At 42.1% G+C, this 60,948-nt stretch overlaps 2 protein-coding genes across 2 annotated transcripts; both read left to right on the plus strand.

Annotated features, from left to right (window-relative positions):
• Positions 1–5,965: 5,965 nt before the first annotated feature.
• On the plus strand, positions 5,966–41,538 carry CUNH11orf53 (chromosome unknown C11orf53 homolog). The gene is made up of 5 exons (XM_040977247.1): positions 5,966–5,975; positions 15,817–15,926; positions 37,260–37,302; positions 39,856–40,139; positions 41,137–41,538. Exons 1-5 carry the CDS (start codon positions 5,966–5,968, stop codon positions 41,536–41,538), a joined length of 849 nt encoding a protein of 282 aa, XP_040833181.1.
• A 10,995-nt stretch (positions 41,539–52,533) lies between these two features.
• Positions 52,534–60,588, plus strand: COLCA2 (colorectal cancer associated 2). Its single transcript, XM_040976723.1, has 5 exons — positions 52,534–52,660; positions 53,099–53,193; positions 57,045–57,099; positions 58,642–58,871; positions 60,197–60,588. Exons 1-5 carry the CDS (start codon positions 52,534–52,536, stop codon positions 60,563–60,565), a joined length of 876 nt encoding a protein of 291 aa, XP_040832657.1. The 3' UTR covers positions 60,566–60,588.
• The last annotated feature ends 360 nt before the right edge of the window (positions 60,589–60,948 follow it).

Below are 60,948 nucleotides of genomic sequence, written 5' to 3' on the forward strand. Positions count from 1 at the left end.
GTAAGTTAAGACTTGGGCTCACAGCCATCTCCACAGCCTCCAATCTACTAAGCAAATAAACCAATTCCATCCCCCTGACACAAAGAGGTACCTCTGGCTTCTCATTGCTTCATAGAGGAGGCAATGGGTAACAGAATGGTGTTGGTTAAATAAATCAGCTGCATCCCTGTAGGCCTCCACAGTCCTTCTCATTCATATTCTCCCAGAATTATGAATCCACAACTGTCTGAAGTACAACCCTATGCCAAAACAGCACTCTTCACACCTGTAGCTCCAGTGTCACCAACAAACTGCCAGGAGTAATTTAACATTTTGCCAGCTTCGATGGTTCTCTGTGGTCTATAAGAGCTAAGACCGAATTTTTCTCCTGTACAAATGGAAGATCTCCCTTGTCCCTTCAGGGGAAACATTCTCCCTGGCACTTCATTCTCCAAATTAGCTTCCATATACATGCTCAAATATCATGCCATTTGCAAATCATCCATTTTCAAACTCAAAGGAAAGCTTAGTCCCATGAAACTAGCACACATAAAAGGATTCCTAGACAGATCCCTCTAAATGACAATTCAGCTGACTTGGGGCAGCCCCTCTGGTACCTTGCCTTTTCTTTATATACCCCAGGTCAGCCACCAGCTATATGCTCAAGCCACCTTCATTCTCACAGGAAAGCTATGGTGACCAAGTCCATTCTCTGTTTATTCTTCATCAGATGTCACTATTTGCCACTCAAACAAGCATGAAGCCAGCAAAGTAGATCCCAAAAACTTAAGTTTGTGCCACAAGAACAGATTCATCCACCCACTCAGGACTGGCTAAACCAAGAGCTCTTCACACCTGTAGAAAGGAAAGAAACTCATGTCCGTAAGTGACAATTCCACTGGGTCCTGTATGTGTACCTCTTCACACCTATTCTTTTTTCCACTCGCGGGCATCTCCTGCATTATAAGATCATTGATTTTGTACTCCCTGCAGAATATGGTTCCTTCTGTTCCTGCACCCCATTAAAAGGGTTTCCTGGGTCCCTCCCTGCATATTGGACAGATGGAGACTGACTTCCGTCCAAAGCATGGATTAGCCCTTATCCTCCCTCCCAGAATGCTTCACAGACAGGCTAAAAATAGGAAGGCCCCACAACAGAGGCATGGCAGGGAAAACAGAATCTACCTTGGTCTTCAACTTGCTGCATCCACACCACACTCTCTCATGCCTTCATTTCCTCCATGTCAGTTTGATAGCAAACGTGCTCAGTGAGCCCTGAATTGAATACAGAAGCTGATGCAGGAGTAATATATCTGGGAGTCTCTAAGAGTATAACCCACACAGTATAAATGAGGCAATTACCAATCCAGCTTGTACTCTGCTGCATGGGTGTGTTCTCAAACCCACCCTGTTGTTCTCCTTCATAACATGCTATCTTAGACCCTCAACTGACCTTACTGGGACCCAGTGCCTCTCTAAGAGAGCATGTACTCTGCTTCTGACCCGCTGGCAAGGAAGCTTCATCACCTGACTCTTTCAGCACCACACAACATTCCAGCACCTACCATCCACTCAACTATACAGGAAACATATTGCCTTGTAATAAAATAGTCTGCTGTAGATGTATTTTTAAATATATTAGCTCTATGAAAGCAGTTTTGTATGCAAGTGCAGCAATATTATTAGTGGGTGTTTTTGAATAATAAGTAAGTATTAAAAATCATTATATTAGGGGCCATTCAGTGCTGCAGCATAGTGGGCAATGTTGCCACCTAAGGCAACAGCATCTCATATGGTCATTGGTTCTAGCCCTATCCGCTATGCTACCAGTCCCATTCCCTATTTACGTTCATGGGAGAACAGCAGAGATTGATCCAGGTCCTTAGACCCATGCACTCACATGGGAGACCTGGAAGAGGCTTCCAGCTGCCAGCTTTAAATTGTCCCAATTCTGTAATTTGGGGACTTCATTTTCAAGATTTTTTTTTTGAAAGGCAGCTTTACAGAAAAGAGAGATAATGAAAGAGGAAGAGATCTTCCATCCACTGGTTCACTCCCCAAATGGTCACAACAACCAGAGCTAAGCTGATCTGAAGCCAGGAACCATGAGCCTCTTCCAGGTCTCCCACTTAGTTGCAGGAGCCCAAAGAGCTGAAGCCATCCTCCACTGTATCCCCAGGCTATAAGCAGGTAGCTGGATCAGAAGTGGATCAGCTGGGACTGAAACAGGCACCCTTTTAGGATGTTGGTACAGCAAAGCGGAGGATTAACCTGTTGAGCCAATGCATCAGCCCCACTTGCAGCCATTGGAGGAATGGACAAGCCGATGGAGAATCTCTGTCTTTCCCTCTCTAACTCCAAGTAAATACGTAACTCTTTAAAAGTCACTATCTCAACTTCACTGTGTTTCAGTTCTTCCAATGTTGTTGAATAGCTGACATGCTTCTGTAGGAGGCTGAACATTTTGATACTGTACTTCCTCTAAAGTCATTACAACTCTGAATTTCAGCGCCAGACTACAGAGAAGTAAGTGGCTGCAGACTCTCCAGAATTGTCTCTAGTCTGGGGAAAGTGAACAATTCTATTCATATACCCTGAAAAATAAAACATCATTGCTGTTTTATCTTTCATTCATGGCTGAAGACATCATCAGAAACCATAATCTCTGATGAATTCTGTGGAAGGACTCAACATGGCCGACAGTCACTGAGGATCAGCTTATCAAACAGCCAGGTGTTGTGGGGCTATGGAGAAGAAAAGGATGAGAGAAGGACAATTCAATTAGGGGTGGGAGGTAGACATGCAAATCAGCACAGTTACAGACAACCAAATAAGAAGCATTATGAATGTGACCATAAAGTTGATCTTTGTGATCACACAAGAAAACCACCAACTACATGGAAAGCAGCATTTGTATCAAATCTTGGAAATATATAGAAATTCAATCAGCATAAAGCAACAGAAAGGTAATTCAGTTTAAGAATACTATGAACAAAGAAAGGAAGATGTGAGTCTGTGACTTGTATGTGAGGAAAAAATGAGCAATCACTTACTGCTTTAGCCTATAACTTTAATATTTATTAAGACTCATGGGGGGGGGAGCTTGTTAAAATGTAGATGACCAGGCATCATTGCTAGTGGCTCTGATTCAATAAGTCTGAGATAGACTTAATTTTATAAACATCACAGATGATTCTGGGGAAGGTGATCTAAAAGCTCACCATTAAAAGTCTTCCATTAGGACACATGCTGCTTGGAAGGAAAACAACAATGGACAAGGTAGAAAGGCAGGTTGGGGGCATGTCATAGAGAATTTTGAATGTCACACTAAGGAAGTCATTCTACCAGCAGTGGGGAGACATAACTCTGTCTTAAAATGATTCCATTCTAGGTCAGCACCATGGAGTTTAGGCTAAGCCTCAGTCTGCAGTGCTGACATCCCATATGAGTGCCACTTCGGATCCCAGTTGCTCCAATTCTGATCCTGCAGTCAAGCAGCTAAGATCCCTGTCTGTCCTTCTCTCTGTAATTCTGCTTTTCAAAAACATACACACATAGATAACTAAATTTACAAAAACCATTCTATTCCACTTGAAAGGTTTAAAATATTCTAGTATCTTTGAAAAATACTGTGTTGGTGTGACAGGAATCTAGTCTAGCATTTAGAGATGTCCATATTCCACAACAGAGTGCCAGGGACTGATTCCAAGCTACTAACTCCAGCTTCCTGCTAAAGAGGACTCCGGAGGATCAAACAGTTGGATTCCTAGAACTCATGAGGGAGATCAGACTGCATTTCCAGTTCCTGACTTTGGCCCTGCACAGCCCTGGTTCATTCATTCATTCGTCCATTCTATCTCTCTCTCCTTCCCTCTCTCCCTCCCCCCTCCCTTTACCCCTCCCTTTTAATAAAAAAAAAAACTTCATAAAAAATTAATTCACAGAAAATGGAAACAGAAGATGTGCATCATATAATAGAAATACAAGTATGGTATTAAAAAGAACCCCCTTGCTTTGAGGAATTTACTATAGAAATAGTAACTAGTTCACTTAATGATTTTATATTTCATTTTTTAATATAGAGCTGTTGGTTGTAACAGTAAGCAAAAATGATTTGGGATTACTGCTAGGATGCTGCTGCTGGGTATATGTGTTGCTGAAGCAAGCAGGATGCTGCTGCTCAGAAAAGGATAAAATTAATTGGGGCCTAAAGATCTGTGTGGTCACACTCTCTTTTTGCTTAAATGAGTAAAGACAAAGCTACTTTTATAAACATAGAAACAACAAGAGGCATATCATATCACTAAAATAAAACAAACACAAACTTGTCAAGTTTTGAATCAGAACACTCAGGAAAATCACTTCAACAGTTGTCCTTGTAGAGGAACAGTTCTCAAGCTTTCCAATACATTTGCTTTCCAATACATTAATGTGGACCCCCAAAAACATATTTTTTAAAATGAGTTACATCCATATATATTCATTAGATTCCATGTCAAGACTAAGTATTCATAAACATTTAAAAAAATAATAAACCATTACATCTTAGCATAAATAACCTTTTATTTAAAAATAGCAAACACTTGTAAAAACCAAAAATTTTTAATGAGTGAAACTATTTTTGCAGTTATACAAATTTCTTTAATGTCTAGTTTCATAGAAAACATCCACATCTCCATTCAACCTGTCGTGCTATCAAGCGTCGCGTAGCCTCTGGAAAACTCCTCTCCATATTTATAACAGAAGGAGACAGTAAAAGACAAATGATGTGTCTGTTTTATTACGAAAACAGTTTGGAGCTCACAGAACCTCTGACTTTGGCTCGCAGACCTCTAAGGTTGCTAGAGCATACTCTGATTCCAGACTCCGTTACTCTGAGCTGGAGTGAGGACATCTGATACACAGGCAGACCTGACTGCAGCTAGACAGCATGCACTGACGTGCCCTGACGTGCCCTGACGTGCCCTGTACGGCACGAATCCAGACTGACAAGAAAGGTGCTAGGAACCACATCTATGCAGGTCCAGGAAACAACCAGAATTAAGTTAACCACTGCAGATAGTTAAAGATGAGTGAGAAAACTGACACAAAGTACCTAAAGCTTGTTTTCCTTAAATTTCACTCTAGAGAGTTCAGGACACTAACTGGGCATTCAAAGAAAACCACTTTATAGAAAAATGAGAAAGCACATTTTTAAATTCTGCTCCCAAAGCCCTGCTTCAAAAGAGCAAACGCCCAAGGGGTGGGGTCTGCACAACGGTATTTTTACCTACTTCCAAGTTTAGGAATCCTGGTTTGTGTTTTATATATAGTAATAATGTGAGCTGGTTATATAAAAGTAACATTAATTTTGATTTTGATTCCTAAGTGAATACATCTTCCTCTAACTTCATCTACAGCGGTACTGGTTGGTCTCTGCTGAATGACGTCTCCCTCTTGGTAAGGAATGTGTGTCTCCCAGAAAGCTCAGCTTGGTTGTCGTGGGTAAGCCTTCTGTCCCAGGATTTTAAAAATCACACACCCATTTTCTAAATATGACAGGCATACTACTTACTGAGAAATACGGGCTTTTTCATCTATATACTGTTTTTCCTTAAAATCTATCTAAAAATTAAAATGGTGGAAAATGCTATTGCTATTCATAAAACAAATAATGGATGCACTGTTTCCATAATAAACATTTAAAAGGTTTGTTCCTGATGGAAACTCATTGTTACAGAATAAAAATCTTGGAACGGAAAAAGAAGTACCTTCATATATAATCTACACTGGGGGATGCAAATTGTACAGAAACAGACACCAAAGGATTTGCATGTAATCAAATCTAAAGCAGTCATTTCAGAAGCATCACTACTGCGTACAGGAGGCTTACCCACCACGACCTGAGCTTTCTGGGAGACACACATTCCTTACCAAGAGGGAGACGCCATTCACCAGAGACCAACCAGCACTGCTGTCGAGAAGGAAACTCATAAAACCACTCAACATGGAAAGCGGTAAGTTGATGCCAGTTAGGACTACCTTTAAAATATAGCACTGATCCTAATTTTTATATTTTTGATGGTCCAAAGTCATGATATGAAGCAAAGATAAAGTAGAAATATTACCAATTCTGACTAGAACATACAAAAATGGGAAAACAACATAGATCAGAGGAGAAGTAATTAGAGCTTTTCATAACACTTTCATAATACATATTGCTAGATTTGACTTTTGTTGCAGAGTGTATATTGGTATGATTCTAGAAGATAACTTAGATGAACATGATTTTCATAAAATGAGGACCTGAATATATACACATTCTTTTCCAGTGTGCTGAAATTTTATGTCACTTGGAATGCAATTTCAGTCAGCCTTTGATTATCAAGTGCAGAAGAAGAATCCACATTTGCACAGAGCTAAAAATAAGTTTGATTCATGCATCTTGACTCAGATTTTTAGGCTAAGAATGAAGGATAATATACATTTACATATGACAAGGAAGAGCCTAAGCTGTTATTTCATGAATTCAAACTATAGGTTGACCCTTTCTGACCTGTTCATCCTGAAGAAATAAATGTAACTGTCAATCTAGGGTCAAATCTACCTATTGCAAGACAAATTGGGAATTTAAAGAAGTTAGAGTTGTAAATGTTAATAAATAAATGATGACAGAAGGAATATTTCAAAGTAAAGTGCCTTGAAAGAAAAATTTATATTTTAAAGTGCTGTGGCTCTTCGAAGTCTTATTGCAGAAGATAAGAAGACAGTAAGGAACATGTAGCTTTTACAGCATGGCATTGGTTATGAGCAGTAATGCTGGTTTTAGATCCAGTTATGAGGCTTAAAAGGTGTGAGACAGGGACACTGGGAGGGGGCTTTGGATGCCTACTGTGCAGGCCAATCAGAATGTCCACAAAACCATAACATGTTAACTAACTTGACCTCACCTTTGTAAAACTTGCAATTTTTATTTTAAGTAAAAGATTTCTTAAGTACTACACATTGTTTTTTGCTTACCAATAGTTTGAACATTTCCCAATTCTCAATGAACTTGGAGACCTAAGGTAAGACATGTTGCCTTACCTTGTAAAATTCTCCCAGAGGTTTTCTGTGATAAAACTAACATATCATCTCCACAGACAAGAAGGGTTTTTAGAACATTGGGCTCCAAACACCATAAAGCTGGAAGGTTTGGTGCCTAAACAGGCTTGCACTTTCTCAGTGCAGGGGCTCAATTGTTCAGCTGAGCTGGGATAGTGGAGGAAGAAGAGGGACTGGCATAGCTGTGAGGGCTGGCACCTGAGCCAGATGGCAGCCCAAATCACGAGATTGCCATTGGACTATTCACTACCACATCAGTGGCATGTCCCTGGTAGGCAGAGGATGGAAATATGGAAACTATCCACCAATAACCCACCATTCTGGGTTTTTATTGTGTTCTGTTTTGAGTGCCAATATGCCTGTGTTCCACTGTCATGAAGGACTATCACTCAGAGAGACACCATATGCCATCCTCGGCTGGGCCATTTTCCAGTCAAGAGAACTCAAAAACATACAATCTGGATTTTAAAGTTGTGCAGTAGTTTTAGTTTTCTCTTTTTTTATTTAGAACTATGTATTTCCTTACCTTATGTCACAAACACCTGCTCAGAAATTCTAAAAGCTTAAAAGAAAATGTATTCCACAAATATCATTAAGCACAGTAAAAGAATGGGTTTCAGATACCTATTTATCATTTAAAAACTAGAAATACTCTTGGATCACCTGTATTTTAAAAATATTCAGCTTCAGATTATTAAAAACATAAAAAATATCAAATCAATTTCAATTTGATAGAAAAAAATGCTTAATTTTAAAAAAACAGTATTAAGGCAACAGCACTTTTAAATGTAATACAAACCAACTTCTTTAAAGACACGAATAAGCAACAATTTCTTATATGTACATATTTATAATCCTACAGTGCCAAATTATTTTTTTCCGAATTCTAAAGGGTAGGCTGTTTCCTATTGATGAATTTGCTTGTTCTTTCTCTCAGGAAACACATGTCTTTGTTTTCTCAACAACCGATCTGAATGTAGGTCTGTATCAAGAGCATTTGAATAAAAACTCTTAAGCTCTCCTGGTTCATACAGGTGTGGATTCTTTAAATAGACACAATGCACAGGGGAAAATTAATGTTTTGGTGTAGGAATACTGGCAACAATTTTTAACTCTCAATAGCACCCTTTTTCAAAAGAGGGTGGAATAAATTAACATACTTTCAGAGTTTTCTCAAACACACATGACAAATGCTCCAGCTAAGATCTTTAAAAATTGGTGCTGGGTTCCACCACTTTATAAAGACTGATTTTGATTCCCCCTTTGTGCTGCTGTAGAATACAGATAACACTGCCCTGGAGCATGAGCCATCCCACTATCTATATTTCCTTACAACCTGTGCTCCCACAAAGCCCACCAAAAAATCTCATTCCTCCTTCTATGAAATTGCTCTTGCTCACCTTATGAAGTTCTTTGCTTTCCTAAGCCCTTTGCTCTTCCTCATTTTGTTCACCTTTTCCAAAGCATTTTATTTATTCCATAATTATTTACTTAGCATCTACAAGGTGCCACACATCCCTGAGTATTCATCTTTCTACATACTTCTTCATTTCCCTGATGTTACCATTCTGGTACATCCTTCCCCTTCAGCTTCTATTTCCCTCGACTCCTACATGTTCAGTCCTTCCTTGGTCCTTTCCCTCCTTTGGGCTTCAGGACAGTATCCATTACTCAAAGCTCCATGCTTGAGTCTCTTTTCTTTCTATAAGCTCTTCCTTGGAGAGCTTTATTTTTACAGTTTTAGTCATCATAATTTTAGAGATGTTTCTTAGTTATATACGCCTAACCCTGGTCCAAATCGTCAACCTATCTATAGGACATTTTAATCTTTACTTCATTGCATCATCACAGCCTCAAAGTCAACATATTTAAAACTGAATTCTTTATCCCTACAAAACCAGTTTTTTTCACTGACTTCTTGAGTCCTCTTCTTAACCATGGCATAGTTTTCCTGTGTATTTCATGAAAAGTCTCTGAAATATATTCTTCCTACATCACTGCCACTGTTTCCAGCTAGCCTTTAAACATTTTATAATTTTTTACTTCCTTGCTTCCTCATTTTCAACCCATGCTAGGATTTGGTCTCAAATTAATCTTCTAAAAGTCATTCTAGGTCTTCCAAAACCAAATTAAAAGTACAATATTCTTCTAAATAATTTAGTTGTTTGCATTATAAGGTACATTCATGTGACTCATAACATTTAAATGACAGATTGCATCCAGTCCCATAGATTATAATGCCCAGTGATGTCATAAAAGCCTTTCGTTTGCATAAGTCCACTCTATGATGTTTGCACAATGGTGCAATCTTGTAGTAATGCATTCCTTGGAACTCAACCCTGAGATCAACCCTAAGTATAAATTTATAAAGCTAGATTTTTAAAACCTTCAACATTGTCATTATTCTCAAACAAAAAACAAAGTCTTTCAATCAATACTTACTAAATATCTACTATGTGCCAGGCACAAATATGCATCGATGAGTAAAACCAGGCAGTTTCTCATCCTCACAAAGCTTATCTGCTATCAAGGAGCAGGCAGAGGATAAACAATAAGTTCATTATATAAAGAAATCACAGGACATTATAAAGTGACTGCTGCCACACAGAAAGAAAAGACAATAGGATAAGGCGGGGTGGTCAAAACCATTTCATGGCAAAGAGGTAACTTACATAAGTACCTATGGAGAAGATGGCATTTGAACCAAGACCTGAAGAAGACAATAGCATGTAGTCATGTGGATAACGCAGGGCAGAACATTCCAGATAACTGATAGAGGTAGTCAGTGGAAAGTTCTTGAGGCAAAAGTGCACTGCATTTCAGAAACTGGCTGAAGAACAGGCTCTAAGGGAAAGAGTCTTAGGAGCTGAGAACATAGTCACCAGGGAATAGGGTCATGTGGGGTTGTTGTAGAAACTTTGGTGCTTACTCTGAGGAAATCAGAAATCATTAGATTCAAGCCCAGAAAAGATGTCATTGAAATTTTTAAGATTCACTCCAGCTTCTGTATTGAAAATAGTCTTGGGTCAGAGGTAAAGAAGAGAAGAAGGAAGACAAGTTAGATGGCTATGACAGTAATCTACAAGAAACAACCACAGAATTAACCTGGATAATAGCAGGAGAGAGAGAAGGGAGAAAGAGAGGACGAGAGGGAGAGAAGAGAGAGGGAGCGAGAGAGGAAGGGAGGGAAGGAGAGAACGGCACAATATCACCAGACTCTAGATCTTTCTGCAAGTAGTGCCATCACATATTCCTAAAGGATGGGTTGTGAAGTGTGAGAGAAGGAAAAGAATAAAGGATGACACTACAGCTTAAGGACTGAGCAACTGCAAGGATTCATATGCCATCATCTGTATTAGAGAAGGCTTCAGATAAAGGAAATTAGAAGGGAAGAATTAACTTCACATCTGGACATGTGGAGTTTGAGACATCTGAAGATCAAGGTGTAGGTGGATAGTCAACTCTAAAAGTAAGGTGTGAGCTTGAAATATGCATTTAAAATTCATTTACATAGAGATGGCATTTAAATCTAGCAACTTCAGTTACACTAGGTCCTTACCCCTTTTGCACAGGTGTTGCTTCTTCCTGTCTCTTCACTTGCTTATGTCCACCGACTGTCTACAAGGCCTTTCCCTCCCCTCCCATCTGATCCATATTATTATAAATGTAATCTGAATCTCATCTCTCCCCATAGAACTTTCATCGTTGAACCAAAGTGTCACTGTCATGCCTTTTCTGCTCTTTCACATATAATTGTCTTATTTCTCTTACTAAAAAAGGATCTCTTTGAGAACATCTGTTATGTGTTCCAAGCTTATTTTTCATCCCCTGTGGCATGTAGTCCCATACTTGGCACTACGTTGATGCCAACTTGTATATAAGACTGATTCCCTTACGCTATGATCTGATTATTTGCTATCTCAATAGCTTTATTCTTATATTATTTATCATATGGTTATGTCTTAAACCTACTTAGGAGAATCTCCCTTAGGGTTTTCAGCATATCTACAAAGCAAGAATTGCTATTTCATATCACAATTGTCAATTAAAAATCCCTTCAGGAAAAAGTGAAACCATGATTCCCTCAGTCACAGAGGATATGGTCTGCACCCCTTTAACTGCCCCACCCCCTCCTTCTCTGACTTAGGTTTATAGACCTACTATTGATCATTTAGGCAGCTCACTTCCTGCTCAGCCATGACTGACCTGGCTCAAGCTGTCCTCCCATCTCTGTCACAGTAACCTCCAAAATATCTTCCTTCTTTGTAGGAAAGATCATCAAAACAGTGTATACATTATGAATAAACTATTCATGAAGTTCAATTTTTTGCACAGAAATAAGCATCTTTTAATTCTATATTTCCACAAACTTTTGAAGGCCAGTTGTATATATATAGTCCTCAAACCTAAAAGTCAAAAGCACCTGGAGGGCCAGACCACAGCCTGAGGGTTTCTGGTTCAGTAGTTTGGGGTAGGGCCTGAGACTGTAAATTCTTAAGTCTCTAGCCAGTACTGATGTGGCTGGTCCAGGGATCACCCTTGGGAGTTCCTGGAAAACGAGCTCCCTCTCACCCTGCCTTGTTCTGACCTCCAGTATTTCAGTGATCTCTGGGTCAGGCTGCTCCAGGTTGAGTAGTCATTAATAAAATGCCCACTCCATCCCCACACTCTGCCCTTCTTTATTCCAGTTACAATGGTTGAGGCATTTATCCCCTGACTCCAATCCCATTCTTCCTCCATAAGATGTTCTCCCATAATCTCCCACTTCTTACCTAAATTTTCAGTCTTTTCCTCTACCCTCTTCAGACATCCACAACTCTCTCCTGTCCTTAAATACATAGTTATAAAAAGCACAGCAAAGCTCGCCTGATGCTGGCATTCTCTCCCATTCTCATCTACTCTCTTGTTTTTCTTGATTCCTTCAAACTTCAAGAGTAAGCAGTTTGTCCTTCCTACCTCCACATTTTCCAAAATCATTCTTGCTAAATGAAGCCCAACAACTGAACTGGAAGTAACAAATGTTTCTCTATCTTTTCTGGCATAATCTTCCTGGATCATTCTACCCTGAAAGTTTTTTATTCCTCTTTTGACAAACCTCTTCCCTGGAGTTCTCCAATGCCTATTCTCCTGATTTGCGCTGGTGCTTCTCCAACTAGTCTTCCCATGCTGTTTTCACAAGGTTATCTTCTCCTCCTTCTTCAAATTTGAATGATCCTTGGTCTTCCATCTTTAATATTTTAGTCTAGGACTTCCCAACCAGTGGTTCAGAATTCAGTCCCCAGGTATTCTCAGGACATGAATCTTCTCAGCCCTTGGTCTGTTCATCTTAGAGTTTGACACACATCACTGGTGTCTGTGTGTGCTGTCACATGATGGCTCCCACACACTGCTCCAAGGGATGTTCTCCTCTTGCCTGGATTCATTATCACCCACTTCACGATGGCTCCAAAGCAGGTGTACCCAGAGCTATCTCTGGACAGAAACTTCAGAATCCCCCTTGGATCATTCCCTCATCTTTACTTACCAAATCTGAATAATTTCTGTATCTGTGGAAGCCTTCCTTTCCCTATTCAGATTATCATGCCTGAATTATTCTAGGGTTCTTCTGACTTATCTCCCTATACTTTGTGATTAGATCCACCCTCCACACAGATGCCAGAAAAGTCCTTCTTAAATGCAAATCTAAGCACACACCCCTTTGTTCTAAAGCCTCTGATGATCATGGTGAGAAGGTGAAGTCCAGACTCCTTTCCCACACCAGGACCCTCGTGACAGATCTGTGCTCCTTTTCAAGCCTGTGTTCCCTCCATTTCTACCCTCACACTCCTGGTCTGCTCTAGCCCATGAACCTTCTACAACTAGAATGATCCTGCCCATTTTGTTAGTATCACCCCACAACCCCTCACCCCCAAGCTCCACTCAGCTATCACTTTGTCACCCTGACTCCCTTCCTATGCCCACAAGGAAGTAGTGAATTCTAATTCTTTCAGTACTTTTTATTACACTCAGCAATAAAATCTGCATTATGATCTTTTCTAGTATTTCTCCCCTAAGTGAGACAGTACACACTTTTGTATCCCTAGTTCTGACATATAGAAAATATCCAGTAAATAACTGGTACACAAAGGTAGCCTTGGATTTTCCCATAATCCTTGAAGCCATACTTAGATCTCTTTGGAACGAGGTCATTGGCCTTTAAATTGGAGGAAGTACTTCCAGCCTCTACAACTAAAAGACATCCATATAGAACAACCTCTGCCAAAATTAGACCAAAATGGTCAAACAGCTTTGATTTTGTTGATTTTGTGATTTGCATATGACTTTATTTGAACTAAATACTACATTGCCTTGGACCTTAGATTTGTTTGCCTTTATTTTTGTATGGATGTTTTATATAATACCTGCTAGTTTCCAAAGCATTTTCATGTGCATATCTCATTCTTCACTTACACATCTCTGAAGACATCTAAGAAAAACATGTTTTACACAGGAAGAAAACAGAGCTGAGAGACTGTCATATTCCCAGTTCAGTGATTAACAGGTAGCTGTGCACACCCTGTCTCTTAGGCCAGTCCTTCCTTTACTCAAGGCATTGTCTGTCTCTGGCTGCAACTTCAATCTTTTTTTTTTTTACTTGTTTTGCAGAATTTAACTTTCATATCCAATACATCCTAGGCTATCTATGAATCAAATCAAATTAGAGAATTTTTTTATTATGGGCTTCATACAAATATGCATTAGTATAATCTGCCATTTTAGCTTGATGCTGACTCCTGTCCCAGATGAATTTACTAATAAGCCAGCAAACACCTCAATTATTTTTCTCTTATTTTTATTATCTAAATGTCAAAAAGAAAGGGAGAGAGATCCTCCATCCACCAGCTCTTTGTTCAAATGCCTGATATCGCTGGACTAGACCAACTCTAAGCTGACAGTCCAGAACTCAATGTAGGTCTCCCACATGGACAGCTGAGACCTAAACACTTCAGCCATCATCGGCTGCCTCCCAGGGTATACATTAGCAGGAAGCTGGAATCACAGGTGCAGCCGGGACTCAAATCCATGCATTTGGATATAAGTTGCAGACATTCCAAGAGGTGTCTTAACCACCAAGCACCTCCTCCAGTAACAACAACTCAATGAAAACAAAGTGAAACCAATCTATTCCAGAGTTAGAGAACAGTTGAAAGTTTCTATAGTTCAACCACTAATTTAGGCCTTCCAGGCTTTCTGAAACAGCCTAAGCATAAGATTTCCCTGTCACTACTTGATCATTCTGAGTGATAGTTCACTAGCCCTGGAAAAAGTGATGCTAATGTTAGAGACTAGGAGAAATATTTTTTCCTTTGTAGCTTTCTCATAATGAAAATAACAAATACTTCTAGTTAGTATTACAGACTGAAGTCTGAATCCCAGCCCTGTTATCAGCAATTTTAAAACTCTGCAAAAAAACAGCTCTGAAACCCAAATGCATCAGAGAAATAATATTTATAAATTGTCAAGCACAATGATCCTCCACTAATTGCACACAGTGAGCACTTGAAAAACAATTGTTGAATGACTAAATAACTCTCCTCTTGTTTTGGGCCTAATTTTAAAGCTATAGTTCCTGATATCCAATCATCAAATCTTCAAAAACCAAGCCTATTTTCTTAAAGATTTACTTATTTGAAATTTAGAAGTACAAAGAGAGAGAGAGAGAGAGAGAGAGAAAGGGAGAGCCTGAAAGAGATGCCCCATCTGCTGGTTCACTCCCCAAATGGCCACAACACCCAAAGCTGGGTCAGGTAGAAAGCAGGATCAGGAGCTTCTTTCAGGTCTTTTTCATATGGAATGCAGAGGCCCAAGGACTTGATCCATCCTTTGCCCCTTTTCTGATTAACAGGGAGCTAGATCAGAAATGGAATAACTGGGATTCAAACTGACATTTACATGGGATGCCAGCACTGCAGACAACATTTTAAATCACCAGCCCCAATAAAACATTTTTTTAGTGCACTAAACAGATTACGAATGGCTTTCTTCTTAGGAACAAAAACCTCTTAAAACAGTCACTGGGGCCAACATTGTGGTATACCAGGTTAAACTGCCACCTATGATGTCAGCATCCCCCCACGAGTGCTAGTTCAAGTTCTGGCTTCTCCACTTCCAGTTCAGTGCCCTGAAAATGTACCTGAGAAAGCAGTGGAAAATTACCCAAATGGAATTCCAGGTTCTTGGATTCGGCATGGCCCAGCCTTGGCCACTGCAGCCGCTTGAAGATTAAACCAGCATGGAAGATCTCTGTCTCTCTCTCTCTCTCTCTCTAACTTTGTCTTTCAAATACATAAATAAACCATTACAGAGGGAAAAAACAACAGCCCAGATGACCTGCACACTCACAAGAGATCTCTTGTCATCTGAACAATGCAAATCTTAATCTTTCTGGAGTGGAAGTTTCAAGCTGCTTCCAATCCTCTGTATTGTGATTAATGCATAAACTATAATTAGTGATACAACAAAACACAAAAACACAGGGTTCTTTTAAGAAACATTCTGTAAAAAATGAACTAGCATTTCTTTCCCTTAAGCGAAGCTTGGATGAAGCTATCAAAGACCAGGAGATAGGACTCTACGGAAGCTTCTTCAAATTCAGTAATTTTATTATTGTAATGAGGAAATAGCATCACCACCATCAGCCCTTGGATATGTCCCTCAGTAGGTTAACCTAATTACTCTAATTGTATCTGACTGTGACTATTTCATTTGCTTAAGTCCCAGGAGAATACAACAAACGAGTATACCAAGGGGTGAGAGTGAAGCACACAGTCAAAGATCTCCTGGCAGAGAAACGGTCCAGACAGACAAGTAACTCAAGATTCAACGTAAGTGCCAATTTAATGTATTCTAAAGCATTAGAGTTTGAGCTTCCTCTACAGGTTAGTCATCTGCCCTTTCCCCTTATCTCTATATCTATCTCCCACCTTCACCTCCTCCACCCACTATTGTCAACAGAAAAGTTCCTTTTTAACTGGTCCACACTACATAATTACATTGACTTTTCCCTCCTCTTTTTTCCCTATGATAGATAATCTGCCCATACCAAGCACACCTGCTTGATATCTCCTATCTCTCACTAGTGATACTAATGTTTATATTTGAACTTCCACATTTTCTTATGCCCTCATCATGCTATTCTAGGTTATACTGGCTTGTGTGTCCTTTTAAGGAAAGGTTGTTATACCTCTACTTACATGCTATTGATTATACATCTTGGAAACAGAGGTTGTGTTCCTGTGTAACTGTACATCCTATAAATCACAGTAGCTAAATGCTAGCATTCCTCCTGACAAACAGGCCTGGTAAAATGGACAGGATGTGTGCAAAAAGGGGGTCATTCCCCTGCCAGGAACCAGTTGTATGATCCTGGTAAGCTCACTTTACTTCTCTGGCCCACCATAAAGTGAATCAATCAAAATGAATCTGTTTCAATTATACAAATCTGTATTATGACAGCGCACCTGTTATTCACTGATGTGTGCTCCAAGACCTGTGATTGTATTGCCCAGCTATGTCAGTGAGTGACAACGAAAACATGATATATCCCAACTGTTTTCATGTTTTCCATCTGTAAATTATCAAGGGCCCAGTTGGTGGGAGTAATGATGACCTTCCTACACATGCTATTCTAAACCCAATACAAATAACTAGGAAGATATCCCCCCTCGGTAGCATGCAGAATCAGACTTTTAAAACCCTAGAGTAAGAGATGCCTTGATTCTGAAACCCTTACCTGCTATCTTTGCCTTCTGTTTTATCTGTTCCTATGCATCCAGAGCTCCAAAAGAACTTCCAAAATAGCAATAGCACTTAACTGTAGAGATTGGTATATAACTACCTATTCTGCTAGATAAAATACAGTGTCATAGCAGCCTTCTGTTGGGCATTGGCAGATGAAGAATAAATGAGACAATAATGCACAGGACCTAATGTAGGGGCCAAAACACAATAGGTACTTCTACAGTTTGCTGCAAATGCTGACAGCATGTTCAACAGGGCTCTGAAATCAAACTCCTGGAGTATGTTTCAAGTTAACCAACTCCAGCTTCAGTTTTCTCTTATTTATTTGCACCTTTGATTACAAGCTTTTTGTGATTCTTTCTTTTAAGCCACCTTCTCCCTTCTAATTCAATAAATGGACTTTAGCTGAATAGACGGAAATCTAATCAACTCCTTGCTGATCCTACTTCAATCTTTCTCATAATGCCTGCTTCAAATCATCTACAGTATGTGTTTAAAATATTGATGTAAACTTAGTCTCTTGAGAAAAGCATACACATGGAGAAAAGAGAAAGAGTAAGAGTGATCTAAAGTCAACTGGAAATGAGTCACATATTCAGTGGTTGGTAGAACTAATATAAACTGCCACAATCACAAGTATAGAATGAACTGTGAAACTTGATCAAAGTGCAGCCAGACTATTAATTGGAAAGACAATACTCATTTATAATGATAAGGAACAGAAATTGTATCTGCGCAGTGTGAATGAAGATATAACAAACCTTAGTTTTCATCAATACTTAAATATAAATGAAATGGAACTCTATCAGAGCTATGTATAGAATACAAAACAATATAGTGTAGACAAGTGAAATTAACATCTGGAGATTCCATGATTAGAGCTCTTGTCTATACTCCTGGGGAATGGTGGCCTTTCTACTATGTATTTGTTGAATTCTTTAATAAAGGACTAAACTTGAAACTTGTGATTGTAATTTGGAAATATAACAAAAAAAAGTAAAATAAGGAGGTAAGGAAATGCATAAAATCTGTTGTCTTTATACAATAAGCAATTTTATTAAAAAAGAATATAAGTTTCATGAAAAGACAAAAAGAAAAATCAGCATTGTCATGCAGCAGGTTAAGCCTCCTTTTATCACACCAACATCCCATTTCAGAGTGCCAGTTAAACTCCTCGTTACCCTGTTTCCAAGCCAGAAAATATTGGTCCACATGCTTTAGCCCCTGTGATCCATGCTGAAGACCTGAATACAGTTCCTGGCTTCTGGCTTCTGCAAATTCCAGCCCTAGCTATTGTAGACATTTGAGCAATGAACCAATGGAAGAAGACGCTTCTTTGTCCCATATTCCCAAATATTTTGCCTTTCAAATACACTAATAAAAACACAAAAAGGCATACACACAATGGTAAAAATATTTCTCTTTTAATTCTTATTTTTCATGATAGTTTCACAGGCTCAGGAATTTGCCCTTCCACTCTCCCTATCCCCCTTCCACATTTTTCTCCAATATTATTATAGTAGTATACACCTTTAGCAACAATCACAAATCTATGATTCTGCTATTTAAGTGTAACATGATGTATAGACAATGGTAGAAAGTCCAGCATCCTACTGTCAAGATATACCCAACAGTTTCTTTGGGAATCCACCTGTTATTCCAAGTAGAGATGCATACTGCAATATATCTTCCTCTTGGTATACCAGTTTCCATTATACAGTTTCTCTGAGTCTATTTGTGTGTGTGTGTGTGTGTGTGTGTGTGTGTGTGTGTGTGTACACATATATATACACACACATTATATATATATATTTACCAATAAATATTAATCTTGTATTTTGCATGACGTTTACCTTTTAGTAGAGAGATTATGTGATATTTGACCTTTTGCCTAATTTCACTAAGCATAATGGTCTCTAATTGGGACTATTTTGTTGCAAATGGTAAAATTTCATTCTTTTTAATGGCTGAGAAATATTCCATGGAGAAGATATACCACAGCTTGTTTTACCCATTCCTCTTTCGACAGTCATCTTGGTTATTTCCACATTCCTCTATTATAGAATGTGCTGCTATAAATATAGGAGCACAGGTCACTTTCTCATATATAGATTTCATTTCCTTTGGAGATAATCCCAGGAGTTAGATAGCTGGGCCATACAGTATATCATTTTCAGTTGTCTTAGCACTCTCCATACTGACTTACATGACAACTGTAATAGTCTACACTCCCACCAACAATGAAGTAAGGCATATTCCTCCCCAACATTTCTCTGAAAATTTAGTTCATATTGGAGTAGCTATTTGAACTGGCAGTGAAGAGGCCAGCTAGGATACCCATATCTCATATTGGAGTACCTAGATCAATAATAGATGCATTTGGCTCCTGACTTCAACTTCCTGCTAACTCAGACTCTGGGAGACAGTGTTGATGGTTCAAGTCTTTGGATTCCTGCCACCCATAGGGGAGACTTTGAAACCATCCTTTCTGTAGTAATTTGTCTTTGCTATCCTGGAAAACTAACATATGCGTTATGAAAATTGTCATCCTGGATACATAAGCATCAGGAAGTATTACATTTGATGCCAAACTACTGCTTTCTAAGAATGCTCTGATATGTTTATGCAAGATCATGTTGATCCATCTTACCACAATTTCCTTAGAGAACATCTGCTTTTAATACTATGAAAGGCCTTTCACATGTTTGTAATAGAAAAGAAAAACAAAAATCCCTTGCATTAAGAGGCTTTCACCAAAGACTGTAAATTAAAACCACTTCTATACATTTTAGCCTTAATTCTGTGATTTACAGCTTGTGTGCCTATCTACTTCTAAGTAATGGTTTTTCATTCTCCTTTGTAAATTTTTATTCTTATTCTTTACTGCTAAATCTTCTACCAGAATATATAAATATGATCCAGCCACCAACATTTAGTACCAAAAGTGTATAGTTAGACCTTCGATCGCAGCATTTTTTTCAATAGCACTATTTAAAATCAACTTTCATAAAAGTTAATCATTGGGGCCCAGCACGATAGCGTAATGCTTAAGGTCCTCACCTTGAACACACCAGGATCCCATATGGGCGCCAGTTCTAATCCTGGCAGCTCCACTGTCCATCCAGCTCCCTGCTTGTGCCCCGGGAAAGCAGCTGAGGATGGACCAAGGCCTTGGGACCCTGCACCCATGTGGGAGACCCAGAAAGAAGTTCCTGGCTGCTGGCTTTGGACTGGCGCAGCACCAGCCGTTGCGGCCACTTGGGGAGTGAATCATCAGATGGAAGATCTTTCTCTCTGTCTCTCCTCCTCTCTGTACATTTGCCTTTCCAAGAAAATAAATAAATCTTTTTTTAAAAAAAGTTAATCATTGAATTTTACAAAATAACATTATAAAATTCAATAAGCTTTCTATTATCTTTGCAGCAATATGTCTAACAGCCACAATTTTTCAGTGTTTAACTTCAGTGAATTATTGGATTTTCTAATCAATTTTTTTCTTAAGATATAATAAAGATTAATTTTAAATAACAATATATCACAGGTGGCATAAAAAGTGAATTTTAAAAACTACTTGGGTAGGAGTTTTAAATGGAAATCAGTTTGGAATTAAAATAATAAAAACATTAAGAATGTGGGAGAGAAAGAAGGTTATCATGCAATAAGAGAAGGATTAGGGGTTAGCATCATGGCACAGATTAAGCTGTCACTTGTAATGCCAGTATCCTATCTTACCACTGATTCAAGTCCAAAACAAAGTAAAATAAATTTACTGCCGAAAGAAGGAATGTTATGCAATATGAGGTTGGTTGAGGAGGGGTCTAGGAGTTAGGGCCTAATGGTGAAACAGCTCAATTTATACACACAGTGATTATTTGTTTGGCTCATTCACCAAAATACTTCAGTCTACAACAATAAAGAAATAGAAACAAAAGGTCTTTTAATTTTCTACATAGACATCAGAAAAAGTAAGAAAATTTCTTGTTCTATTTTTGGAAAGTATAAACAGAGGGAAATGTTAAGAAGATATAACCTGAGTGGTAAATTATACATGTGAATCATATATATATAATTTATATATAATTATATATCTTTTATGGACATACATCAAAATCTAACTCTTTTCACACAAAGTTTCTTTTGTACTCACCTAAAGCACTTTTACGTCAAAGCATAATTACCTAGCTATTTCTCTATTTCTCAACTTTCCTTATATGCAAATTAATGCCAAAATCTACTCAGTAACATTTGAGGGGGTCCTCATAAATTTCACAGAAATGCTTATTAAAATAAAGTATGCAGTCTTCAAAAATATTCACCAAAATAAACTGATCAATCTAATTCTACTTTCATGAATTTTCAGAGTATCTTCATAAAGTATAAGGCCACAGGGCCAGCCATCGTTCTAGCCACCATTCTTTCCTTTCTAATTATTTTTAAAAGGGAAACATTGCAAACAATGGAAAGCAGGATAGCCATTGTACATGCTTGATGGGAAATGTGGATGAACAGAAGGTAAATGGATGCCCTATTCTATATTTATGGCATAGAATAATTGAGAGTGTTTGATCTTTGCTGAAAGGCGGACAGACCAACTGCGGAACAGATGCGTCTTGGCTGTCTTCCCATCAGGACTGCTGGTTGGAGAGTTGTTAGTTACATATCCAGCTGCCGCTTGGCTACGCCAATCACACATTCACTGAGTGTAAACACTATGATATCCAGATCTGTGATTTGCATTTAGAGTACTCAGATAATACTAGGTGGGAAATATACAGTTGGAAACTGCATCTCAACTCAACTGCAACTTGAGGAACTATCCCCAACACAACTCTGACACCCAAAATGGACCTTCTTATTAGTCGCCTTCAAATCCTTTTTGACCTTGGAAGACATGGGCACTTCCCTTCTTGTCTCTGAATCTCAGCACCCTTGTCAATAAAATGAGAGTTGGACCATACCTCATTGCAATTCTGCTTTAATTTCAACATTCACTTTCAAAATTCAGGCTTGAAAAATTATATCACATTTCTTGACCTTTGTAAGGCATGTTTCAAACGTTCCTATCTCACTGCATAGGTTTTGAAATAGGTCTGCATCTCAAAGAACTCCCTTGTACCCAATCTAAAGTGTCTTTGGGATGTTTCAGATCACCATCTGGAAACTCACAGCATTAAGGCTTTCAGAGGCTTGTCTTCTAAGACATGGGCAGCATAGCATGGTAAAGGATTTGGATGCTAGTTCCAGGCAATTAGACTCCAAGTCATATTCTGTCATTTTTTAACTGTGTGATGTCAGCAAAGTTACCGGTCTTTAATGTTAAAAGAAGATAATAAAATGACTTGCAAGGTTACCATAAAGGTTATATTTGAATACTGACAAGGGCTTGGCATATGTTAGGTGTTCAGTCAATACTGTTGCTATTAAATGCTTAACCACTTACAAGAAGTGAGGCTGATTAGAATTCAGTGACTGCATACAAGAAGTGAGGCTGAATAGTCAGAATTCAAAATGGTTTTAAGAAATTCAGAACTTGGAAGAAATGTACAGTTTAATTGTGGGAGGAGAGGTCATTCATAAAGCACATGGCTAAAAATACAAAAATGGCTTTGCTCCAAGTTCCAAAAGAGTAATTGTCATCAGTGGTAAATATTACGGAGGCCCAAGGGGAATGACCCAAGCACAGACAGGATTTGGTGGAAGCAGACTTCTGGGAGGAGGTTTGTACCTGGGCTAAGATTAGAAGGAAGGAACTGACTTAGATGAGCAAGCAGAATACAAGGAAAAGAAAGGAGGCATTCTCTTTCTGCAATGTGGGGTCCATTAAGGAGAACTAAGAGAGAAGTTTGGATGATCTGCCTTGTGCCTAAGCTTCCTATTTTTGTTCTAAGTATTGACTGGTAAGGGCTCCCAGAATTTTCTGTTCCCAGAGCTTCCAGTATATTCTGCTAAAATACTTCTGACATTGGTCTAAACTTTCCTCCCTGCTAAACATTTCCTAGAGCTAGCTAATTCCTTGCTATTTCTGTGTTTATCTTTCGGAACTTTCAGCCTAGGAAAACTGGTGGAATAGTAGAATGGTTAAGAATGCCTCTCCTGTGGATATGTTCTGAGGAGTAAGATAGCTGGTTCCTCTGGTAAATCTATTTTTAGTCTCCTGAGGAATCTGTCTTCCATAATGGTTTTCTGGGAATATTGTCCTCTTAAGAAGAAATAATGAAAACCCTTTATTTACTTTTAGCCTAATTTTGTAATTTTTATCGTAATAATTTCTAGTGCTTTATGTTTTCTTTATTAAAATTTTGTTTAAAAAAATCAAATTGTTTATAAGACCTAGGGCTTTTTTTTTCTCCCACTATGTAACTTTCTGCATTTGTTTTTTAAATTTTGTTTTCTGGCACTTTGGTTAAATAGGTGTTTTAAATGGTGAAAACTTGATTAAAGATAAAAAATTAATTAAAACTCTTTTTTCTGAAGAGTCTGCATCTCAGAGTGAGAAAGATGTAGGCTTTAATTTCCTGGGCCCTCAGTTTCCTCCTGTGTAAACGGAGACCACGATACTCCCTGCAGAAGGTGGCAGGAGAATGAAATGAGATCATGTGCATAAAGCACCTGGTACAGCACACGGCGAGTGCTGAGCAAATGGCAGATCTGATGGTTTTTATAGAATCTGGCATGTGGCACACTTGATAAATGTCACAGTAGAGGTGTGTTACCCTAGGGCAGACATCCACTAGATTATAGAGGTTCTGAAGAGCACACTTGAGAGTTAGATATTCCTGTTCTCATCCTTACAGATTCTAATGTGATATACGCAACTCAAACCAGGAGGAAGGCCACTGGATCACCTTTTTAGGTTTCATACATTTATCCAGAGTAGGGTGAAGGAAAAAAAAAAGTGCAAGCAGCAGTTAGGAGCTTCACTTTATTCTGACTCAAAACCACCACCCCATTCTGGAGTCCTTAAACATTCTTGAATAACAAACCAAAAGCTACTTATCTAACCTGGATTATCATTTTATGAAAAAGTCCAGCTACCAATGGTAGAAAGAAACAAGCAAAAGCGCCAGCATTTTTATCAGGATTTGCTATTAATGCACTGACCTAGCAAATAATGTTACTTTCTTAAACTTTCATTTCCTCCATGTCAATGGATTTTATGAGCAGAAAGTGATGAGTGCTCACAATGTACCCATGAGGTCTCTGTGTGAAGCTGTTTCTCTTACTTACTGGTTACCCTCCTAAAACAATCTATTTTCCCAGCCCTCAGGACATCTTCCACCCACTGGCATCTCTCTTTCTATTCCCTAAACTGAACCTCCTTTTCATTAGAGCAAAATAAATCCCCTTTCTTGCAGTTAACTAGAATTTTGCAATTTGTGCTTTCAAGAAAGGTAGAAAACAGAAACTTAATAAAGCACAAAAACAATGCTATGGCCTACAGATGTCATGACACAGACTCCCAGGATCTGCTTAGTGACAGGCAAGGTTAGCAGAGTCAAGGTGACTACCAAGCCTGGGTCCATTTCCTTTGCTGGGTCCCTCTGGGGTGCATAAAAGGCAATATAACAGCTATCTTATTACTTCTGGGCTCTGAAACAGGACTTCATAAATATTCCCACTTACTTACTTTCAAGGTCATTTCATTTATCAACAAGAACACAATTGTTTTACATTGGTTTTTCAGATGAGGGAAGGGAGAATCTGGTGATAACAGTAGGATTTAGATTGAGGCCCAGGCTTATAGGACTCCAAGTCTTGATTTTTCCCCAACAGATTGCCTTCTTAAGTTATTCTCCCCCATTCCAAGACAGGAGAGACTTTGGAATCTCCACTTTGCTCCAATTCCTCCTGCTTGGTTGCCATAGCACCCTTCAGACATCATACTGGATGCTCAGTCCCAACTAGTGAGTCTTTTGCTCTGTCTCCACACCCTTCCTTCCTGTGCAGTCACCGCTCTGCTGGTGCCATATCCCACCTGATCCAAGACCAGTGCATTCCTGTCCTGTGACACCCAGATAGCTTAGAACCTGCTAGAATGTAGCCTCTATTTGGCATTCCCCACAGCACCCAGAGGGCCCTGGTCTCCTGGGGTTCTCCATTTCCTGACCTACAATCAGAGGTGCCACAGACTTTGCAGGATACTCTTTCATGCTCTCTTCACGAGCAATAGGGCCAATCTCATTCAACTCACTCATCTTTGACTTTTGCTTCTTCCCTGAAGCATACTCCTCTGCAATGTCTTTTGATGAAATATGATTTCTTCCCTAGGCTTTGACAAATTGATCACAGAGGCTGGTATCCACTACTCCACCCTTAGGGCTGGATGTAGAATGCCACTTTTCCAACTTCAGAGAGTAGAAGCAAGATCAGCTCCCTGGGCTGTTCCACAGTTTTCCATATCAGTTTACCTGCTATCTCTGGAGACTTCCTTCAATGTTCTCCTAACCATAAGATGTCTGTGGTTCCCTCACACTTGTATACATGAAAGCATGTTCTTAATAAGCATAAGAGTCTAGTCTCCTTACGCCATTAGCTTCTTGGAGATGCATGAGAAGAAGTGAAGCAATTTGCGGGAGGTCAATACCACCTTTTTTTTTTTCCAGCTACTAAACTCATAACAGTCATGTGAAGGACAGATGGGGCTGTTAGCTAGCATACTGAATGTATTGTAATTTTAATCAAGCTACATTGCTAAAATTTGGAATAATTTGGATGTATTATATAGTATGCTATCACCCTTTGGCATTCTAACAGTGATGATAAACAACAAGAAAAGGACAAAATAAAAAGCACCCAAATGTAAATAAGCCCATAAACTAAATATTCATGCCTTAAAATTTTATATTTGGCCATGTATCTATTCAAGATGGAAATGACAGCCTTGCAGTCATTACAGTATCATCCCACTCAAGAATATAATACATGGAAGGGATCTGTTGAGTCCATGGTTGGAAGAAGGGTCAGCTTTGGATAAAGGCTTCTCAGTAGCAAATCAACACCACTGCTACTTCCAGGATTCCTCGTTTTCTCAATATTCATATGAAAGTCACTTTCATCTTTTCATACTACAACTGAAATAATCCTACAGTTTGTTCTGCTTTAGTATAATCACCATGCTTTGCTGGACAAAGAGGCATCAGAAGGCCTAACGTACATCTTCCTGCCTCATTGCTTAATTTTTCTTGTATTAGCTTTATTTTTCCTGCTTTATCTTTATTTTTTGTGTGTTTTTAGCAGTACCTATTGTTCTTTTTGCTCACCAAGGCGCTTACAGAAATTGTAGTTTTTCTTTGTTAAATACATTTCATTTGCCATACTTTTTTTTACTGAATTGCCAACAGGAGCCTTTTTTTTTTTTTTTTGCAGCATTACTGATGGAGAGAATCAGTGTTCACCTTAGCAGTGTCTCCCCTGTAGCTCTTGCTCATGCTCTTTGACAGTGTTTTGCACCTCACTTGTTACTATAACCAACTAACTGCCTTCATGAGCCCAGAAAGGAGAAAAAAAAATACTAAGCAGGTGATGCCTTGTAAACTCAAAATGCCAATGTTTGAACACAGAAGTATACATCACATTCATGGCTTTCATTTGAATGAATGCTCTGTTTTCTAAGACTTTCTAAATGGCCCATTGTCTGATTTTAATTAGCCCATTGTCCTTCCCTGTTTAGAAAACTGAACCACATTTCCAGAGCTTCCCATGTTCCCCACCCTACCACCTGTTCCTTCACAACCACAGATTTTTAAAATAATAATAATAAAGGCGAACTTTTTGCAAGGAACTTATTTTTTCAGCTGCTCTATTGGTTTTGTGGAGGCTTTTTTTTAACATCATGAAATTTAAAATAATCCCTGGTGGTGAATTCTTTTATACAGCTTGCAAAAATAATCAAACCTTGCAGTGCAACAGCCAGGACAAGTCCATCTGGCAGAGCTAAGGTTCTGCAGAGTTCTGTTCAAGTGCATCCCCGTGACTCCTGTTGTTACATAAATACAAATAGCATTCCAAAGGCACACCAAGATCCAGGGCTAAAAAATATGTTTCACTTTGTAACTTAGGCAACAGAAATCATTTTCTCACAAACACCCTGGATGCAATTTTCTGCCAAGCAGGAGAGTGGTAACTACGTGGGTTTTCCAAACAACTTAAAATATTTCAGATCCCAGAAATTTCAAGTACTTAGAATCATATTCTTCTAAAAAATTTGAGATCTACAAAGACCTAAAGCCTATGCATTTATTAATTTAATAAGGTTGGGCTTGAAATGCATTAGAATCCATTATAAAATGACAATCAGAATGAACAGACACGAAGTGAAAAATGGAAGTCTGCTGAAGCCTCCTCTGGCCCTAATCCTCTCTTCTGTTCTATATCCCAGGGGCCACCATAATCAACATCATGTGCATTCTTCCAGGATTTTCATTTATCAGAGTAAAACTAAGGTGTTGCACAAACAGGTTGATGCTATCTGTCAAACAATCATATGTACTATTACCAAAAAAACAAAAAGCATGTGAATGGATTTTCATGGAAATTCCCTTTCCCTGAAGAATGTAAACATGACTTTTAGTCTTCATTCTACCTCTTATACATCTGTAAGCTTTAAGAAAATTACTTAATCCTTTCACGTCATCAGCATAGCCCCTGCTGTTGCTCCATGTTGGTGATAAGACACAAGGTGTGCAAAACCAGATAAGCACTGAGTAACCTCTCCCTCCCTATTCTCCAGGCTTTGTAGACATAAGGCAAGGGTTTTGATGATATATGTTTCAAAATTACTTCCTTAATTAAAAATTTTATTGACCCTAGCTCTAAACCCTTACAATGAACTTTTAAGTCACTGAAGAATGTAGGATTTTGCTTTGTTTATAAAGAGAATACAAAGGAAATCTGCCAGTCCCTTCTGTAGACATACACAGATACCAACAGGACAAGTAATGAAAAGAGACAGAGAGACAGAGAGAGAGAGAGACAAAGAAAGAAAAAAGGCGGCCTTGGAAATTGCCCACCTCTCAGAGCAGGTGCCACCAGTCCCTGGTGTCACTGGACAAATATCTGCCTTGCTAAAGACAAAGCCCCTAAAAAGACACCAAATAGATCTAGACAGAAATGTCACCTGCTAGCTTCCTAAATATCCAGTCTTGCCGATTCCCAGTCAGATCATCATGGGGTCTCTATTTCAGCTACAAGGGAACGAACGAACACACACACACACACACACACACACACACACACACACACACACACCATACCAACCATACCTATCATTTTTTTAACATTTATTTTTAATTGGAAAGGCAGATGTACAGAGAGGAGGAGAGTCAGAGAGGAAGATCTTCCATCCAATGGTTCATTCCCCAAGTGATGGCAACGGCTGGAGCTGAGCCAATCCAAAGCCAGGAGCCAGGAGCTCTTCCGGGTCTCCCACCTGGTTCAGGGTCCCAGGGCTTTGGGTCGTCCTCGACTGCTTTCCCAGGTCACAAGCACAGAGCTGGATGGGAAGCAGGGCCGCCAGGATTAGAACCGGCGACTATGTGGAATCCTGGTGCGTGCAAGGCAAGGACTTTAACCACTACGCTATTGCGCCAGGCTCTATACCTATCATTTCAGTACCACATTCAGTTTTCTAGAATGGTACTTCCACTGTGACTCACTCCTGATGTCTCATTGCCTGACACTAGGACCACGTACAAGTTCCTCAGCCTAGTTCAGGAAAGCCCTTTATAAGCCGCCTCTTGCCTCAGCTTCTTGCTTCTCTTCAACTTTCCTGTCGCCACACTTCCTGTTCATATCTCCTTGTGTCCAAGACACCATCTGCTGCATTGGCACCTTTGCTTTTCTCCTTGAGGACAACATCCTAGCTGCTTACCCGTCGTTCATTTCCCTTCATCCTTCAAAATCAAGCCAAGGCTTGGAGCTAGATTAGGTTGTGAGTAACCATGTTCAGCCTTGTCTCCACCTCTCTCTGCATCTAAATCATGGTCACCTTAATTTCAACATCAAATTTCAAAACTAAATCGAACTTGCCTTAGATCCAGGCTAGAACCCTGCCTATGTCACTCACCAGCTTTGTGACCTTGGATGAGTCCTATAGAGTATTAGTTTCCCAATCTATAAAGGAGGGCCAATGATATGACACTCTATCTCATTAATTAATAGAGAAAGTTTACTGAGATGTGCATGTAAATCCTTTCGCATGCTATAGAGTATGGAAAGCACACAGATACTTGAAGTCACTAAAAACAAAATCAAAAAAAAAAAAAACCAGACACATTCACACACACTCGCATGAAGTATCAGACTGAATCTGACAGGAACTAAGACTCAGGAAATGCTGCTAGTGCTAGCAACCTCAACTCACATGTATATTACTGCACTAATCATATAGTGAAAGTGTGTGCTCTCTAAGAATAGAGGCTCTTTTACCCCCTCTTTGCATTTCTGGAAACTACCACCATCCAGCAGCATTTTCGACAGTATTTCTCTAGGCTTCTGTTTCCTATCCAGCACCTCGCTTATTACACCCTGATGGACAGCTGTGTTGGCCCATCCCAAGGATCGATTCACAAACTTCCTCCAGCCTGGGTGCTTCTCCTTCCTACATGCTCTCAGGCTTCCACTCACCATTCAAATCCTCAGCACCTGGAGTTTCCCCTTCTCTGACTTCTGGTCTGCAGAAGTCTTGCGACTGGGTATAAACAGCTGTATGTCAAGGCTGCTCTTTCATGGTTATGTCCCCATCCAATATTAACTGCAGCATAAGAAACCACCCAGACTTTTGTAGCTTAAAGCAGCACTGATTGATTCTTAGAGTTCTGCGTGTGGATTCTTCTCCTGGGGGCTCACTCAAGCAGGTCATTTAGCCAAGTGGGGAAGGTTCAGAAGCACTCCAGTTGCACATCTGCATAGTTAGGCTGGCTGGCTGCCTTGATATGCTTCCACACAATTGTTCATGTTCCAGACAGCTAGTCTGCCTTTCGTCTGAGGCAGAAATGCACCATTTAATACAGGTGAAGACCAAAAAAAAAAAAAAAAAAAAACCCTGCGTATCTCCTAGAGCCCTAGACTCTGAAATCTGCATGACTTCCCTTATGTTTTATTGGCTAACACAAATCATAAGACCATCCTAGGTTCAAGAGGTAGAGAAACTGAATCTACTTCTCAATAGGAGACACCACAAAGAGATTGTAGCCATATCTGATCAACCACAAAAGACTTGTCTCCCTAAGGAGAGGCTAATCTCTGAGAAACTAGTACAGAGAACTTGCTTGCCATGGTCTTGTCAGGTGTAAGAATTATCAGTTTAGTACTCATGGAGTCATGAGTTTAAACCCTGGTTCTACAGTTTACATGACGGCTAATCTTGATCATGTTCTTCAACTTCTCTGAAGCTCCTTCCTCTTATGTAAAACTGGGATGCGAAAACCTGTTTTAAACTAAGATAGCATCACATAACATACCTGACACACAGTGTGCCTATAACTGCCTCTCCTACTTATGTAATATTTTTCTTGTTTATACTTAGATATGTAATTCAAAAAAGTGATCCACAGATCAGAATGTTTCAAACTTACTATTTCAAAAGTAGTGAGTTTTTTAGAAAGTGTTTGGAATAGTTTAGTCAACATATAACATTTTACATCCATCAGAATGTTCCTAGTTTTATTATGTTCTTTTCACATTAAATAGGACATCTTATTCTCTATGCTCATCCCCCCAGCCCCTGGGGGAAGAAAGTATTCCAATCTAACAGAAGTATCCAAAGTCTGTGTTAACATCCACCATGGATTTTGCATTCATTCCAAAGTTGGAATGAAGGGCATATGACCTCAAGGGAGACTAAATTCAGACATTAAAATGCGATGTGGGAGTGTTCAATATAATATCACCTACATTACCTCTCTCTCCACTACAGATGTAATGACCATGAGATATTAAATGTTTAAGATCTGGCTACTCCATGATATTTCTGTTCACCTTGGTTATAACTGCCATGTAAGCCTTAAGTTTAAAGACATACATTCTGAGCTACATAATTCAAGTTAAAATAACATTATGCAATAATACAAAAAATGTGATACCAACAAGAAATTGCATCCTTATGACATTTTAATATATTCGTTCAACTAGGTTGACACCTAAAAATATTATTATAAGGTCATAAAAATGGTCATAAGTATACTAAAAGGAAACTCATTACATTACCACCTTCATAACCTATTAGTTCAGATTAAGTTATTTTCATGGAATGGCTTTGGGGACAGCTGCACGGTTGCTGAGTTACTTACAGGAAGTTGCAGACTAGCAAATTTCATTCAAATGTAAACCTCTAAATTTGGCTACCTGGCATTGCAGGATCCTGTTGTTTGCAGTATGCAAAAATAAAAAATATATACCATCTTGCTTGGTCAAAAGTTAGGGCTCTTCAATATTAACATCAATATTATTTCTAGGGAATTCATAGAATGAAAGGCAACTGTGTGAAATCAATATATTGAACAAGAAAGGAATGTGAATGTCCCTTCACATGGGGAATGACAAGTACAAGTGACTCCTGCAACAGAACATTCTCTCCCAAACAAGGAATTATGGGGATGGGGTAGGTTAGTAGGTCTCAACTCTGAAATCTGCCCAGTGCAATTCTTCCCAGTCCTACTCAGGCCCTTCAGAATTCTGCGCTCTCTGCGATGAACTGAAGAGACACCTACCATGGAATTTTATGTTTGTCCAGTTAAATATGTCCCAGCTCACCACCAAGGGAACAGCATTAATTTTAGCTGTAAAATAACAAATTTTGTGGAAATGTTTTATTTCACGGTCACAATGGTATATCACATATGTTTGTCAAAATTCATCATATATATGAATAAAATTTGTGGGTTTTATTTTATGTAAGCTTTATCTCAATCAAGCAAACCTACAAAAATTCAATATTGTTTAAATTATTAAGTATATATGCATATATATATACATATATGTATTCTTATTACTGTGTGTATGTGTGTATATATATATATATATATGGTATTGGATATTTTCCTGCTTAATGCATATATATGTGTGTGTGTTTTGAATAAAAGTATACAATATCTCCACATTCCTCAACTCTCACTAACATAGGTTTTTTTTTTAAGATTTTTTTTTTATTTTAAAAGTCAAATTTAAGGCAAAAGAGAGACAAAGAGAAAAATCTTCCATCTGCTGGTTCACCCTTCAAATGGCCACAACAGCCCAAGTTAAGCCAGGAGCCAGGAGCTTCCTTCGGGTCTCCCACACAGGTGCAGGGTCCCAAGGTTTTGGGCCATCCTCTACTGCTTCCCCAGGCTACACGCAGGGAGCTCAGTGGGAAATGGAGCAGCTGGAAAATGAACCACCACCCGTATGGAATTCTAGCACATATAAGGCAAGGATTTAGCACTGAGCTCTGGCACTGGGAGATATATATATATATATATATATAATTTTTAAAGAAAAAACTGATGCTTTCCTATTTTTACTTTTGAGTTATTAAAATGCTTAGAGAGCAATCTAGTGTGGTAGTTCAAAATGTAGACCTTGAAATTGGAAAGGTCCTCATTTGATACTACTACCACCATTACCACTACCACAAAATGTCCCATTCTAAGAAAGTAACTTGGGTTATTTTCTTTGTGCCTCTGTCTTCACATCAGAAAAATGAGAATAATATTACTTCTGGAGTTATTTTCATAATAGTACATATAAAACAATTGACCACAGCAATACTTGTGAGTGAAATTACTGGAAGTACTTGCTACTGAATTACTCCTTTCACAGTTTAAGCCTCTGCTAGGAAACATTGGCAAATAATGAAAAATAAAACTATTTGTGTTATGTAAAAGCCAAGAAGGCATCTACATCCTACATCCAGGTTCAATGATCTCTCAGGTAGACTGGAGGGTCAGCAGGGAAGAGGAGGTGGATTCTTATAACAAAGCTAGATCTCACATACAGCAAAGTTTAATGAGTGAAAACTGGTAAATGTCGATGGAATCTCCAGAGTTGGAGGTAAGGAGTCAGAATCTGGCATGGGAGACTGGGTGTAAGTTTGGGCCGAAAATAAGGCATTGAATGATGAGAAAGTAGCGACACAAGGTGGCATGTTGCCCTAAGGATCAGGTAAAGATTAGTTCAGAAGGTATTGCCAACAGTGCACACTGAGTCTAGGACCTCAGGATGAGTCCAGAACCTGGAAGGCAGCAAGTCACCTAGGGAAAAAAGGACAAATTATCTACCAGAAAACGCTTCTATTTAGGACATCACATTCCCAGATTACATAGGCATTCAAAGATCCCCCACTTCATAAGAAAATGAATGACAGTGAAACAATCAGCCAAAACAAAGAGCAATAAATTTCCAGAATTTTCAAATATTAGAATCACCAAATACAAAATATACAGTCACTTAATAGCACACACTCAAAAGACCATCAAAAATTGCTAAGTAGAAAAATTAAAAAAAGTTAAAAAAACAGAATTTGCAAAAAAAAAAGAAATATATAAACTAATTGGCACATACAATTCAATGTGCAAATTAAGTAGTAAACTAACAAAGAATTTGTGAACTATATTTAAAGAAATTTGTGATATTCTATACCAAAATGCAGAATGGGAAAACACAAATACAAAAATAATAGGGATCAAAAGACATAGAGGATAAAAGTAAAAATCTAACATGTATTTGAAGAAAGTCTGTAGGAGAGAATAGGTAGGGATAATAAAAACAAGAAAATACTTGAAGATGGCTAAAAATTTCCAGAATTTATGAAAAACAAAACCCCTGGATACATGAAGCACGCCCTGCTTCAACCAGGACAAATAAAAAATACATTTACTTCTAGATAAAAAGAGGTGGATTTGGAGAACCTTAAAGACAGAAAAAGCATATCAGTGCAACAGAACAAAGAGACTGGCACAAAGACCAACTATAAGATTAACAGCCAACTTCTCAACAGCAATCATGGGAACAAACTAACAATGAAACAATATTGTTAAAGTTCTGAGAAAAGAATAAGCACAAAATTACAGCTATGAGTCCAGAAATACTACAACCTATAAGGACAAAATAAACACTGAAGTAATTTTCTCACTAGTGTCACCTACACATGAAGGATTTTATACTGAATTAATTTAGAGGAAGATAGTAATTACAAAGTCTGAATAACAGGAGGAAGCAAAGAAAATTACAAATCAAATATAGATTTACAAAATGACAGTTACTATGTCTAATTTTTGCAGATTTAATAAAAAGGAACAAATTGAAAGACAGGGAAATAACACGTATATGTCAATTAGAAGAGGAAGGGTAGGAGTTAATGTTCTAAGTTTTTGTCTGGCAGTGGAAGGTTTAATGTACTGTTTGTAAACTTTGTCAAATATGCATGGTGACAATTTGTGGATGCTCACGAAGAATGACTAGAGCAGGCTGAAGGTCAAGTTATATTGGACAAGAGTACCCAAGATGCTACTTTTCACCAGATAATATATCAACTAGGCTTTGCAATTAGGAAGTGTTTGTAGTCTTCTGATACTAAAATTGAATTGGTATTTCGCAGTAATAATTCAGCCTGGGAAGGAGGAGGAGGTGGCATTGAGACGATGCTAAAAGTTGTTGGCAAAGGTAGAGAAAGATAGGAAGCTTTTGAAGAGTAAAAGGCGAAGGAGCTACATCAGGTGCAGAGATTTTGCCTGGGGCGTATCCATGCATGGGGCAGAGGGAGGACAGATGTGCCAGCTGACGGACAGATGAATAGCAGACTAAATCCAAGGGGAGACCGAAGTGCTGTCCATCAGATTGGGCATGTGCTCTATGTTTCACAGACACCTTCATCCTGTTCCCAGTCTTGATTCAAGTAGTTTAAAAGTAACAGGCAGCAAGAGAAGATGGGAGAAGAGATAGAACATTCTTCCTCAGGCAGTACCCAGGACAACTACCACCATGCCACCCTCTATTTATAAAGGAGGCGGAGGGAGAAGCCAGAAGGCATAGGTGTTGGCATAGATTCTCAAGGAAAGCTGGAAATTACAGGATGACTCCAGGTTGTAGGGAACCTAGTGACAAGGGAAAACGTGTCCAAACACAAATGTGTATAGATGTCGAATATGCCTCCTGTTCTTGTCTACTAGTGATAGGGGACCCTGATCTGCACCCACTTCTGACTATGGGGCCATGAGTTCCCTCTTACCATCTAAAACAGTTAACTTTAGCAGGAAAACATAGAAGTCAGAGCATTTTTAGAATATAAGATGTGAAGGGATCTAAAAAAATGCACTGTCACATCATCGCAAAACATGCACTACTTACTCCATACCAGGTACTAATCCTCATGCTTTCCATGATGACCTCATAGAAGATGCACATGCCCAAGATCTCCCAGCTAGTAAGAGCCGGTGCTCAGCATAACACTCCCTGGTTCCAGAATCTTCACACTTAATATTGTGCTGCTTCTGAGCCGTTGGAGGATATTTGCGTGGTGACGCTATTTGAGCTAAAATTCCATGTTAACCCTGTCAACTAAATGTGTCCCATGAGATTCCTATGCTGAAGTCCTACTCCTCAGGGTAATAACATAGAAAGGTAGGCCATGGTTAGGTGACTAGGAGAGGACAGCAGAACCCTCATGAATCTCTGTAAGAAACAAGAAAAGATCTCTTCCCATAAAGACACAACAAGAATGCAGCCTTCCACAAACCAGAAAGAGAACCCTAACCAAGAACCCAGCTTCCTGAACTGTGGGAAACCAACATTTGTTGTATAGGCCATCCTGTTTATAGAATTTTTTTTAATGGCAGCCCAAGTTGACTAAGTCAGCTAGGAAATGACTGGTTATCTTTGCAGGTCTGTATACAGAAGACCCTAACTTATACTACATAGACTAAAGAAATTAAAATCAAGAAAGCAACTCTGCTTAGCCCATCTTGTGAAAGTCAGGGATCCTCAAAGCAAAACTGGACTCCCTCTGATGACACTGAGTTCAGTTCCCTGTTCCTGGAGGTGAGGTGCATCTGGTATTACATGGAGAGAATATAAACAGAGCAGGTGGCTGAAAGAGATTGTCTATAAAATCTGTTCCAACTCTTGAGTACCTATAGAGCTCTGAAAGCCAGGCCTAGGATTTTGAATTCAAAGAACTGGATGGTCAGTGTCCTTAACCCCAGCAGGAGCATTATTTTCCACTTGCCATGATTTGCATTTGTATATTTTAAGACTCTGCACACCTAGATACCCTTCCTTCAGAGGTCAGCATGGGCAACACCTCCTCCAGGATGTGGCCCCCACCTCTAAGGCAAGCAGAGGTGCTTGCATCCCTGCCTCTTCTCCAGCCTCGCCACTTCTCACACTACAATGAACTCTTTTCCTTCTTCAATTTGACCCCATACCAGTTTTCTAGAGATTCATGAACAAATTCTCTCATGGTCCTGGAGGCCACAGATCTGAACTGCAGATGTCAACAGGGCCATGCTCCCCATGGAGGTGCTAGAGGTAAAACTACCTCACTCCTGCCCTGTTTCTGTCCTTTGCTGCCAATTCCTGGCAGTCCTTGGCTTGAGGCTGTACCACTCAGGATTCTGCCTCATCTCCTCTGTGTCTGGATTTTTGAGTATCTGTCTCTTCTTATGACAAGAGCAGCCAAATCAGCCTACGCTAATTCCGTGTGACCACACTCAATGTAACTCATTTCAAATTCCTATTCCCAAACAAGATGTTTACATTATATGGGGATGAAGATCTTAATACCTTTTTCTTATAAGTAACGCAACCCACAACATCCCACACCTCAACCTCTCCCACTCACCAGACCTTGAGTCTCCAACCCACACATTTATACTGTCTATCATGAACATGCTCTTTGTGGGGCACTGAAGCCAAGTCAGTCAAGGTCCCCAGAGTGGGTAGAACTTCTGCCCTGTGTGTAAACAAGCAGCAAAACCTGGAATTCCACGTAGAAGTGAAATGCCAAATACACACACTTCAAGGATGTCATGGAAATGGAATTTAAAATTACGTTTATTTTACTACAAGACAAATTTGAAACATCTTGTTTTCTCATAATACTTACTTCCATGAACTTTTTTGAAGTGTTCTTCTATATGTTAGATGACAGACTATTAACACCAACAGGAAAACACAAAGGCCCAAGGATTCTACACCATCTACCCAGTACTGATTGGCATTCTGACCACCAGGCCTAAAGGTTGGGTTTCTCTCTGTCCCCTGTGTAAGTTCTTTCCATGTACTCGAATTCTCACCCTAAACTTACTTCCTTAACCCTGCTCCCCAAATAATCTGAGTATAAGAGAAGAAAATTTATACAAATGGAGTCCTAACTTTTTGTTGTTCTAGTTAAGTTGAAGCTTGCAACTAAAGTAGAAAATGCTTGCTTTCTGCTTGCCTTCCAGGGCAGTGTCAGCTCCTCTCCATCTCCATTTTCCCAGATGCCAGGTGAGTACTCAAGCCAGTGAGCAACTCACATCCTCTGGAGCTGAAACTAAGTGTGTGGGTTTCTGTTCTTCTACGATTATCTTACAGAACTTTCAAAAATCTGCGTCCTCAAAGGAGTCACTTTTAAAACACAGAGACAGTGAAGATCTACCCAGTCATTCCTGAATATATAACAGCTGAGGCTGGGCCAGGCCAAAGCCAGGTGCTGGAAATGTAATTCTGGTCTCCCACACAGATGGCAAAGACTGAAATGCCTAAGCCATGACTTGCTGCCTCCAAGGTGATGTTAGCAAGACCTTGGAATTGGAAGCAGGGTTAGAATCAAGCCCAGGCACTCAGATCTGGGAGACAGGTATCTCAAGATGTGACTTTAGCCACTTTGTCAAATGCCCACTCCAAAGGTAATCTCCTGACCCCTTCCTAGCAAGAGCAGTTGGGGCAAAAACAATAGCAAGTTAGTGTTTAGGTGACTAACGTTCTGACAGGAAATGCCTGCTGCAGAACAGAGAAAGGAGAGAGATCTGAGGGCAGGTGAGGGGGCTACCAGTAGTGTGGTGCTCTGCGTATGTGAGACACTGAGTTCAGCATGTTGTGCCCATTTTAATGCACAGGGTTCATTCCGAATAACAGTGAGGAGTGCGCGCACACACACGCACACACACACACGCACACACATGTGCACATGCACGCATGCACGCACACACATGCACACGCACACACACGCGCACACACACCCTTCTGGATCTCAAACTTGGAAGTGCCCACAGCCTTCCCCATAGCATCACTGCCTTCAAAGCTGAATTAAAGAAAGAAATAAGAACCAAATACATGAACATTTCTATCCTGTGTGTCCCTATCATGTTTCCTGTCACTGGAATCTTATTGCACCCGCTCTTCTACACAAAGGAAACTTTTGCAGCTTCTTTTTACAACTAGATCTATTCTTCCTCAGCTAAAGGACAAGGTGGCATGCTTAGGAGGGCACAGGTTGTTGCTTTCACTCCATGATTGCTTTCCCTTGGAAACTGAAAAGAAATCCATGACATCCTGGAAGCCTTGTTAACATATTTTTCACTCTGACTTCAGCCTTCGTCACCCCCATGAATACAAACCTATGACATGAGACAGATCCACACTCATCATCAATTTTCATCTGAACATATTTTTGCCCCAAGGGAATGTACTTACAATGAAAGCTGTAACTGCAGCCTCCAAATGCTTGAGTAGATTAGAAGTTCTAGGTTATAGAATTTGAGATGGAAAAAAGGAGTAGAATTAAGCTAAAAAAAAAAAACCGAAACAAACAAACAAAAAAAAACTTCCACGGGAGATTATAATTATCTTCTGAGTACTCCATGGAATTGTGGGACGCAATGTCATACTCTCGGGTGTGTAAGGCGTAATCCACGCCGTCAGTGACCTGGCCGAGCTGCATTCGGTGGAAGCAGCGGGCTTCACATAAACAGCCAGATTATATAGATCTGGGTACGCAAAGTTATGGATGACCATGTCGAGGTGGCAAATGGGAGGAGGCAGTCTTCCTGAGTCTGTCCTCCTTCTCCATGGAAAAGGGGGCAGGAACAAAGCTCAGAAGGGGTCCAGGGTGGTGAGTGCAAGGTAAGGAAGACGCAGCCCTTTTGTGAACTCATTAGTCCACACCCACCAGCAGCTGGCAATGCTGAACCATCTACTCTACAGGCCTTGAGTCCATGCCTCTCCCCGGCCCAATGTAAATGAGCATGCATTTCCCGCAACTGCTGAGCTATCTCGGGGAATTACACCCTTCTGAAACCACTTCACTAGCTTCACCTTGAATGAGACTCTCATCACAGATTTTCTCCCCAGCCTCCATGGAAGGGAAACTGCTACACGTGCAGCTCCTTGGGGGAGCTGAGGGAGGGACCGGGTATGGCCACAAGAGGGCAGCAAATAACACGAGACGGCAACACTAGGAAGTCTACTGTCATCCGCAATTGGCGCCTATGAGGCCGTTTATAACCCCGAGGCAGGTCCTATACCGACGCCTGCTAGATGCAAGGCCCAGGTGTGGGAGGGTGGGGGGAGAGCAAGCAAACGGCGAGGCGGCAGAGCGCAGCCTGCCTGGGATCCGAGGCTTGCGTGTCTGCCCTTACCTGTGTCTCGGGTGGCAGGCCCAGCGCAGCCTCTGCTTACGGGATCCTGCCTGCTAGAGGACAGTTTCAACAGCTGGGCATCGGTGCTGGGCACCTGGAAGCTGAACACAACAAAAGGGTGGTGCATGAGTGGATGATTCAGTAGTTGCCACACAAGTCTTCACGAATGTGTCCCCTTTAGGTAGCGTGACGTGGGTTATTTGGTCTGGAAACGTGAAAAAATGCAGGAACAGGCCTGTGTCTGAGGGCCGCATTAGCGGCGGGGTCAAGCTCACCTGAGAAACACGTTCCTCCCTGACCCCATCGGCGCCACCTCCCCGCGACCCGCCACACACACAGACACACACACACACCCTGGCTGCACCGGCGAGGCCTCGACCAGGAGCCGCCAGGCGCCCACTCGGCTCCCGTCTGCCCGCAGGCTCGCCGGCCTTGTCGGGCTACTACGGCGTGCGGAGGTCCTTCCTGTCAGACTCGGACTTCCCCAACGGCAAGCCGTTCCCGAACGACGGCTACAGCCCCGGCGTGCCGAAGCCGTTCCCCTGCGAGGCGGCGGCGCCGAGCCACACGGCCCTGCTGGAGCCCTGCTTCCCCGAGCCCTACGGAGACGGCCGCGGCCCGGGCCTGGGTCCCGGCGCGGGCTCGCTGCTCGGCGCCTCGCCGCTGCTGCCGCCCTTCCCGGCAGACCCCGCGCACCTGGTGTTCGTGAGTCGCACGGGGCCCGGGGCGGGCGGGCGGACGGGCGCACCTGCGCGGAGATGGGCCTGCCCAAAGCAGCTGGGATACGGAGGACCCCGAGGCAGGGCCTGCATTCCTTAACACTGTGGTGGTTCGGGCAGAAGCCCCCCAGCCGGTGAGTGCAAGTCAGCATCTAGGCAGGGCCAGGAAGTCATCCCCCAAGGCAGGTGCCTCCCTCACAATTGCCCACTTCCCCCTCTCCCCTGCATTATCCCTACCCTAGGGTTACTTATTTCTCCCTCCTGAGTGAGGTGAGTTTCCACACAGCTGAAGAAGGCTAACCCTCTTCTTGGGGAAAGACGCCACAAAAGAGTGAATTCTCTACAGATGGATTTTGTGCCAAAGGTGTAAGAGATGGGAATGAAAATAATAGTCTATCCCTTCCAACTCCCCCAGGAAATTTTTTCCTTTTTTTGTTCATCTAGTTTTTGCAACAACCCAACATGTATTTAGAAAGTCCCATTTTACAGGTGAATGAAGCCAAGTGCTGAGTCAGAAAACAGCCTGGCCCCAAATCTTGCCAGCTCCGTGCTTAGGAAGGCAGAGTAAACTGCTCAACCCTCTCAAAAGGCATGGCACGATGGGAGACCTCTGCCTTCCCGAAGCGGGCCTGGCATTGTCCTCTCTACCCCGAGGGAGCGTGAAAAACCGTATTCCTGTAGTAGATTTAAAACTAGGAAATGATGCAGGAGCGTGCCTTATTATAAGAGTGAAACGGTATGGAGATGTTTTATTATTCTCACCTTGCACTAGTTGCCGTGAAAACAATCAGACACACAGAGAATATCTGGAGTAGAAAGGAACTACCACTTACAGTGGCTAATGGCTAACACCAGGGGGAACTCACCCAGTAGAGGGAGGACATGAAGGCTACTGTGGAAGCCAGGGTGCCCAGCGCACCCCCATAAGTCCTAGACCTGCTTAATGACTCTGCCCTCCTCGCCATGGCCTCTCCCCTCTGCAGAGGGATTCCTGGGAGCAGACGGTGCCCGAAGGTCTCAACCAGCCGGAATCGCTCCCCGCCGACGCCTTGCAGACCCTGCCACCCAGCACCAATTGCCTCTCACAGCTGGAGCCCGGGAGCGCCAGCCTACACAGGAGCTCCAGCTGGGCGCCCACCCTGCCAGCCACCCACTCCTACTCACTGCATGCGCTGGAGGAGCTGCACCATCCGCCTGGCTACCCCACCCCACCTCCCTACCCCTTTGCCCCATTCATGGCCATGCCAAACGATCTGCCACCCAGGGTGGCACCGCTGGCCCCAGATGAGGGGGCAGACGCCTCTTTGCTTCCTGACCCTTCTCCTTGGACGAAAGAAGATGGCAGCACAGTCTGGGGAGCATACGAATGCCGCAGACCTTACTGAGGAAGGATCTTCCAAACAGATCGTTCTAGGCAGGTCAGACCACTCAGCACTGGATCTCCAGGGAAAGTCATAAAGCCACTCTTTGTGGGTGGCCAACAGCATTGCAATTCTCCCTGCCCTACCCAGCCGAAATTCCTCCACAACATGCATGAAACAGACACGGACTATTTTAGTGACACATCCTTACAAGATCCTTCTCAAATCTTCTGCATCCCCTCACCTATGCGTCCTCTATCATCTTCTGGACACGATTTTTTCCTCATAAATTACATTAAAGGAGTTTACACAGATCATAAAATATTTTGATCTTCTTGTCTTGTTTCCCTTAGTGAACCACATGAATAATAAGAGTGGATGGGTTTGATATAACTCAGGGCATAAAATACAAAGTTGTATTGTGTGCATTTTCCCTCCTCACAGTGACTTGGAAAAAGGCCCAGTAGAAAATGTGATGCCTGTAAACTCTGCACTGTCAGTAAAGTAGCAAGAGGTCAGGAGGCTGTGGCTTCACCAATGGACCTTTGATTAGGACCTAGCACCTAGGATGTCCAAGGATTAGACCAACTCGAAGAAGGACAAAATTTTCCTTTGATCATTAAACTAGACTTTGCTTCTGATAGTCTGCAGTTGCCAAAGTGGATGAGTAAAATGAGCATTCAAATTTGACCAATACACTTGAAAGAAAATTCAAAAATTAGGACTAAGCTGCTGACAGGAAACAACAGACTTCAGAGCACCTGGAAGCAAAGGCCCTTGGGAGCAGGCCACTGTCACAGGGGCGGGGGAGAGAGGGAGAGCAGGCAGCATCAGACTCAACGTCTCCAGACTGGGAAGCCTGGCTGGTGCTGGCTTGCTGGAAACACACAGCTCCTCCAGGAAAGGCTCCAGCAACTGCAGCATCACCCTGTCTGGGTAAGCCTGGTTGCTGTGGATTTCCTGACTAATTTCCTCAAGCACTGAACCCATCTGCAGGTCCACCCATCCCTAAAATGGCTTGCAGACACTTAAAATTTACAAACACACAAGTTAAAGCTGCCTTCCCACCGTATACCTACACCCTTCCTCCTGTCCTCGTACCATCTCCATTTCTGTACTCATTTCTCACACCTTTCTGAACCCTGGCGCCTCTCCTGACCCAGTGTTTTGTTCCTCAACTTCTGTAAAACAAGATTCTCACTTTCCATCCAGTTGCCCGAAAACCCTCAACCCAGTGGTTATCATACCCTCAATTGACATCCTACACTCTGGCTCAGGTAGATAGGGAGTCAGAAAAGCAGGGAATTCGTCCATACTGACAAGTGAATGGTGGCTCTTCCTCCTCTGGGCCTCCAAAACGATGCTGCTATTTATGGAGTACAGGCCCAGAGGTCCAGCTAGGGGCTTTCCTGTACCTACCCAGGCTGCCTCCTGCAGGAGCACATCAAGCAGAAGCAGCCCCCAGGAGCCCTCAGCTGCTGGGCAGCCCCCTCCCGAGTCTATGCCCTGCTTCCCTCCCACAGTCTCCATCAGCAGCTCTGCTCTGCATATTACTTCGTTTTTAATCACTGCATAACAGTCGTATGCATTGATGGGAGGGGTGTAGTCAAGTGGTGTTTGCCTTTCTGTGACTGATCTCCAGGTTCATCCATTATATCGCAAATGACAGCATTTTTTTAGGCCCATGTAGTATCCCATCAGGTGTCTAAACTATATCATTTTTATCCTTTCACCCACTTTCAGGCACTGAAGTTCTATCCCTTGGTTATTGTAGATAGAGTAACATTAACATGAGAGTGCACCTATCTCTGACAGTAAGGGCATCCTCAAAACTTGTACATAGAACTACCTTCTGACCCAGCAAGCCCACTAGCCAAAGGAATTGAAATCAGCCCAGTTGTTACTTGGCTAAAAACATTTTGCTCTTTAATGAAAGGTGGCACCACCCACTGTGAGAGGGAAGATGCTCTTTCTTAATTTCTATGCAACTTGCGATGCAGTCCTGCTTTCCAATATCCTTGAAAGAACCATCTGTTACTCACTTGGTCATAACCTTGACAGCCAGACCCTGCATTGAAAAGAAGAGATTTGTCACTGTAGATTTAGAAGTCTTCACAAAACACTTGGTTTTGTGAAATCTGAAATGATTACAGCTACCTACCACTTGCCATGCATTACACAGGAACACAATAATGGTTGTGTCAATCATAAAGACATATCGATTTAACTTCCAGTTGATTAGAATATTAGATATTAACATTATATCATGCTTTTGTGCCTTATTGTACTGACATCTACTCATATATAATGCTGACTTCTCTAAGTGAAGATGAGTTCGGTCACTGATGAGTGGAGCTTAGCAGCTGTTGTGTGTAGGGGTGGGAGTGGAATACTGTGAGTGCTATGGTGCCTACATTCTCAAAGGATCCAATCCCTTTCATAGTGTTTGACAATATTATAGAAAGGGAACCATTTACAGGACCATACCTCTTCTAATGTCTGTTTCAGTCGCCTGATCTAATAGAGTCTAGCATGATTAAGAGTAGTGCAAATTGGGCCCGGTGCGGTGGCGCAAGTGGTTAAAAGGTCCTCGCCTTGCACGCCCGGGATCCCATATGGGCGCCGGTTCTAATCCCGGCAGCCCCGCTTCCCTTCCAGCTCCCTGCCTGTGGCCTGGGAAAGCAGTCGAGGACGGCCCAAAGCTTTGGGACCCTGCACCCGTGTGGGAGACCCGGAAGAGGCTCCTGGCTTCGGATCGGCATAGTATCGGCCCGTTGCGCTCACTTGGGGAGTGAATCATCGGACGGAAGATCTTCCTCTCTGTCTCTCCTCTCTGTATATCCGCCTTTCCAATGGAAAAATAATAAAAATAAATCTTTAAAAAAAAAAAAGAGTAGTGCAAATAATTCCAGATGCTGGATCCAATGTGGTGACACATTAGGCTAATCTTATACCCTTTGATGCCAGCATCCCATACGCATGCCAGTTTATTTCCTAGCTACTCCACTTCCTAGCCAGTTCTCTGCTTGTGGCTTGGGAAGACAGTGGAGAATGGTCCAGGGCCATGGGATCCTGCACCCACATGGGAGTTCCCAGCTTTGGCTCCTAGCTCTGGCTTTGCAGCCATTTAAAGCAATGAACCAGCAGATGAAAGACCTTTTCTGTTTGTCTCTCCTCTCTCTGTGAAATCTGCTTTTCAAATAAACATAAATAAATCTTTAAAAAAATAATTCCAGATGCTTCATGATTGTTAATAATTCTATGTAGCTTAACAATATGCCTTTATATTATATAGATTTTAATTGTCCTTTTTATTGTCCTGGAAATGCCTTGTAAAGTGAAACCAAACCACAAAAATATGATAAGGAAACCAATTTTATTTCCCTATTCCAATTTCCATCCAAGAATCTCCTGCTTTCTACTACATGTATAGGCTAATTCATTTCATAGAAATGCTTAATGCTGGTATATGGGGGGAAAAAAACACACTGCATACCCTCTCTCCCTTTCTTCCTTTACCCTGCCATTCTCTGACTCACAAGTTCCTGGGAAAACCAAGAAAATGAAAGAGCTCAGGTTCAAAAGTCCATCTCCTTCATGCCCTGCCAGGACAAAGGAGCAAGCAGCAATGTTGATGTTGATGTCAACTTCAAGCTGCTTAAGAAAATTGACTAGATGACAATGTCAAAAAGAAGCTGAAAGTGAAATTGGCCCATGCAAAAGCTGCACTCCAGTCAAACCCTACCATGAGTCACTGGAAATAGTTGAAGTTGAAAGCCTTTGTGTTGCTCTTACAATATAATACAAACTCCAAAGAGTGAGAAAAGAAAACCACCTCTTTACCTTGTTTATTTAATAAATGCTTTTAAATGAGCTTTGTGACTTGCTACAGCTCAATTAATAATATAACATCATGTTATTTATTGTGGTAAAGGAAGAAGACTGAAGTACTCTAAAAGAAATTATACAGAGAAAAAAACAATGGTTAACCCCAATGGTATAATACAGTTATTTATACAGACATACTTATATATACACATGTAAACATACCAGATTTACTAATATCATGGCAATCCATATTCAATGTGTAAATCCAAATAATGCAGTCATAAGGAATAAAACATCAATGATATTTAAAGTACCAAAATAATATTTGATGTCCACAATTGGATCATATTGCATGATAATGATTCCACCAAAATTACACTCTTTGCTGCAGGTCTTACTATTGAGTTGAGAGAGGTTCTACAGGATAATCTCTTTTCAAAACAATAACTGTGCTGTTCATTTTACACACCATGTGCACTAAGCACTGACAGCAAAGAGGTGAAATGCAAGTCATGCACTCTGGAAAAGAGTCATTCTCCAGCTAGAGAGACTTCACAGGGAGGTCTCATGAATGGGTCACTTCTGCATACTAACACCGTGCTCAGAGCCCAGAACAAAATAGATGCTCAGTAAATCTTTGTCAGAATGCAGTAAAACCCTACCACACAAAGGCATAACTATCCAGCTCTTAGAAACTAGTCCTTGAAGACTCCCCTACATCATATTGAAGCTCAGGGGTTCAAGCATCCACTCTGCTTCCCATCCAGCTTCTTGCTCAGGTAGACCCTGAGAGCCAACAGGTGCAAGTGTAAGTACTTACCTCTCTGCCATACACATGGGACACCCAGATGAATTTCTAGACTCCTGACGTTCACTTCAGGGCTGAACCATGCAGATAAAAGATCTCTCTTTCTTTCTTTCTATCTTATCTCCTACCATCCCCCACCACTTCAAGTGGCTATTGAGTGTTAGTAGTAATTTACTATTTCTACTTGTACTTAAGAAGGAAAATTACAAAACCTGTAAAGCAGCACAGAAAGTGTGAATACCTCATTTATGATCTACCAACACTACAAAATATTGCCAGGAAGTCTTATAAATAAGCTTTGCAAAGTTTGATATTATCTCTTGAGTGACTGAAACATGTATGAAAAATAAATCAGGAACCAGAATCACCAAAGTTCAAGACAATCACATAACAATGAAACTTCCAAAGTTATTTGCCAATGATGACATCCTGTCATAGCTGATGTCTAATATGGAAATAACTTCTAACCATAACCCTTAGTAAGTAAGACATATTAGTTTGCATTGTTCAGTGTCACTATGAGTATGTTATTAAAGGAGGGGAAGAATACTTAAAAATATTACAAATTCTAGAAGGAAAAAGCTGTGGACCAATGAATTAGCTCTTTTCTATTAGCAATAGTAAGTTACAGCTATTCTTCTAACCTTTCTCCTAATCAAATAATTTGAATGAAATTTTAAAATTAATTTTAAATAAATAAATTCAGTCATAATGGAAAGACCACTTAATTTTTTTCTTTCTTACCCAAGGTGATACAGTAATAGGTTTTCAACATGGTACTTTTCATAAATTTTTAGTAAAAGCAATGCATTTCTCTTATTTTAAAGTATTAAATGCTTGTTCCCTATGGAAACCCCTCAATGAAAAGTTAAAAACTTTAAATATGTTTTGTGAAAAGAGACTGAGTTGACACAAATCATTAATCTTCATCTCAAAGACATCCTGGTCATTCTCCAATGGACCAAACGTTCATCTAGGACCTGGTAAGTACTCACTTCCTTCATGTAGTCAGGTTTTTGGAACTTGATATCTCCCACAACCTTTGATAACAGTGTCCCAAAGTCAAGGTAACAAAAGAACTTTGCATTAATATAGAGAATTTAAAGCTATAGTCAAATTTGGAGGGAATAAACCATCCCTTTTCCCTATACTACAAGTCTTTTAATATACAAGCATCTAGATTGAATGAAACCTCCTTCTTTGGAGAGTAACTATAACACTGTGCAGTTTATTTGCATACAAAAGACTTAAAATATTTAGTTTAACACTCTAAAAATAAAGCAATTGTATCCTACCATTTTGGGTGCTGCCCTCTGACTCGAAAGTCAACAAGAAAGTTTCTGAGCTCAGTGAGTTTCTGAGCTCAGTGGAAAGAATATTAAAGATCTAGAAATAAGAGAAACTGTCCTTCCTGACCTCACAGAGAGAAGGCATGGGCGAAGGGATACAGGTTAACTTATCAGGTTCAGCACTGGCCTTCGTCATGACAGTATAATCACTGAATGAATGAATGAATGAAGCAATGAATGGACTAAGCAAACCAATGACAGGAAAGCAACCATGTGGAAATGGAAGAAGACAGCTGCTGATGGCAGAAAGCCAAATTTATCTTTCTATTCCCAATAGTTAATAAGCACAAAGTGGGTCTCCACTTAAGAATTCATTGGATGACAGCTCAATCACTGATCATATGTAAAGCAGCTCACCGGTGGAAAAAAAAAAACTGCCCTACAAAGAGTGAGCTCCAAAATCCTCTGCTCAGATTCTCCCGTGAGAAAGGGTCTCTACCAAGCAACAGAGCCAAAGGTTGCAGTCACCACCACAGAGCGCAGGCGCAGACAATCCTTCCCAGGGCCTCAGAGATCCTTTGTAACCCCCAAACACTGAGAAGCTGTGTTATATTTCCAAAGCAGTACATCAGTTGAAACATCCACCATATTCGGCTCCAGAGAGATGATGAGTACTTGAGAAGAGACACTATGAAGGTGACAGTGTCCCCTGCTAGACAGTCACCAGACGCAGACTGTGGTTGGCGTCACCTCCAGGACACCTCTTCTTCAGGCCTCCGGCGCTTCCAGGCTTTGTGAAACTTTCAAGTCAGTGAGACTGTCTTAGTCTCTACACATCTACTCACCAGTAGTGAAATTCACACCACACCAAATGATCCCCCCCCCACGCACATACACAACACTGAACTGTGTGTTTGCATACTGCACGGGTGCTGCTTCTTACTCATAACCTATGAAGGACCCTTAAGCTAACACCATATATTCTTCATTAATGAATTGAATTGGGAAAATGCACTATATTTGATAATATCTGAATGCCTCTTGTATATAAAGTGTACATTGATTCAGGAAAAGTTGGTCTTCTACTTATAGGTATTGTTAGAGATGTATATGATCATGTAAAACAAAGTTCCTGGGCCTGGTGCAGTAGCTTAGCAGCTAAAGTCCTCACCTTGCACACACTGGGATCCCATACTGGGTGCTGGTTTGTATACCAGCAGCCCTGATTCCCATCCAGCTCCCTGCTTGTGGCCTGGGAAAGCAGTTGAGGGCGGCCCAAAGCCTTGGGACCCTGCACCCCTGTGGGAGACCCAGAAGAGGCTCTGGGCTCCTGGCATTGGATTGACTCAGGTCTGGCCATTGCAGCCGCTTGAGGAGTGAATCATCCAACAGCAGATCTTCCTCTCTGTCTCTCCTTCTCTCTGTATATCTGACTTTCCAATAAAAATAAATAAATCTTTAAAACACACACACACACACATTTCCTATTTGGGGTTGAAGTCCTCTAAATTTGAAAGTACCTGTAACAAAAGATCAAGAAAATGCTGGCAAAGAGCAAGGGCTTTGGAGTTCAACTTAGCAGTTTGAACGCCAGTTCTGCCATTTACATGCTAAATTATACAGTGCTGTACGTTACAGCTGGAATACAACAACAACAACAACAAAAGGACAACTGAGGAATACTCAATCCCGTGGCTGCCTGCAGTCTCCGGATAGATATGGTGGCTGCCCCACACCTCGTATCTCTTTCTCTCTCTCTCTCTCACACACACACATCTCTAAGCACTCACAGAGTCCACTTAGAAAAGAGCCTCCCTTCCTTCCACATGCCCCTGTACGGCTCCTAAAAAGCCTGAGCTGGGGACTGACAATTAGAAACAGTAGGAACCTAAACTTCCACAAACGTGAGTGGGAAAATTAGGGGAGTTCTTTCTGAACACAGGCCTTGGTCCCCGGGAAGGTGAACAGCGAGCAAAAGCCCAGGGATGTCCACCTGAGCAAGGACGCTGACACGTATGCCCTCTGGTGGCTCTCAGTCCAGTCAGAGGCTTCTGGAGCAAGGGACAAAGGAGATCTCCATAATCCCAAACTTCCTTGCTCAGTTTCTTCACAAGGAGCAAGGTTAGGCATGGTGGGGGAGGGGATGGGGCAGGTAACAGGTGTGTTCTCTCAACTCCCACTGTCCTCCCCCTGCTTGGTTTGTCCTTAGGCCTGACTTCTGCCAGGGAAACCCACCACACAGGCTCGAGGCTTGGGGGAGGGGGGCAGGGAAAGTGACAGGGACAGGCACAACCCCCGGTCCCCCACAGCCAGGTGCCACATCAGGCCCTGATCCTCTCCCGCAGAGGCCTGACTCCAGCTGCCAAGGAACTCCTGTCTGCCATGGTCTTATCACTCCCAGAGTTCCATCATTTGCCCCAACACACCCAAGGGCATACAGTTTTCGGGGGGGAGGGGGTCTTTGGAGCTAACCCCCATTCTTTATATCTCAGAGAACTCAAAGAGCAAAGAACAGAGGCCTCCCACCAGCACCTGGCCTGGGCTCCTGGGAAAATCTCTCGACTTGCCAAGAGAACCCCACCCTGCTCTGTGTCTTCTACGCCCTGTCCTTTGGGGGCTATGAGAGGATTTGGTCCAGCACTGCACCCTCTCTGGATGCCTCCCATCTTCTCTAGCTTCCTGATCATATGGCAGAGCCACAACAGGGTGCTTACAGAGATGGCCCCATAGGGTCTTGAATCAGTCGTGAGGGCCTCATCAGGCCAACAGGGTAGCTTGACACCCTAAACCCTTATGCCTCTGCCCTCACAGTGAGAAGACTAGAAAACAAACCATGTTGCTTCGGCTAAAATGAGCAGGCTTCCTAAATGTGCACTCATACAGAAAAAAAAAAAAAAAGGCAGTAATGGCTGTAGGGGGAAGTGGGAAAGAAGAAGAGAGGGAATGTCACAGCATGGGGACAAAACATCAGTCTCAGAAAATCTTCAGAGGCTAGGACCCGTGGGCACCCCCAGCCCCGCAAGTCTTAATGGGCGAAGCTTCTGCACTGAAACTTCAGTGCCTGGATCTCCGGCAGAGGGCAGGACGCAAAGGGGAGGGAAGCCTGCACGTGGCCAGCAGGAACCACAAGGAGACGAGGCCCAGAGCCCAGGCCTCTTCTGGGCCTCCCTGGGCTGGCCACCTGAGCACCTGGCCCGCCACCAGGGCCCAGCGTGACTCCTTGCGGCGCCACACCCACAGGCTGCCATGTTCTCTTCCCACAAACCTGAGGTTTTCCCTTAAAGCAGAGCTCAGGCTGGCAGGGATGAGTGCAGTTAGCCAGTCTGGCTTGGGTAGTGGCTGCAGGGCAGGCTAAGCAGTGCCTGGCCACTGAGCTGCCCCTGAGGCAGAAACCACTGAGCATCTTTGAGGATACCTGCTCTGTATGTGGCAAGGTGGACAAAATGCCCAAAATACACCCAAAACAAGAGTCGGGACCCAAAAGGGTCCCACTCCCTGTTTCTCTGGACTCCCTGTGGGGTGCCTGTGTGTAGGATTTCTGCAGAAGATAGTCCATTTTGTTAAGCCTTTGAATATTCAAATTGAAAGTATCGCGCAATCATTGATTGTCAAATCATGGGTTTCTAGAGGTTTTAAATACTTGGCATGAGGGGGAAAAAACTCAAACCTATACCCGAAGGTATAAAACATTAATTCTGTTTGTCTCCTGCTCCAGGGACCTGGGTGCAGCCGGATGCTTTGTGAAACTTTAAAAATGTTGCATCTCTGCTTCTCTCCCTGCACTAGGAGAAGCCTCCTTAGGCGCCAAGACTCTGCAGCTGCAGGACCCAGCCTCCGACCAAGCTCGTGCTGATCACCATGTCGGGTAACTTGGCCGCTTCTCCTGGGATCGGGTCACGCGGGGCCAGGGGGCACTGCAATCCGGGCGTTATTTCCACAGCTTTTCCTGTGTAGAACAGAGAGACACAAAGTCAGAGCACCCGAGTAAGGACCGGGCGGGGATCCGGGAGAGGGCGCGGGCCACGCTGCGGTCGCTCCCATTCAACACCTGCTCCGGAGGGCTGAGGCCCCGAGGCCGAGATGGCCGCTCCGGACGCTGGTGCACCCCGGGCCCTGGCCCACCCTCCCACATCCACCATCTCGGGTCTCAGCACTTTGCGGCGCCAACCCTGCGCACCCAAAAGCGGCGGCTGGGGGAGCTAGAGGCTCACTTTGGAGCCCGGGACGCGAGCAGGGCACTGGCCACACCGAGCCGAGCTCTGGCAGTCCCTGGGCAGACCCCCCGAGGAGGGCCCCGCCAGCCGCGGAGCCGGGAGCTGAGCAAGGAAGAGGGATGGGGGAGACACGGGGCACGGAGATGGCGCGACCTCCGGGCCCCGCCGGCAGGACGCAGGTCTTTCTGGATCTGGGCAAGGAATCCCTCAATATCCTTCCCTGGGGAGCCACTAGCTCCCTGAACTTGGCCTGGACCGAGGGGAGAAGGGATCCCCACTATGCCCAGCTGCGGTCCCTGCAGCAGCCAGACGAGGCGCTGATGGCCTGGCACAGTAGCCACGCGCCCAGATTGAATGGCCCCTCCCCGAGCGGTCCCCGGGGCTCACTCCAGGGTGAAGGTCAGGATAGGAGGCTTACTGGGCTCCTGTGGTCACCCCCCTACCCCACCCGGGAGCTAATCTGGCCCGGACCCAGCTTGGCCTTACAGCGGCTACTACTCACTGCGGCTCTAGCGGGGTCGGGCTGCAACTGCCCCACTCCCAGTGCACACAGGGTCCCTCCCCGCGGACCTCTCCGGCGCACAAGACCCGTCGCTCCAGGGCGCTACGGATCGGCCTCCGGCTAGCCCTTGGACGGTCCCTCTCGGTGGAGTGCGCGGTCCTCGGGCGTCCCAGCAGCTAGCGCTGCGCGGACTTGCCCCAGAGGCTGCGTGCGCCACCAGAAGCGCCTGCCCCAGGAAGGGAGGGGTGGGGAGAGAGGGGAAGAAGGGAAGAGCAAGAGCAATGTTGGGGCCGAAAAAAGAGAGGAGGAAAAGATGGAGCACAGAAAAGGCTGAAAAAGGGCAGGGGCGGGGGGCGGGGGGAGAGAAGAAAAGTAAAAATGGATAAAACTAGCAAAGAGACAGGGATCCCTGAACTGGATTCTGCTTCTGGGGTCAGCCTGGCAGGTCCCTCCGCTGGGGACCAGTTTGTCCCAGGACTGCCATCCAGACCAAGGGTGTATAAAGGTCAGGCCGCCGTCTGCTGAAGCCAGGCCTGGTGTGGTGGAGAGGGTCCTTGGGACCACATGTGGGGTGTACTAGGGCCCCCACTGAGGGACCCAGAGCAGGCTACAGCTGCAGGGCTGGGTCCAAACTCCAGGCGCTCCCCTAAATGTTAGCCAAGGGGGTGCGTGCGTCCAGAGCCTAGGCAGCACTCCCCTGTGGCCAGGACAAAACTCCCCCTCTAATCTACAGAGCTTCTGTTTCCATGGGGGCGTCCAGAAACTTGTTCAGCCTCACTGTGTCCTTTGAATAGGGAAAAATCTGAGTTTTCCACTGCCTTTCAGCATTCTCTTGATGTCCTCCTAGAAACTGAGCTATCCTGGCGCCATAGCCTGTCAAGGGAAACCCAGCCCCAATATACAAACCTTGGACTTGACCACTGACTCAGTTGCCTTTTCCCAGAAAAACCGAAGGTCTATCAAGGTGTCCGTGTGAAGATCACAGTAAAGGAGCTGCTGCAGCAGAGAAGGGCACACCAGGCGGCCTCAGGGGCGACCGTAAGCATGAAACCTCTCCCTTGTTCCCCGGGGCACAGGGATGCCCCTGCCAGCCCTGCCTCTGAGAAAGTGTGCAGGCCTGGGGCTCCCCGGCTGAGAGCTGGCAGGTCCCCTTTTCCCTCTCTGTTCACCACAGGAGGCCACAGAGAATGGGGGATGGGAGGTGGATGGGGGAGGATATTGTGGAATTTGGGGGGATTGCATTCTCCACAGATCAAAGTATTAAAGGCTTCCTGGCCCAATGCAGGGACAGGGCTGGGCAGCAGGTGAGTAAGTCATTATGGGGTTAGGAAGGCTGTGTGTGTGTGTGTGTACAAACCTCACACACCCACAGTGCAGCTCTCCTAGAAATCCCATTCATTTTAGGGAGGACTTCCAGGGATGCACCTGTGGAAAACCCCTTCCAATCCTCTGTTTCTTTGACCTGTGAGGTCACCTCTCTGTAAATCGCCAGGCCCTGGAAGCTTCCAGCAAAAAAGAGCTATGCCATTGCAGAGGTCATGGCTTAGAGGGTATATGAAACCAGTTCCTTAAGAGTCCATGTTGCCAGAATGAAGCTGCAAGTTGTTACAGAGTTGGTCAGGACAACCTTAAGGACACTTCTCCATAGCCCAATGCAAACAGACATCTCCAGAAGCACTCAGGGAAGTGGCAACAGAGGCAGGGGCAGAACCAAAGAAGCCACGTGGAGTTCCCAAGGAGCAGCAACTTATTGCTGAAAGCCCTTGGCCACACAATTGCCTATGGGTAGATGTGGGTGTGGAGGTAGGATCTGACAGCTGGGTTGTGTATTGCCCACGTTAGGGTTGGTCCTTCTCCAGCCTGTTGACATCTGTAGCCTGTGGTTTTGTGCCTGGTGCTGCTTGTGAGCAGTGTATGGCTTCCTATGAAACAGAAGGCAAATGACATGGGGGTGTTGAGCCGATAGATGGAGTGAGTTCAGATCTGAGCTTCTCCATGGTGGATATGCTCTAACAAATTATTTCAATCTCTCTTTCTTCAGTTTCTCTTCGTCTTAAATTTGGAGCAAATGGGGTTTTTGTGAGGGTTTTATACAGCATTTGGAAACAGTGTTTTCCACATAATGAATGCTTAAGAAATGCTAGCTATCACTCCAGCTGTTGGAAGAAAGCAACTAAAACAAAATGCCCACCAAGAATTAAAAACCAGCTGTTCATGAATGCTCCTTCACACCCTTCGCTTAAACTTTGGCACTCAAGTGTGACTTGCTATGATTTAGCATACACAGCCAGGGAAGCTAGAAATTCCCTATGCAGACTGCCAGGGAACACAGCAAAACTTCCCTACACTTAGAGAGCTTTCCAGTGACTCTAAAACAATTTTTATTCTTTTTGGCATCCTCATGTCATTGATAACTACCAGAAGAAGAAGTAAACAGGTCATCAGAAGTCTGTTTCCCTATCACAGCTCAAGGTCATATTGTTGCATCTCTTCAAGATAGAGCTAGAAGTGGGGCCAATTTGATCTCATTCTTAGTATGAAAACCTTGCCCACCTACGGGTGTTTTAACCTCCTCTTTCTGGAAATCCAGCAACACTCAGCAAGAGTCTGGTTAGCCAAAAGGGAGAAAAAAGAAAGAGAGAAAAAAAAGTCCTCATGTCCATAACAAAACATATGGTTCTTTAGGAAGCTTTGGTTGGTAGTAGCTGGAGCAATCCCCTGGGTTTGGTAGTTGTTGCTTTGGGGGTCTTTACAGATTTTGTTTGGCCACTGTTGTCCTCCTTAGCCAGCTACAGGAACTAAAGCCAAGATAAATGCTCTCATTTGAGTATCTGACCATTTTCTGCTCACTGGTACAGTTAGACACAACCTAACTTTTTTAAATCCCCTCACTGCTAAAAACAAAGCAGGACATCTGGACCTGTGCCTTCCATAAATATGCAAAGTGGACAGAACTTGCCCTACTTTGCTTTCTGGAAGAAGTACTGATCTATGTGCTCACAAGCATGTAGGGGTAACACACCCATAATTTGATGGGGAGTGTCAAATGTCAGAATCCCTCCATTAGAGGCAGCAGGTGGGATTCTGGAAGTGCTGTGCAAGTATACCCAGTAGGCAAGGACGCCAGAGACCAGATGATAACTTGTGCCTGCCGTGCTGTCAATGCAGACTTCTCTGGTTCAGCAGAGATGATCTCCAAGTTGTTCATCTGTTGAAGAATACTTCTAGACAACTATAAGCCACAAAGAGAATTAATTGTAACCAATATTCCAGAACAGGAAAGTTCTCTTCATTTGTTGTCAAGTAAGAAGGTCATCATGAATGCAGGTTATAGGCTAGGATCAACAGCCCAGGTCTCAAGCAGTGCCAGGGGAAAATGTGTACAACTGGGATTGGTAAATAGATTCTAAAATATACATATACGTATATAGTTTCAGTTTGTACCCACATGCACGTACACACACACACAGATACACATATGCACACATACATACACACACTCCTGCCTTTAGGATAAAGAAAAACGTGAGTTAGCACTTATCTAAAGATAAAATTTACCTTTCCTTTTTTAACCATTAATTTTTTTAAAACAGCCTTGATGTGTTTTACTAAATTGTAGATTGTGGGGATTTGTGCTGTTTGAAATCTAAAAGAGAGAGAGGTGCCTTTCTTTGTATTCTCGGAGCAAAGTAGAAAGTGAACCCATGACTAGAAAGATAATATCAAGTAGGATATTGTAAACATACCTCGGGGAGATAACAACAGGATAACAGAGAGGCCGGCAAACAGGCCCATCCAGGGGGAGGAATTGGGTTAATGAGAGCTCTACAATGAAGCAGATTTTTAAAAGCCCACTCCTTCCAAGTCCTTTAGTTCAAGCTGCAGCCAAATATTTGCATAAAGAGTTGGTAAAGGATTCCAGCTTCCTGGTTCATGACTTTACAGCATGGATCGTTTTCAAAATTCACACCACCTCCTGTTTCAGCAGAAGTCGATGGCACAGCAGTCCCAGTGGCTCCCAGGACAGGTGTCTGGAGCTTGGCTTCCCAGCCCAAGAATGCCAGGGCAACGCTGGTCCCTTTAAAGTTTAAAGCCACCACCTGAAATCTAAAAAGAAAAAAAAAATTCTAAATTACTCATTTAGTATAATTAGCCATGCAGCTGGAAGATGCAGGCTACTCGACTATAAACAGTGAAAAGGAGCAGTTTCATCAGCTTGCAGTACTCAGTACAGCAATGAAGAAAGCAACCTTTCTTTATAAAAAGCAGTCGGAAGCACACAAAGACCTGCATGATCTCCTACCATAAACTACCGTAGATTGCTGTAACTCACTGACTCCAAGGCTTTAAGGAAGTATCTTCTATTTTGATATTTTATACATAGTAAGAATATGTGAGCATGTTTGGCTACTCAGGATTCAAAAAGGTAGGAATTATGTTCTCTGGGGGAATTCCTACAGCTCAGGATCCAGATGGCATATGAAAATGTTGAGGAAAATGATTGACTAAGTTATAGATAATTGGCTTTAAGTAAATGTTAGTCCCTATTAGTTTGAAAGTCAATACTAGCAAGGCTGTTTGCCGAGTTTTCTCAAACTGATACATTTCTGTAACAAAGTATTTACATTCATTTTTTTAAGAAAAATTAATAGCCTTAAAATTTGTGTGGGAGAGCTGATATTAAGGAAAAAAAAAATTTCCCAAGCAAACACAAACCTTGACTCTAAAGAAAGCATAGCATTATTTGTTTTGAAGGAAGGCAACTGTCTTTAGGGAGAAATAATCAGCTTACCTTATGGTAGAGGCAGAGCTCCTGCCCAAATGTCTCAGCTTCCCCTTGCACACCTTGAACTTCACTTTGTTTCATGGTCATGTCCTTCCTTTGGCAGCTGTCGGGAGGCAGCAGTATCCATCGAACAGAGCCAGTCACAACATCCTCTGCAGGTCAGTAAAGCCAGCATTCCAATTCCCTCAAAACCTCTTTCAGACATTCATCTGGGAAGTCTTTCAAAAGTGCTTGATTCAGGGGTTAAGATAGGCACCGCCATTTAATTGGAATCCAACCAATCAGAAAGGGAACAAAGCTTAGTGACTGCAGATGTAAGCTCTGTAAGGAAGCAGGCACACGTTTCTGCCTTTGTTTCTAAGCTGTCTCTTCTCTGCTGTCTAGGCAGTCCCCAGAGTCTTGTTCTTCACATTTATTCTACTTCCTCATCTCCAGGCAACTGGAGCCCCCGTGATCTATTGCAGTGTACTTTTCGGTGGGATGCAGAACATCCTGTAAGGCGCTAGCATATTGCTTTTGTCCCTGTTCATTTACCTTCCAGCCGACAGGGGCTTCCCTCCCCCGTTCTTTTCCCAGAAAGCAGTTCAAACAAGTGTGTAAGTTTTCTCAGCCCAGGACGAATAACCCTATTACGTAAACACTGCTGCCAATGCCACTCAGCAGCGAAGAGTTTAGGAAGGTCATACATAAGGAAGCCTGCGTGCATGGTGGTTCCCACTTAAAAGTGTCACTTTAACTTTAACCTTAAAGGAACTTGAAACTTTCAAACAAAAATCAAGTTGCTTGCAGTTGTTTACGTGGGCGTACCCTAGACCTTTCTTCTTGAAACAGTTAAGAAAAATTACCACAAATTGAGCCTATTGGTACCAAAAAGAAAAAAAAAAATTAAGATTATCCTTATTTAAAACTTAACAATTTTTTCTGGTTAATAGTATGTTAACATTTTCACAGTCATGGTCACATGCTACATCGTTACATATTACATGATAATGCACCATGTGACCTTTTGTCCTTTAAAACAAGCAGTACTGTTTCCTACTGTATTTCCAGGAGTCTCTGTTTTGTCATTTGCATCACCATTAAAACACTTCCTAAAGTTCTAGCCTCAACAATCACCATAAAGCAAGAGAATCCTTCGCCTTTGCGTCAAGTTGTCTTAGCACCTCAAACAGCTCTATCAGTTACTTCTGGGTGGTTTACTTGACCTGCAGTTTGAGGGGCTGGGCGTTGATGATTTGGTAGTTCAAGAAAAGAGGCTTGATGGGCCTGGTGGCGTGGCCTAGTGGCTAAGGTCCTCGCCTTGTGGTCCCAGGTTCTAATCCTGGCAGCTCCACTTCCTCTCTCTCTCTCCTCCTCTCTGTATATCTGACTTTGTAATAAAAATTTAAAATATAGCTTAAAAAAAAAAGAGCCTTGAGCCATGTGTGACTTGACTATGATGCTTGGAAGCAGGTTGAGTTCCCCTCTTTTATTTTTGCACTTGCCACATTTGCAGCCAATGTCCTCATTATAATCCATATTCAATTCATTAGGATTTGAATTAGCTAACAAAAATGTCTGAATTACCTGCCTTTTACCTTTTCTGGTACATCTTAAGTCCATCTCTCCTAGACATAGTAAATATTCAAATATAGAGTTTCGTTTAAACTGATAAGTGCCAATTCTCAAGCAAAAATCTGCCTCTTTTCTTTCTCCTCCAGGACTGTATATTGAACCGGAACAAATTTCTTCCACACCCAATTATTTTCAACCCCGAGATTTCTCCAGCTGTGCTTCTAATGAAGAAAATGCAGGCTGCCTGGACCAGATCTTCAATTCCTTCCTTCAGACAGAGACCCTCTCGGAACCTTTGCTCCACTCCACGCAAAGTGCTCCACACTATTTCCCAGACAGTTTCCAGGCTGCCCCTTCCCGCTTTAACCAGAACCTGGTAATTCATCTCTGTTCTTTATATAACTTGGTTGTTGCCAACTAAGGGTAATCATGCTTTGTAAGAGCTGGCAGCATCTCAGGAGAAATCATGCAAACACGATCAACGAGGAAGTCTTCCAAGGAAACAAGTAGGGACCATTTAGAACTCATTGTGTGGCAATAGTCATACATTGCAGGGCATCATTAAGATTTCCCAGCCTATACAAAATTGTAATAATAATAATTTTTAAAAAAGATTTCCCAAGGAGCTTATCCACATACACAAGTAAGCTGAAGTGCGACCACAAAAAGAGGGCTTCCTGGCAATATTTATTTGATGTCTTTTAAACTGTGACACTAAGACATCTACTAACCTAAACTAACATAAATCATGGTCATTGAATTTTTCAATGAGTCATGAGTTCTTGAAAATGGAATTAAGGCTGTGTCTACACAGGACTGACTTCACTCTGATAGTGGAGATGCGTTTTGCTTTGTCACTGAAGTGGCTTTGCTAGCAGGCCATTTGGGATTGGCATGCCTAACAAAGATGAAGCCCTAATTATTGAAAGAATCTGGATTGTGTCTGATGAATATAAAATTTTGAAAATGTGGTATCCTTTAAAATGAAGTACGCTTTCTAATAAGATACTAGTTGTATTTTTTAAAAAAAAAAAAACTTTTAAGGTTTTATTTTTAAGAGTTATACATAATTTTTTCTCTTGGTTGTCAGAAGTCTGTGTAGATGTGAGGCTCAATTTTAGAAGGAACAGGAAATGAACAGAATATGCATACTGTATTGAGGGCATACTGGGTCCCAGACACTCAGTTCCTTTCTGACCTCCATATTCGGCTCTGTCTAAAACAGTTGTAGGCATGCTCAAGAGGAAGCAGAAGGTACCTTTAGCACCTTAGTAGTGGAAACAGTAGTTACTAGTCTTGGAATATCCCGAAGAATCTAAATTCTACCACTTCTACATCCACCTGCTGCTCATGGTCAAGGTATGCAGAAACATCCAAGGTGCCACCTGCAGCTTATATCATGGCACACAGAAGGATCTGATGTACAGGTGACTTGAAGCATAATGGGATTTTGTGGTTTAAGAACAAAACATCCTCTAAAGTATGGTTATAACAAAGGAAGCCAGCGAAGCAAGGCAATCGATTGTTGGGAAATAAATGGGTAAATGTAGGCTGTGGTGTCATGAAATCACACAGTCAGCAAATAAAATTACTTCTGCCAACTTGGCTGTTTTGTTATTTCCGTCCTTACTCCACGTTAATAAACCCACACGGTACAATTCAATTACCGAGCTCTTTGTTCCTTACTTTTCACTTCTGCAGATTCCGGGATCACCTTCGGATTCCTCCACTCTCTCTGGCTCCTTAGATTACAGTTACTCGCCAGCTCAGCTGCCTTCCTACATCCCTGAGAACTTAAATTCTTCTGCTTCGGTGGACACCAGACACTGCGATTACCCCTCCGAAGACTGTGCCTACCATCCCTCGCCCTCCAGTGCCCAGTATAAGGGCTTCCCCCCAGCCGCGTCGGTCTGCTGCTGTGCCTCCTGCGAGGCGGAGCACTTGGATGCCTTCAGGACAGCGGAGTTCTTTTCCTACCCGAGCGCAGACTGCGTGGACTTTGCCTCCTCGGCAGCTGCTACCAATGATTTCTACACCAGGGAAACAAACTGCGACATCTGCTATACTTAATAGGAACTCTGCTTTTTCGGGACGTGGCGTGGGTACATCGGTTTTTTGTGCCACATCCAAATAGGCCTCCCATTAAGAAAACATCACAAGTACAGTTTGCCTATCACTACATCAGTTTTTTTGACACTAATTTAGGTTTCACTGGCAAGTCTTCAAACCTGGTTATGCTGTCTCTATTAGTTGCTCACAGTCAGAATTGTTGCAGGGAACTTTTGATTGTTTTAGCTTTCTGTGTAACGAACAAATATTATCTCTCTATTTTTTACCCAATAAATAATTTTTTTATTACTAAATGTTGGGTTTTTATTATTTTTTTAATTTCCAAGGAGTTGGAATTGTTCTGAGCATTCTCAAGCAATTCTAGAAATCATTAGTTGTTCTCT

The sequence above is a fragment of the Ochotona curzoniae genome, unplaced genomic scaffold (assembly GCF_017591425.1).
Source record: "Ochotona curzoniae isolate NIBS_2020 unplaced genomic scaffold, NIBS_Ocur_1.0 contig_2723, whole genome shotgun sequence".
Classification (NCBI taxonomy): domain Eukaryota; kingdom Metazoa; phylum Chordata; class Mammalia; order Lagomorpha; family Ochotonidae; genus Ochotona; species Ochotona curzoniae.

Coding starts and splice junctions, on each gene's coding strand:
- CUNH11orf53 (XM_040977247.1), top strand. Junction 37,303..39,855: donor TCCATTTTCCCAGATGCCAG/GTGAGTACTCAA, acceptor GTCTGCCCGCAG/GCTCGCCGGCCTTGTCGGGC. Junction 40,140..41,136: donor ACCCCGCGCACCTGGTGTTC/GTGAGTCGCACG, acceptor TCCCCTCTGCAG/AGGGATTCCTGGGAGCAGAC.
- COLCA2 (XM_040976723.1), top strand. CDS start 52,534: ATGGATAAAACTAGCAAAGAGACAGGGATCCCTGAACTGGATTCTGCT. Junction 53,194..57,044: donor AGGCGGCCTCAGGGGCGACC/GTAAGCATGAAA, acceptor TTCCTTTGGCAG/CTGTCGGGAGGCAGCAGTAT. Junction 58,872..60,196: donor CCCGCTTTAACCAGAACCTG/GTAATTCATCTC, acceptor TCACTTCTGCAG/ATTCCGGGATCACCTTCGGA.